Source organism: Aethalodelphis obliquidens, unplaced genomic scaffold, assembly GCF_003676395.1.
Source record: "Aethalodelphis obliquidens isolate GAN/ISIS:26980383/991018 unplaced genomic scaffold, ASM367639v1 scaffold15, whole genome shotgun sequence".
Taxonomy (NCBI): domain Eukaryota; kingdom Metazoa; phylum Chordata; class Mammalia; order Artiodactyla; family Delphinidae; genus Aethalodelphis; species Aethalodelphis obliquidens.
The window spans coordinates 22,226,651-22,298,739 of record NW_020837959.1 but is presented as its reverse complement, the minus strand read 5'-3'; the positions used below and the strand labels follow the sequence as shown (position 1 = coordinate 22,298,739).

General features: G+C 33.6%; 1 pseudogene; it reads left to right on the top strand.

Annotated features, from left to right (window-relative positions):
* The first annotated feature begins 20,544 nt into the window (after positions 1–20,544).
* Positions 20,545–28,418, top strand: LOC113625298 (tyrosine-protein phosphatase non-receptor type 12 pseudogene; annotated as a pseudogene).
* The last annotated feature ends 43,671 nt before the right edge of the window (positions 28,419–72,089 follow it).

Genomic DNA, 72,089 nt, shown 5'->3' with positions numbered 1-72,089 from the left:
CTGTTTCACATACATGCTCATGTCAATAAAGGGATATTTCAACCTCTTTAGTTCCTCAGGTTTGGGAACATCTTTGATTTTGCTCTTTATCTCGCACTCACCATCCACCTATGACTTCTCTAGCAAATAAAATTTCAAGCTCATCCACGTATTTATTTCACTTTACATACTAATGAAACAATAGATTAATTAATGTGCTCCACAATGTTTCTTGACTACCAAAGGATCTTACAAGTTTACAATTATATTTTTAAAACTATAGGATATAATATTTCTCTTCAGCAGCTTAAAATCTAATTGTGGAAGAAAAAAATCCAAACAATAACAGCGGCAACATCTAGATTTTGAGTAAGTTTAATTAAAGATGAAGAAGAGGGAGGAAGAGGAGGATGAGGAGGGGTAAAGAAGAAAAGAGGAAGAAAAGGAGAAGATTTCAGACACATAGCTATGTAAATAGAAACAGGCTGGAGTTTTAAAGGCGCATATTGTGGATTGTGAGCTAAACCTTGACCAACAAATATGGTTTGGGTGAAAAGAAAGACAGGGAAAAGGCATGCCAATCTGAAGCACTAAGGATAAAAGTGCAAGAATAGCAAGGACTGCCAAAGGACTGAACACATGGACAGTGTGCAAGGTTAAATGATCAAGTTAACATAATACAGTTAATACAATCATGGTGCTAACAAGTACTTCAGTTAAAGATGACCTTTACCTACCAGCACGTATACCATTAAGTTGATCTTATCTTAGAAGCAATTATATACTAAAGGTCATTTTATTCTTTATTTTAAACGAATTTCTAATGATCAGTATATCTTAGTTTTATTTCTAGCAGCGCTTCTTTTCAGCGTATTACGGAGTATGCTAGTACTCTTAAAATAATCCTTACCTTGGTCATTCCAAAAGTCAACATGCTTATTTTGCTGTTTTGATATATTTTAGATGTTGGGGAATTGGATATTGAAACAAAATAGAAAGTTTATAAATGAATGCACTAGGCCTTTGTAATCATAGGGGGTGGGTAAAACTGATAAGTTTGCTGATAAAAAAAGTAGTTATATGTAAAGTTGACTTCCAGAATGTTCACAGAATTATTTTTAAGTATCATAATAAAAGTTCATGAACTTGTGCCTCTATAAGTTAGAAAGCTGAATACAAGCAGCAAGGTATTCAAACAAACTTCTTTCAAACATAGTTTCATTAACTCAAATTTCACTTCACAAGTTTACAAGATAAGTTTTCCCAAATCTTTTATTCAAAAAAATGAAAGCAATGACTTGGGATTGTTCCATTGGAGGAAAGAAAGCCAATATAGAAAACTTCTGGGAAGTAGCCTGTGCTTCCTATGAGCAAATGTGAAATTTGTACCTTTACATTACTTTATGATTTTGGATTTCATTAAATGCTTTGTTTTCTGACCAGGGCTAGTAAAGATTCTGATTCTGCGTAAGGCTGTGTAAAGCTGATTTAGTGCACCTGGCAGGTGGTGTTCTACGGTGGGCTAGCAAAACTGGCAGACTTTATGGCTGAATATTCAGAGCCTTCTTGAATTGAGAAAGTTGGGCTTTCATAAAAAATATACTGTTAAGTATTTCTCAGGAATTATATTTTCTTTGTGTATACAGTTTTTGTGAGAAATATATCATCCATTCAAAATTTGATTTGTGAACTTCTGCTCCAGTGATCAGTAAAAATTTTAAATTCTTAAAAAAAGTTTTTTCTTCATCAATAAATGGATCTTTATAACAGAGATGAGGATGAGACAAGAGAGACGTATAAGTTAACATTAATTTATAATCAAATGAATTACAGTAAAGGAATTAGAGAAAGTCTCTTAATAATCCAAATAAGATATCAGACTACAGCTTTTCATGTTAGTAAATGGGGGATGGTGAGAAGGAAGAAAACAATAGTTGAGTTGTGACATAGAAAGAGAGAAGTCCTATACTTCTGAGTCCTTGATATGTGCCAGACACTTTACACATAATTTCTCATTGTTTGTTACATTGATCTTAATTGTATAAATAATTATAAAGTGGGAATTCTAAGTCATTATGACAAAAAGCCTAGATAAGGGTAGAGCCTTAAATCTACTTGTTTGATAATATTCTGAAGGGTACTCAATGAAAATACTGGAGGGTGCTTAAGAAAAAATGGAAACAGAAAATATATTCTCAACAAATTAGGAAAGCAGAATCAAAATCATAAAGGGAGAAGAAAAGAACAACTCCCTTCATTCTGTCCCATACAAAATATTTATCACACATGGACTGGGCTAAAAAACATTAAAATATCAAATATATACCATATATAGATATACACATATAAAATGTGTGTATGGATGCATGTGCACGTGTGTGTGCATGTGCCCGTGTGGGAATTTAGGCAGGATGGCTGATATGTTTAATATTTCTACATTTTCGAATCATTTGGAATCAACTTAACATTATGATATTTGCAAAGCATAAGCTGAATTCTTTAAACTAGTGATTAGCATGTTTTCTGTTTTACTAGGCAGGAGTATATAAATGAGCAATTAATATAGTGTTGATATATAGCTATATAGCTATATATTCCATTATCTGGAATCGTTTCAACTAGGTACTTCATGCACAATAATGAAGGCTATAGGCCTGACTCAGTCACTTCAAACAGAAAATGTTTTGCCCCAAAACACAAAATAGTATTTTGTAAAATGAATTTCTCTCCCTTTTCTTTTTTTCTGCAATATCTCCTGTGCTTTGATATTTTGGGCTCACACATTTAAAACTGCACTTAAGCAATAGTGAAAGCTTTTGGAAAATTAGGAATTCAGTAATAGCCACTTGAAATATTTTCCACAGTATAAAAATATTTACAAAAATTTTACTAGTTCTACTTAAACTCTTTAAATACACACTTCTGGATTTTTATATAACTTTTAAGAGGGGGGAAAAAGAAAATTGCACTTTGATACCTTTAGCTACAGTCAGATTTGGGGTATGATATAATCACTACAGAATTACTATCAGAAAAAACCTGACCAAAAATTTTGACTTAGACCTGAAGGTGTCTGTCAAGGGCACATATCCGAAAGATGCTGAGCCATGACAATATTAGCACATTTATTGAGTGTTTACTATGTTCTAGCTAGCTACCCACACACTCTACACATTTAACTTATATTACCTTGATTTTGGAAATACAGAAATGGAGGCAAAGTTGAGTTTGTAACTTCTTCAAACCAAAGTCACAAAGCTAATAAATGTTGGAAACTGGGTTAAAATCCAATCTCCAACATGTTACATATGCTGCAGTGGTTGCCTTTCAAAAGGGATGTGGGGACCACACATAGATACAGTTTTAGCCAGGTTGAAGATGATACTGTCTTCTTTGTATTTCTTTTCCCAGTCTCTGCTTCCTGTTTTTATCCTGTCTTCCCAATTCACTCTAGGTAGATCTGCAACTAAAAACACACTGTAGGATAGCATCTTCAGAGTTCTGTTTTCATAGTAACTAGAATTGTGAAAGTTACCATTCCAATGAATACTTTAGTAGAAGTCAGGATGAAAAGAAATGAAAAACAGAAGTTCTGTAAAGATATTAATTTCTCCCAATGAACATAAACTGTGGCAGGAAATAACAGGAGATTCCCATTCTCTATATTGTCAATATCTGAATGGGGAGGAGTTTAAGTAAAAACAAGGCCATTCATTGTCAGACCTTCAATATGGCAAACTACCAGTACTTTTAGGATCTTAAAGTTCAGACATTTAACAACCTGCTCTCCATTTAGGCAATTTATTCCTTGTGAAAGGAAGATTGGCAGGAAGGAAAGAAAGCAAAACCCTCTGTTAATCCAAAGAAAAATAGATCCTGGGCACTAAGTGCACAATCTTCTATCATGTTATCCTGACAAGACACTTTATACATGGAAAGAATCATTTACAGGACAAAGGGTAATTGAGATATTGACCTTAACCACGCCTTGATCTTAGAAACCTGTCTACTTGCTATACAGTCCCCATGGCAGCTGTGCCTATTTGTTATTCTTTCAAAAAAAAAGATCCCTCTGGATTGTCAAAGATTGAGTGTCTACACAATATAAAATTCATAAATACACACTTGGGATAAATTCTCAACTAGTGTTGACAGGCTTTTAACACCTTTTGTAGGTGTTAGAAATAAGGTAAAAGCAACATGGAGTTGCTACTTGTGAAGAAGTTACTTAAATCATTATCAACTGATCCCCTACCGATCTTTTCACTCATGTTTTTGATCATAAGGTTACAAAGAAAGTGCAGTTCTAGTCCTATGTGGAAGTCCTTAAGAATAATTTAAAGATTGTGGGCCACTCTAAAGGCATATAACATTTCATTTTTAATCCTGAGTTGAAGGAACAATACTCTCCAGTATTTAAAACGGATTTCTTCAATGTTAACTATCCATTAAGTTAGAAGGAAAGAAAACATATGTATTTATTCTTTAAATATTAGACAGCATGTCCATTTCTAAAAGAGATGTGGATTTAAGTTTGACATAATAGCTTGAAAGCTTTCTTTAAAAAATCAGAAGATAAAGCTTTTTATAACAAAGACAGCAATCACAGATCTCAATTATTTGTGTAATGTTTTTTAAAAGATTAAATAATGTGTGTGTGTGTGTGTGTGTGTGTGTGTGCTTGGGTGGGACTGGAAAAAATGGTTAATATACATGTGGTTGTGGTTAATATAAATGCAATGGCAAAGGAAAACTGTTGATTAAGTTTTTTATATCATGTGCTAAGAAATTGAATGGAATTTTACATAGTTTTTTTCTCATTAAATCCTCACAGAAGAACCTTGGGGTATTGTGTATTACCTGACTTTTACTGAGAAAAAAGACACTGAATGATTAAATATATTTTTACACATCACAGATCACTGAAATTCAAAAATTCAAACTCTCACTTTAAAGCCTGTATTTTTCTCTAGGTCATGTATTGCTATCTGCGTCACGTAGCTTTCATGCCTCTGCTTCAGTCACAGCCCTACATCATTGTTTAGCTAGTCCAAATCTCTGAATTGATATGTTAAAAAAAATCAATGAAATTGTATTTTAATCTCACCATTTTTCTTATTGTAAAATGGAAGTAATTATCCATAACCTGTCAATATCATATCTCTTTAAACAGCAATTGTGATAATAGTATGAGAAATTGTAAGCATTTTACAAATTCTAAGATGATAGGAAGTGTAAGATGTCATACTTAAATTATTTGTATTCCTTTGTTGTCATATTTGAAATTTTTTTAATTCTTTAACAGTATTATACAAATGATGTCTGACCTGTGTTCCTGATTAATATTCATAAAAATCTTCTTTGGGTAAGATATTGTTCACAACATAATAATCATAACAATAAGGCAATAAAGGAGAAAATGGTTATCTGGTATGATCAGCACTTTAAATCTCTTATTTAGAATATATGTCTTTTAGTTCCACTCCAACATGTCATAATGAGACTAAAAAGGATGAATTTTTCTGCCTTTTTCCAGTTTATGAGTATTTCTAGACATGCTAATCCTCTTTACTGTTAAGACTCCTATTGGTTATCTGAAGGGCATTTTAAATCTCACTTTCTCAAAATTTGAAACTCAAAAACGCTTTTGTTGATAGTATTTCTCACTTTACAAGGGAAAGCTGCATATTTCAGGTAGTGAAATCAATGTTTCTGGCATCCCAACTTCACAGATTTTAACTTATGTTTCATTGGCTCAATATTTAGAGTATTTATGAATCATATAGTCTTAATTCCCAATTTTTAACCTATGTTCTGAATAGTTGTAGTAACTGTATATAACAACAAATATGTAGCTACCATATAATAATAATAATATATGGAAATGTTTAAGGTTGCTTTATACCCATTATTTTTTGTGGGAGAAGAGGAGCTGTATGACACCAAATGATCAAGATTGCTTTATCATGTTTGCATATTCTACCTGCTGACATTTAGAGTTGATTTGTATGTTTAGAGATGAGAAAAAGAAATTAATAGAGATATTTGTGAAATTCTGTTAGGGAAGTATGGCTTGTAGCTGTGGCAGGGCTATCTTAGTGTAAGCTTTTATATGAAGGACCACAAGTGATAAACTTTTGCAGAATATCAGAGATAAAGCCATTCTTCCCACTTCTTCATAAAAGTTATCAATGTTTGAATACAAAGAATACTTAGAAATTTTAGCAGCATCAGTAAAAAGTAGACGGTGCATGAAAGCTAGTATGCCAATCATGGACACTGGAAACAAGGAGGCTTTTCAAACAACTTTGTGAGCAGTAGACACAGATAAATGCAGTCAAAATTAGAAAGGAGAAAGAAAACTGACTTTAAGGTGAATATAAGGGACAGGCTGTTTTTTTGAGTGTACGTGAGACACTTCATTGTCAACTCTCATTAGAACTGGAAGAACACACTAAGAGATGTCTAATTCCCAACAATAAATTTCTGGAGGGCACCATAATTCGAGCACAAAATGGACATATGACCTTGTTTTGTGGTCACAAGCAACATTCTAGTTAAAAGAGTGTTAACAGTAGTTACAACAATCATACAAGAAATTATTGAGGCACTATATTTAAGATTCAACATATACTTTCTGTTTTACAGACATTACCTAATGTCTGATTAATAGAAATTAATCATATGAAATGAGTATTGCTATCACTATATTACAGAAGACTTTGAAATTCAGAGATATCAATTTGTCCATAGCAAATAAATGGTAGTCAGGATTAAAATCAGTTGCTCTTATTCTAAACATTGTGCTTTTAATAAGCATTACTATAAAATTTGGACTCGGTGCATTTTAACACATGAAAAGTACTTGTTTTGTACATCATACATTACAGCTTAAAGCAACTGACAAAACTGATGTAATGTAGGCTGAAATTGGAATAAAGTAGAATATAAAGAGAATATTTATGTATATATCCTCTCTCATTAGAAACTATGTTTGATCATGTAAAATTAAAAAGAAAAAAGATTTTTACCTGTAGCTCTAACCAGTTGATATTTCATTGTCCAGACTGCATCATATGCCCACTTATATATGCAAGGAAGAATGAGAAATGTATTTCTCCCAAGTGACCACACTGGCAGCTAGTATTCTCTGCTACATAGTGCAAATGACAAGTGGGCAGGGGAAATATAGATAGAAGATAGATACATAGATACATAGATAGATGTAGATTCAGAAGCTATGAAGTATGAATGCTTAAAGTATATATTTTAAAAATAAATCTCAATAGAAATAAAGCAAAATAAAATAGTGACATATTTTTCTCTTATGAAATTGCACAGCTTTTATTTTTGTCAATGTTGCTATTGTTGTTTTACTCTTAGTTTAGTTGTTGCTTGCTTGTTCAGAATATCCACTACTGGTTAACATTTAAGGAATAGTATTTCATACATCATTGGTGAGAAGATGATGTGGGACAAGCTTTGTCAATTTGGGAATTTGACAGTGTGTATCAAAAGCGCAAGTTATTCACCATGGGATATAGTCTCCATGGGGACAGAAACCCTGGCAGTATCTGTCAGTGAGCTGAGATGAATACCAGCCTCCGTACAGTTGGCCCTCCATATCTGTGGGCTCCACATCTGCAGATTTATCCAACCACGGATCAAAAATATTTGAAAAAATTCCAAAAAGCAAAACTTGAATTTGCTCCATCCTGGCAACGATTCACATTGTATTGACAACTATTTACATTGCATTTACATTGTATTAGGCATTATAAGTAATCTAGAGATGACATAGTATATGGAAAGAGTACATAGGTTATACACACTATTTTATATAAGGGACTTGAACATGCATGGATTTTGGTATCTGAGAAGGTCCTAGAACCAATCCACCTCAGGACTCTGAGGGATAACTGTACACACATGCACTAAATGTTCTTTGAATGAGTTGAATACCCCTAATTCTAGTAATTCTGATAGTAGAAAAGCATCTTAAGGAATAAAACAGCTTTGCATAAAATATGTGTAAAATGGTGCTAAATTTGGCCTTCTTTCCAAAACTGAGAATGGAAACAATATACATATTCCAAAATATCATACTGTTTGATTAGGTTATGTTTTCCACATACAATGGGATAGTAGAGATTTATTAAAAACAGTGATATTTAGAAATATAGGGAAATGGTCATGCTAGAAGAAAGAGCATTTATTATACCTAATATGAGTTTAAAGTGGTAAAAACACCCTATTTTATATTGCTAATATAAAGTTAATGCCTACTGAGTGTTAAATAGTATTCTGAGGTTAATTTCATCCTCACAAATGAGTAACTAATCTTAGACATCTTCAAGCTTATGAGGTCACTATTGCTAATAAAGTGTTAATTAATTTTTTAAATCTCACATCAGCCCTATGAGGTCAGTATTATTTGATTCCCTTGGAGGCTGAATTGGAGAAAGCTTAATTATGTTGCTTTAGAATATACATTAAAGGCTGGCAGAGACAGGGTTTGAACCCAGGCAATCAAGCTCCAGAGCCATTCATCTTAAGCCTTCTGCTCTATGCCTGAAACTATATGCATTATAATTTTTTGGGTTTCACCTTGTATGCTGAATTATAGTAATATTTATTTTTTATAATGCACATACATTACTTCATAATAGGAAAACCAAAGCAGTATTTTTAGAGAGTTCTTGAGAAATGTTGGCTTAAAAACATAGGAAGTAAGGGCTTCCCTGGTGGTGCAGTGGTTGAGAGTCTGCCTGCAGATGCAGGGGACACAGGTTCGTGCCCAGTCCTGGAAGATCCCACATGCTGTGGAGTGGCTGGGCCCGTGTGGCATGGCCACTGGGCCTGCGCGTCTGGAGCCTGTGGTCCGCAACGGGAGAGGCCACAACAGTGAGAGGCCCGCGTAACGCAAAAAAAAAAAAAAAAAAAAAAAATAGGAAGTAAAAAAGAAAAAAAGGCATAAGGTAATATAAAGACCTTTGGGATAGAAGATGAATAGTTTGCCAAATGGATAATAACTGTCAAGGAATCACCATGGTTAGTAACATTATTAGAGTCTGAGGTTAACAGTGCTATGGTATCAGGGGGTATTGTGTCAAGGAACGTGAGTAAGAGGAGGAACCATTACTACTTTTGTGAGCTCTTATTCTGTGGTTAATGATTCAAGCTGTGGTTGACTCAACACTGTGTTCTCTCCTCTCCATGTCTAATAAATGCCAACTAGCATATGAGTATGAATTTCAGGTAACAGGATCAAACTTAATATGTTGTTTGATTTTGTTTTGTTTTGTTTTGGGGTTTTGTTTGGTTTTTTGTTATTTTATTTTAATGTAATTTTTAAAGTAAAGTGCATAATTCATTCATGGGTAAAAATATGAAAAGTGCCCTGCTGATTTTAAAAAAATACAGAAAAAGTTGAGAAGTATATTTATTATGTCTGCTGAAATTTTATTTAATAATGGGGTTACTAGAATGCAAAACCGCATGACTGAGCGTTCTTAACACCCTCTGCATTCAATAAAAAAAGTCAGATTAAATGTTCTTTATATTTCCTTCCAACCTTCAGTTCTCATTACGCTGTGCTAAACTTTAATTTTATAAAGATGCATCCTATATAAAGAATAAACAATGTTCTATAAAAATGTTGCATATTCAAAAATTAGAAATCTATAGAATATGTATCAATGTTTGTGTTAACAATAAATTTATTTCAACACTGATATTTTCCAGTGAGTAATTTTGCAACTGAAATATCAGTGACTTCTTAATATTTACATACTTATTTTGAAATTGAATTCCAACAAAAATACACTGTTTTTGGAAGTAAAATGCATATGATTAAAAAAATCATTGGTTCTGAAATTAGGATACTATTTATTTTAATTGACATACAATTATTTTATTAGAGGCTCTTTCCAAATGCAGTGTGTAGAACTGTCTTTATTTTATAATAATTTAAGTGATTGTAAAAAGCAAAATTCTTTTTTATCTGTAACTTAAATAAATGTCTCAGAGTTGACATAGGTTATAACAGAGACAAGACATCCCATTGAGAAAGGCATTTTCAGATTTCACTTAATCATTTATATCTTTCTATATATTTTAAGAGAGTTTATATATTTATATATACATACACATATATATACATATATATACATATATATATGTATATATATGAATGATGGAATGAAACCTGAAACATATCTGGATACACATTCTTCAAAGTCCCTGAAAATGTTAGTTACTTCTACTCCTCCAGTGCAATGAAAAGGAAGAAAAGCCATTCTCAGCTATTAGGTGATTACAAAGAGCACTTTGCCCAAATCTCAATGGGGAAGCGTGAAATTCTTTAATACCTAGCAGAGCAGTATCAAATCTGACAACAGTAACTAAGAACATAGAAAGAGAGTATCTTTGAACTCTAAAATTTATCACTTTCAAACAGAAAGATTGAAAATTAAAGGAGGAATATGAGGAGACACAGAATAATCTAGAACCAGTATAACAGAAATAAGCGGAATTTTGGAAGAAAAAGAAAAAAAATATAGAGCTCTTTCCCACACCCATGTAGAGCTAAAATTTTTATTATGAGCTCATGTTATAGGATTTGCATTGTGACTAAAATCATCACATTTTCTTAAATTTAAATTTTGCTGTAAATAGTCATGATAAAAAAAAAGTTCATAAATTAATACAACATGATTCCTTTATCCACTCATCACTTGAAATGTATTTAGTTGTTTATAGGCTGTTACAATGGTAAAAATTGCTTCTTTGAACATTTATGTATATTGATCCTAGTGAACAAGTGCAAGGTATGAACTTTTTGATCTCAGGATATCTTTATAATTTAAAAAAAAATTAAAAATCTCCCAAAGATTTTGTTTATGTGGTCTATAATAATCAATAATTACTCTATTAATAATTAAAATTAAGATATTTAAAAATATTTGCTTTTAAGGATTAAAAATTATTATTGTTTTATAATTATAATCATATGCTTATTATATGTTAATACATTTTATTGAAAATAACACATTATTTAAAACAATTAGTGAGAAGAATACTATTGTTTTATACCTTAATAGAAAAGAGCTGGATTCTTATTTTCATTTTTGCATTCAATCTGTTGCAATAAGTTTTTCTTTTTTTTTCAGCTTGAAGAATATAAAGAAAAGCTAACTTTGTGCAGAAATAATGTTGGAAAAAATGAGAAATATTTTAGTAGCCTTTTTCAGATAATTGTGCCTATTTTTGATACTATACTCCAACTTGACAAGTGATCGTTTCTTAAAGATTATTTATAATGTAGAAATCTGAAACCATATCAATAACTCTTTCATACTTTAATATAGTAAAAAACCATTACTATCTTTGAATGGATCTTTTACCCATATATGATTTTGTATTATCATATATTGTTCATTTGGAAAATATTTCTTCAATGAATTATACAAATCTTCCTAATATTGACACATTTTATTATTCGTTTTAAAAATAATTAAAATAATAAATTATAATTGTTAATATCTCCATTATCTTATCAGAAAAACTCTAAAGTATTGGGAAGATATAAAGCTCATGGAGATGGATACAGGCTTCTACATTTCTAATACTTGCTTGAAGTAACACCTTTTTTTTTTCCTAACTGTAGCTGTGTATGGTGAAGAAAAGTGACTATTGGTATAATTTGGAGTCTCTACCTTGATTTGTGCTGACACCAGAAGTTTTACTCACCATTAGTTTTGCACCAACAGTGCAAATGTCAGTACAATTATTCTGGGATAAAAAGTGACCATTCAAAAGGTTATTCAGCACTTTGTATATTTCAGCATTGCTTGTGTTTATTGCCATTTCCATAAATTATCTTCTATGATGGCTAGTTTGCACTTATTCTGGACCAATGCAAGCAAACAACTACAGCCACATTTGTGTATTAGTCCTTTCATAAGTCAAAAAGTACAATCCTAAAGACAAAATGCTGACTCAGTCTTCATGTTTTAAATAAATTATTAATTTGAAGATTTACTCTATCATTGAAAAGTACATTGACATGATTTCTTTACTAACTTTGCATCTGGCAGGCATTCACCAGTGTGAACTATTCAAGACTTTTTCAATCTCTCAGCTTTCATGTACACTTATCCAGCCAGTGAAATATGAAAATTTACCCTGTAAGAGACGACATGACTTCTTCAAATGACTTTCATCTTTAAAAGAGCTCATCATGGGCTTCCCTGGTGGCGCAGTGGTTGAGGGTCTGCCTGCCGATGCAGGGGACGTGGGTTCGTGCCCGGGTCCGGGAGAATCCCACATGCTGCGGAACGGCTGGGCCCGTGAGCCTGGCCGCTGAGCCTGCGCGTCCGGAGCCTGTGCTCCGCAACGGGAGGGGCCACAACAGTGAGAGGCCCGCGTACCACAAAGAAAAAAAAAGAGCTCATCACATTTACCTTTTAAAACATTCAAGTATTTTTTTTTAATTAGCATGATTGGTTTCAAAATGGTGTCACATTTTAACTGACACATAATATTATTCAAAAAATCTGTGGTATAAGACATGAATCATATGATTAACATCTTATAAAGCTGAGAGAAAGATGGTCTTTGTCATATTTTCTTTTCTTAGTTACAGCTGGCCCAGTTTATTTGGACTAGTTTCCTTTTTCCATGAGTCAGAATACTCACTGAAATGTCAAATGCATCTTTTTCAGTATCTGCAATCATAGATGGTAAACCTGTGGGTTGAGAAAACAGGCTGCTGAATCTCCTTTTCTGGGCCAGTGTTTCAGCATTAACTATAAGAAAAATATATTGTAAATAAACTTTATTTTATTTAGGAGACAAAATGTTTTTATTCTAAAATATCTATTTCAGATGAAATTTAAGCATTTGGAAAAGTTTTTGAGTAACATTTAAAAAAAGATAAATGCAAAACAAGAATCCAAAGTATTCGTAGTTGTGTTTCCACATATTTACATTTACAAGTGATTACTTAAATATTTGGAGGAATTTCTAGCATCTTACTATTCGTATTCTCTGTTTTGTCCTTTTTCTGATTCTATTTTACTCCTTCTATGGTGCCTTTTTTTTTTTTTTAATGATTGAGATATTTTGCTGTTGTTTTATCTTCTCTCGCTTAATCAGTTTATTATTCACTCTTAGACGTTGCAAAGGTTTCTTTAGTTTAGATATTTGAGTAAACGTGACTTCACAGAATATGCTCATAAATAGGCTCTTTAAAGGCAAAATGGCTGTTGTGGCAGGAGGCATACAATGTAGGCAAGCATCCGAGGACTAAGTCTAGGAGGTGTAGACACTCCCAGGGAAGGCCATTTACTACTAGGCTTATTAAATCAGTTAGGCCAGGACCAAACCAGCAGTAATAAAACTGATCATCAGTGGATGTTTGGACCTTAAACAGCACATCATAGATCTGCGGTCCTTATATTGGCCAATAGTTGAAAACTGTACACTCAGACATCCTCAGATATGAAGACGGAACTTCATCAGTCCATTTGCAAATCAACTCTATCTTTGCATATGCTTTGTTTTACTCTTTAATAGTTGGCCTACTTTATCCTTCCCATCTAATTTAATAATATCTAAACTTAATATCATTATTCTCCTTTGAAAAAATATTTTTCTTTGTATTCTAGTCTCTTTCCCCCCTGCAATGGATAAGTCACTATTATTGTTCTTTTAATTGGTCATAAGCATTATACTTTTATTTAATATATTAGTTAAATATTCCTACAGCATATTTTTCATTTTATGTTATGCAGTTAGCAGCTTCCAATAAATCATTCTTGTTGAAATTAATTATTCTTTTCTAAACTAAAAAAATTCTTCAGAAAATGCTGAGAATAGAACCTAAATAAGATGATCCCACACTAAGAGTTGCATTCAAGTTACTTTTATTATAAGAATAATATAATTTTTTAAAGTATTTCTAAAGAAGGATGCCTGAATATTTTCTACTCTACCATAGGATATATTATATTATTTATTTTTACTAAAGTGTGGATAAAAAAACTATAAGTGCCCTCTGACATTTCTTCTATGAGCATGTGTTGTTGGCTTCTGATTTGTAAAGAAAACTATTCACTTTTTGCTTGATATCAATGAGTATCATTAAACTAGCATTTTAAAACTGAAATTATTTTCTATTTTTCCTATTTGTTAGTTTACTTAAACATCTACATTTATTCTTGAAGCTTTTAAAATTCCAGTTAATTATTTTCCCACCTTATTAACTTTCATTATGTTTCAGATTGATGTATAGCAGTTTAACATAAAATACTTCATTTCAGTTATCCACACATGCATGAAACTTGACTATATCTATTTACCTTAGTCAACTACTTACTACTTATGTCTTCATACTGGTTACTCATTTGTCAGGTTATGGTATAACTAAAACCACTTAAAAATCTACAGGTGAAATTTTCTTTATTGTATAAAGATAAATAATTCAAAATTTATGATTTTCCAAGACCAGCCTTAGACATAGCAAACCATCAACAGTCAGAAATATGTGTTATTTATGAAGTGCAAAAGAATAATGTTCACCTTATTTTTCTCTACATTATAATCAGACGTCAGTAAACCATGGAGCATGATATCACCTAAAGCTATTTCTGTTGATAGTTTGACATGAGCAGCAGACACCTTGATGTGTAAGCTCTCCCCTTTCTTCTTTCTCAGGCAATTTTTAAGAGATAAATTGTGAAACTGTCAGGATGTATCTTGGATGGTTTCAATAGGCTTGAACATGAGATACTTTTCTAAAATGTTGTGCTCAGGTGAGTTAAATGTCAACCATTAATTTAAGTAGAGAATTAAAACATCAGGATCATTCTATGATCAAGGTCATAAAATGAGTGGCTGCCAAAAACTCAGGAGAAAAAAAACCAAATTGGGTTGTAGATTATGTAAAAGACAGTGATTCTAAAATTTGGAAACTGTTTTCACCATTGAGAATGATGTTGGCTGTGGGTTTGTCATATATGGCCTTTATTATGTTGAGGTAGGTTCCCTCTGTGCCTACTTTCTGGAGAGTTTTTATCATAAATGGGTTTTAAATTTTGTCAAAAGCTTTTTCTGCATCTATTGAGATGATCATATGGTTTTTATCCTTCAGTTTGTTAATATGGTGTATCACATTGATTCATTTGTGTATACTGAAGAATCCTTGCATTCCTGGGATAAACCCCACTTGATCATGGTGTATGACCCTTTCAATGTGCTGCTGGATTCCGTTTGCTAGTATTTTGTTGAGGATTTTTGCATCTATGTTCATCAGTGATACTGCCCTGTAGTTTTCTTTCTTGGTGACATCTTTGTCTGGTTTTGGTATCAGGGTGATGGTGGCCTCGTAGAATGAGTTAGGGAGTGTTCCTCCCTCTGCTATATTTTGGAAGAGTTTGAGAAGGATATGTGTTAGCTCTTCTCTAAATGTTTGATAGAATTCACCTGTGAAACCATCTGGTCCTGGACTTTTGTTGGAAGATTTTTAATCACAGTTTCAATTTCAGTGCTTGTGATTGGTCTGTTTATATTTTCTATTTCTTCATGGTTCAGTCTCAGAAGGTTGTGCTTTTCTAAGAATTTGTCCATTTCTTCCAGGTTGTCCATTTTATTGGCATATAGTTGCTTGTAGTACACTCTCATGATCCTTTGTTTTTCTGCAGTGACCGTTGTTACTTCTACTTTTTCATTTTGTAATACTGTTGATTTGAGTCTTCTCCTTTTTTTCTTGATGAGTCTGGCTAATGGTGAAAGACTGGAACCATTTCCTCTAAGATCAGGAACAAGACAAGGTTGCCCACTCTCACCGCTATTATTCAACATAGTTTTGGAAGTTTTAGCCACAACAATCAGAGAAGAAAAAGAAATGAAAGGAATGAAAATTGGAAAAGAAGTAAAACTGTCATTGTTTGAAGATGACATGATACTATATATAGAGAATCCTAAAGATGCTACCAGAAAACTACTAGAGCTAATCAATGAATTTGGTAAAGTAGCACGATACAAAATTAATGCACAGAAATCTCTTGCATTCCTATACATTAATGATGAAAAATCTGAGAGAAATTAAGGAAACACTCCCATTTACCAATGCAACAAAAAGAATAAACCTACCTAAGGAGACAAAAGACCTGTATGCAGAAAATTATAATACACTGATGAAAGAAATTAAAGATGATAGAAACAGATGGAGAGATATACCATGTTCTTGGACTGGAAGAAACAACACTGTGAAAATGACTATACTACCCACATCAATCTACAGATTCAATGCAATCCCTATCAAATGACCAATGGCATTTTTCACAGAACTAGAATAAAAATCTCACAATTTGTATGGAAACACAAAGACCCTGAATAGCCAAAGCAATGTTGAGAAAGAAAAACAGAGCTGGAGGTATCAGGCTCTCTGACTCCAGACTATACTACAAAGCTACTGTAACCAAGACAGTATAATACTGGCACAAAAGCAGAAATATAAATCAATGGAACAGGATAGAAAGCTCAGAGATAAACCCACGCACATATGGTCACCTTATCTTTGATAAAGTAGGCAAAAATATGCAATGGAGAGAAGACAGCCTCTTCAATAAGTGGTGCTGGGAATACTGGACAGCTACATGTAAGAGAATGAAATTAGAACACTTCCTTACACCATACACAAAAATAAACTCAAAATGGATTAAAGACCTACATTTAAGGCCAGACACTATCAAACTCTTAGAGGAAAACAGAGGCAGAACACTCTATGACATAAATCACAGCAAGATTCTTTTTGACCCACCTCCTAGAGAAATGGAAATAAAAACAAAAATAAACAAATGGGACCTAATGAAACTTAAAAGCTCTTTTATTTTTGAAACTTAAAAGCTTTTGTACAGCAAAGGAAACCATAAATAAGATGAAAAGACAACCCTCAGAATGGGAGAAAATATTTGCAAACAAAGCAACTGACAAAGGATTAATCTCCAAAATATACAAGCAGTTCATGCAGCTCAATATCACAAAAAACCCAATCCAAAAATGGGCGGAAGACCTAAACAAACATTTCACCAAAGAAGTTATACAGATTGACAACAAACAGATTAAAGGTTGCTCAACATCATTAATCATTAGAGAAATGCAAATCAAAACTACAGTGACGTATCACCTCACACCAGTCAGAATGGCCATCATCAAAATATCTACAAACAACAAATGCTGGAGAGGGTGTGAAGAAAAGGGAACCCTCTTGCACTGTTGGTGGGAATGTAAATTGATACAGCCACTATGGAGAACAGTATGGAGGTTTCTTAAAAAACTAAAAATAGAATTACCATATAACCCATCAATCCCCCTGCTGGGCATATACCCTGAGAAAACCATAATTCAAAAAGAGTCATGTACCACAGTGTTCACTGCAGCACTATTTACAATAGCCAGGACATGGAAGCAACCTAAGTGTCCATTGGTAGATGAATCGATAAAGAAGATGTGGCACATATATACAATGGAATATTACTCAGCCATAAAAAGAAATGAAATTGAGTTATTTGTAGTGAGGTGGATGGACCTAGAGTCTATCATACAGAGTGCAGTAAGTCAGAAAAAGAAAAACAAATACTGTACGCTAACACATATATATGGAATCTAAAAAAAAGAAAAAAAAACATGAAATTAAACTTATTCACCATCCTGATTAAAGGTATTAATGAGTCCTTGATTTCAAAAAATTTTTAAATCAATGCCATTCATTTTTCTTTTTCTTTACCTTTAAATTTTAGAAGCAGTAAGAATTTGAAAGTAATGCAAATATTTATTTAAATGTTTCATATGAAACTAGTCTCAGCACTTGTAGTTTCATCCCAAGTATGTTGTTCCTCATTTCAACATGTCATATTTCAAATACTCAATCAAAACTTACTTTTAGAATGGATTTCCTAAGGAAAGCTCTATGGATTCCTACTGTTTTCTGTAACAATAGTACTGCCCAGCCATTGAAACTAAAGAGTAACCTATACCTGTGGGTTCCTATAATGTACCTATATTTTCTTTCTGGGACATTATTTGTATGTATGTACATATGTATGTATGTATTTGCCCCAGATGATATATATCCAACCTCACAAACAAAACATTTTGAGGAAAAATTTTATAAAGAAAATTTTTACTTGCATATCAAGTGACCCTTGATATATATCCTTCATATATCAAATTACCATATCAAGTGAAAGAAGTGTCTCCTGTTGACATATGATATATTTAGCCTCTATTTGAAAAATTCACCAGCAGTTCCTACCTAATGAACCCAGACAGTGAAGAATATTTTAGGTTAAAGAGTGTCAACTTTAAATATTCAAACATTTTCTGGCAAAAATAGCTTTGGAATTATGATGATTCAGTTGAAAAAGTTACATTGTATTAAAATTCAGCCCAAAACATTACTTATCAAAAGGTTACCTAGTCAACAATTAGCACATCTGAGCAGTTTGGGAAAGAACTATTATTGAAAAATACTTTTGTATCAGAGTTAAGAGTAAAGAGATTGCAAGTATGTCTTCATTGCTATCTGAGTATATTACCTAATTTCCCTTCCTTCCTCCCTCTCTCCCTCCCTCTCTCTCTTTCCCTTTCTTTCTTTCTTTCTTTCTTTTTTCTTTCTTCCTTCCTTCCTTCCTTCCTTTCTTTTTTGTGGTATACATCTGTGGTTTGGTTTCTGACAAATTTTCACATTTTTAATAAGAAAGATGATTTGCCTATGGAAATCTTACATTATATTTTCATTCTATGTACAATACATATAACATTAAAAGCAAAATTATTTAAAAAGAATAGTCCTCACAATTGTTGCTTTTCTTATAAATATAAAACCTGGGTGGCACCAAGAAAATTGTATTGCAAGCATTAATATAAACATCCCTTGTTCTTTTAGCAAAAGGCTATAGAGTTCTCTGGTTTCTAACTCAGTCTCATCCCACCTGACCCCATTATAAACTCAGTGCAACAGATCTAAACATAAGGAACTGAAACATTTGCATTGGTTTGGAAAGAATATACACCCACATGGGGACAGAACAAGTGAGGTTTTTATAGTTCCAAATATGTTTTCTTATTGAATTTGCACCTGCTTAAAGCTCAGCCAAATTGTGGTACATGGGCCAGTTCTATTTTCCATTTTCTTTGTGAATTAAAAGTAAAATAAGTGTGCAATTGAGCCTAGATAGCAGATGGTCCGCGATAGGTATAAACACATTGTACCATATGTCTGAATGGCACTTTCAGAAGTACTTGGAACTGCTAAAATATTTCATTGTCAATAGACATATGAATATACATACACTGCTACAATTAAAGATAAAGTGACTGATTCACGTCTTACCATTTGGGAGAAGAGTGGCTTAGGAATAGGTGTGTACTACAACTGGGAAACAGCAGTTTCCTTTGTTGACCCCTGATGGGATAGAGAAAACAAAGCCAACATAAGGTGGTAAGTTTGTGGAGAATTTTGTACATTTAATAGCCATGAACAAGTAAGTATATGAAAGTGAGCCTCCCTCTGGCTTCAAAACTGTCTCTAGAGTAGCTGGATATCCTGGGAAGAAAGTTGAAGGTACTTGAAGTCCTTCTTTTTTCCTCATATGATTAACATTATCTTTATCCCATTCCCAGATATTTTCCTTTCTTCCTTGCAAAATGGAAAAGTAAGCAACTTTTAAAGTGACAAAGTTTAGCTAGATATTTTTACAGAGGGGAAAAACTGAAGTTCAGAAATGTTACTTGCCTTGACTCATAGGACACATCATGGCAACCAACAGCTGATTCAGGTTTTGAAGCCCATATTCAGAATGTCACATATGCTGTGTCTGCACTTTCTAAAGATACATAATATATAGCTTACCTCTATATTAAGGAGTGTTTTATTTTTTCTTCTTTTATAGATGATAAGTAATGGCTTGGTTTGTTTTTTTTTTTTTTTTTTTTTTTTTTTTTTTTTTGTAATTTTACCCCTGGGTGAGTCTAACCAAGGAAATGGCTTCAGACATCACCTCTATGCAATCATCATTCATTTAAGATCCAGACCCAAATCTACAACTAACAGTTACACATTCACGTATGAATGTTCCATCACGGATGGCCCTAAACCAACAGGAAAACAGTGCATTTTACTACCACAGTATCCTGGTCAGCCTTATGCCAATCTAGGTTTCCGTGGTATAGATTTTGGCCCTAATATGTGCACAAATCATGAATAAAACTTTAGTCATCTTTGTCACTTACGTCTTCGTCAACTGCCTATTCAATTTATGGATAGTACTGTCACAGGCAAAGCCCACTTGTGTCCCAGGAAAAAATAAGATGTAATCCAGGTGATAAATTCTAATCTCTTCCTTTGGGCTTAGTCTAGTTTCACTCACCTATAGTGGGTTGTGTGCAGAGGCCTTGCACCTAACACACTGAGTTAGAGTTTCTAGTGCAGAACCGCTGTGCCTGACACACCAGCACCATGTGCCCTGCGAAGTGCTATGCCCGACACCTTAATTCAACATGGCGATGGTGGGCCGTGTGCAAAGATGCTGCGCCCGGCACCTCAGTCTGGGGCACAGTGTGCAGCACGCCTGCGCCCCACAGGCGAGAACTCCACCCCCTCCCCGCTGACAGAAACCCTGAAAAGCAGCCCTACCCACAGCCTTTTGGGGAGTGCATGTGCTCTAGAGCAGGAGTATGCACTTCTCCACTCTTTGATAAAGAATAAAGCTTCCCTTTGCCTCTGAACCAAACTCGGTCTCATTCTATTGGCTCAAAGGACACCTGGCAGAAGCACTCTTGTTGGGGATCCACTCAAAAGGGTGGATAACAGTTCCTTCTGGTATTATTGTAATGGCTATCTAATGTTCATTTTCCTTAGCACTTCCACAGTCCTAGTTTGTGGCCTTGTCCTAAACTTTCTACTCTATCATATTAAATACCTAATTAATCTCCTAAATGTTTAATGCTATTTTTACATACTGTTTGTGTTTTTGCAATTGTGCTTTTGCTGATTTAAATTTTGTCTCCATATTACATAATACAAATTTTAAAATATACTTTAAAACATGAAACATACAAGAGAATGTAAGTGAATGGCTACTGTATATTTCTTCACACATTTTAAAAATATTTGGTGGGGGGGGACTCCAGTTCAAGAGGGGTGACATAGGAAGATCCTGGGCTCCCCTCTTCCCAGGGACACACCAAATCTGCAGCTAAATATGGAACAACTCCCTCTGGAAAAAAAAACAAAACACCTAAAAACCATCTAAGCAACTCCTACATGAGGGGCCAATGAAAGAAGACCCCTTATCAAAGTGGGTAGGGGAGGCTGGTACACAATCTCTCCATAAACTCCATCCTTGGCACAGAGACCCACAATCAGGAGGGGACTCCAAACTCAAAGTTTGTCCGTGAGGAGTGAAAGCTTTGAACCCCACATCAGACACCCCAGCTTTTCAGACCTGTTTCTGAGAGATGAGCTCCCAAAAGGTAGCTTTGAAATCCAAAGAGGCGGGCTCAAGACCACAAGACCACAGGCTGTAATAATCTGCGAAAGGGCTCTTAAAGCGCTTGCAGGGTCAGTCTCTATGGCTTTAGGGCTCAGCTTGGAGGCAACAGATGGAGAGGCTTATTTGGTATTCTTCAAACATTGGCCTGAGAGGGAGGCAAATAATTTAACACACGTTAGGAGGCTGGAAGGCAACATCTTCACAGTCTTCATCTGCCTCACTACAGCTCTCTGATATCTCCCAGAAAGAAACTCATACGCTCATCTGGAGTCCCAGTTTTTGCAACTGACACCTGGGCATCAACTTCAGACCTCCAAATTGCCTGGCTCTGGTAGCCAGCCTGATTTATTCTTGTAGTCCCACAGGACTGTATATATTTGTACACTTTAAAAGCTGCTGCCTGAGCATCTGCTTCCAATCATGTTGAATCCAGGTAGTGAATGAGATCTCTTCTGGAACACTGAAAGTTCTTGGCACAACCTCAACTACTGGGGTCCATTAAAAATGAAATAGGCTGCTGGTACAATCACAAAGGTTTGAGAACAACCAAGAGATAGGCCAGGGTTGAATGATAAAGTTCATCTCCTGTGTAAGGCCACTACTTCAAGACTAAGAGAGGCGGCTCTTTTACCTAATATACAAAAAATAACATAGAGAGTCAAGCAAAGTGAAGAAACAAACAAATATGTTCTAAACAAAAGAACAATATAAAACCTTAAACTATTGTTTTTGTATCATGCAATAAATATGTATTCTGTGACTACCTTAATTCAATTAAGATTATACCCTTAGAGAGAATTACATTACATAATATGACCCACATAACCTAGAAATATTGAAAAAATAAAGTTAGGTATGTCACAAATGCATAAAATGTATGTCAATGCCATTCTATCCTTATATAAGCATACCGTGAGTAATATTTAATATAAAATTAACAGTGTGTTTCCTTACTGTCTTATAACTTTGCTTTCAAAGAACTTAGAATAGGCCTCTCTCTCATAGTCTGAGAAACTGCATATCAGCCTATAATCACAGGTAAATTATTTTTTAAACAAATGTAACAGTGTTCCCAATACTGTATTATGAATATGACTGTAATACTATATACCATAAAAATTTTATTATGATTCATTCATTAGTGTATAGGCTAGGCTACCATGAAGCAATCATACAGATTACACTAGCCTACCATAAAGAAATCATGTTGCTGCTTCTTCCATTATCAATGTATGAATTGTTTTACCTGTAAAAATATTTTTTCACATTATCTTTTTTAAAAATTTTAATGTCTAGTAGTGATACATATATCATCTACAGTGTTTTGCATCATATAAAACAATATTGATATAGGTACTGACAGACAACTCATCTTATAAACAGATGATGTAAACTTACAGTATGCATAAATATAGTATGGTACTGTAAATATTTTCTCTTCTTTATGATTTGTTTAATAATGTTTTTCTTTTCTCTAGTTTACTTTATTGTAAGAATAAAATACGAAATATACGTTAACTGTTTATATTATAGGTAAGAATTCCAGTCAACAGTAGGCTATTAGTAGTTAAGTTTTTGGGGAATCAAAAATTATACATGGATTTTTGACTGTGCAGGGGGAAGAGGTCAATGCCCCTAATCCCTGTGTTGTTCAAGTGTCAACCGTACTTGAGAGATAATATAGTACTACTTTTTTTTCCATTGTGTAAAAAATACTTCACCAGTGGTGCCTTGGGCCATGGCTGGGCAGCTTCAACAAGACCACCCTTCCCATAGATAAAATCTATAAATTTTGGTAAACAAAAATGCACCTGAAGCCACTAAATATAACCAAAAGCACTTAGATACTGGTAAATAAAAATCAAACTTGAATAAAAAATAGCACTAAGTAGCATTCTCTCTTTCATAGATATTTTCTTGACCTTCAACCCCAGTCATCTCCATCAGGGATAATTCAAGTCCTATTAGAAAAAACAAAACAAAAACAAGCTTAAACATTTAAAGAGATAGAAGATAGAGTTAGCACTACCAGAACCAATGTAAAGTGAAAGGGAAAATCCTGGAAATGAGAGGGCCAGAGAGGAAGAGGTCCATATCTGTTTATAAAATTGCCAGTTTCTGACTGACTCTTGAACTCTGAATTGAGGCATACTCTAAGAACTACAGATAAGGTTAAAAAAAATAATTGAGATTTGAGCTCCTCTCCCCACAGGGATGACAAAACTGTGGTTCAGCCAAGATGAATGCTTGCTTAAAAAGCAGAATCAGACTCCCTCTTGTGAGAATACCAGGATCACAACTAGCTGCTGGACAATCATTGACAGGAAGACACTGTAATTCACCAAAAAAGATACCCCACATCCAAAGACAAAGGAAAAGCCACAATGAGATGGCAGGAGGGGCACAATCACAGTAAAATCAAATCCCATAACTGCTGGGTGGGTGACTCACAGACTGGAGAACACTTATATCACAGAAGTCCACCCACTGGAGTGAAGCTTCTGAGCCCCACATCAGGTTTCCCAACGTGGGGGTCTGGCAACAGGAGGAGGAATTCTTAGAGAATCAGACTTTGAAGCCTACTGGGATTTGACTGCAGGACTTTGAAAGGACTGGGGGAAACAGAGACTCCACTCCTGGAGGGCACACACAAAGTAGTGTGTGCATCAGGACCCAGGGGAAGGAGCAGTGACCCCAGGGGAGACTGAACCAGACCCACCTGCTAGTGTTGGAGGGTCTCCTGCAGAGGCGGGGTGGGGGGTTGTGGCTCACCGGGGGGACAAGGACACTAGCAGCAGAAGTTCTGGGAAGTACTCCTTGGCGTGAGCCCTCCCAGAGTCTATCATTAGCCCCCAAAAAAGCGCAGGTAAGCTCCATTATTGGGTTGCCTCAGGCAACCAGGGAGGGAAGCCAGCCCCACCCATCAGCAGTCAAGCAGATTAAAGTTTTACTGAGCTCTGCCCACCAGAGCAACAGTCAGCTCTACCCACCACAAGTCCCTCCCATCAGGAAACTTGCACAAGCCTCTTAGATGGCCTCATCCACCAAAGGACAGACAGCAGAAGCAAGAACTACAGTCCTGCAGCCTGTGGAACAAAAACCACATTCACAGAAAGATAGACAAGATGAAAGGCAGAGGGCTATGTACTGGATGAAGGAACAAGACAAAACCTCAGAAAAACAACTAAATGAAGAGGAGATAGGCAACCTTCCAGAAAAATAATTCAGAATAATGACAGTGAAGCAGATCCAGGACCTTGAAAAAGAATGGAGGCAAAGATCAGGAAGATTCAAGAAATGATTAACAAAGACCTAGAATAATTAAAGAACAATCTAACAGAAATGAAAAATACAATAACTGAAATGAAAACTACACTAGAAGGAATCAATAGCAGAATAACTGAGGCAGAAGAACGATAAGTGACCTGGAAGACAGAATGGTAGAATTCACTGCTGTGGACAGAATAAAGAAAAAAGAATGAAAAGAAATGAGGACAGCCTAAGAGACCTCTGGGACAACACTAAACACAACAACATTTGCATTATAGGGGTCCCAGAAGGAGTAGAGAGAGAGAAAGGACCAGAGAAGATATTTGAAGAGATTATAGTTGAAAACTTCCCTAACATGGGAAAGGAAAGAGCCACCCAAGTCCAGAAAGAGCAGCGAGTCTCATACAGGATAAATTCAAGGAGAAACATGCCAGGACACAGAGTAACCAAATTGGCAAAAATTAAAGACAAAGAAAAATTATTGAAAGCAGCAAGGGAAAAACAACAAATAACATACAAGGGAACTCCCATAAGGTTACCAGCAGATTTCTCAGCAGAAACTCTACAAGCCAGAAGGGAGTGGCATGATACACTTAAAGTGATGAAAGGGAAGAACCTACAAACAAGATTACTCTACCCAGCAAGGATCTCATTCAGATTCCATGGAGAAATCAAAAACTTTACAGATAAGCAAAAGCTAAGAGAATTCAGCACCACCAAACCAGCTCTACAACAAATGCTAAAGGAGTTTCTATAAGTGGGAAACACAAGAGAAGAAAAGGACCTACAAAAATAAACCCAAAACAATTAAGAAAATGGTCATAGGAACATACATATCGATAATTACCTTAAACATGAATGGATTAAATGCTCCAAACAAAAGACAAAGACTTGCTGAATGGATACAAAAACAAGACCCATATATATGCTGTCTACAAGAGACCCACTTCAGACCTAGGGACACATACAGACTGAAAATGAGGGGATGGAAAAAGATATACCATGCAAATGGAAATCAAAAGAAAGCTGGAATAGCAATACTCATATCAGATAAAATAGACTTTAAAATAAAGAATGTTATAAGAGACAAGGAAGCACACTAAATTTTTTAATTTGGGGAGATTATGGGGTTTTTTTATTATTGATCTGATGTAATTATGTAGTTCCCATGTTAATTAAACTATAATGCCATAAAATAACTAGATATTATAATCTATCATGCTCACAGAATTTTGAAATTTTCAGATTGAAGACTGAACAGTGATCTAGAAATTTGTCACAGTTTATATGTTATATTTTACAAATATAGCTTTTATTTGCAAGGTATGTAATAAGATGTAATAATAACCAGAAACAAATAGATGAGTAGCATTTGTTGATTGTTTATAATGTGTGAGGTACTGTTCTAGCCCTTTTCATAAACATTTTGCTCATTTTATAGAAAAGGAATCTCAGGCTTATCTAAGGTCACATAAAGTGGGGCTGAGGTTCAGAAAGGATCTGTCAACATGATTAAACATTACTCAATACCTAGTTGTTTAGCATTAAGTAAAGGAATATTTTTATAGAATATAGTTTTTGTTCAGGATAATGCTTTTATGTTTTATTTATGTTTTTCTAATTAGAAATTAACTTTCTAATTTTCTTTATTCCACTTACGAGGACTTATTTTGATTAACTATATGTATTAATTATTTGTTGCTGTTGTGAAATACTACCACAAACATAGTGGCTTAAAAGAACTCAAATTTATTAATATTTTCTTTCACCTTTATCTTATAGTTCTGGAGGGCAAAAATCTTAAATGGTTTTCACTGGGCTAAAATCTAGGACTTCCTTTCAAAGGCTCCAGGAGAGAGTCTGTTACCTTGCTTTTTCCAGGTTCTAGAGGCTGACTGTATCCTTGGCTTGTGGTCACTTCTTCTATGTGCAAGCCAGCAGTTATGACATTTCGATCTCTGCTTCCTCTGCTTCCATTGTTCCATCTTCTCTGACTTTGACCTTCCTGCTTCCATCTTATTAGGATCCTATAATTACATTGAATTTGCCTGAATGATTCAGTATAATTTCCCTATTTCAAGATCCTTAATTTATCTGTAAATTCCTTCATTTGTAACAGCAGGAGGGCAACACGTGATATCACTGCAATGTGTCAACTCAAAGTACACGATACAAATATTTACAATGGAGTGATATTCTTTCTAAATGTTCAAAGATTACATTTAAAAATGTGAGTCAAACAAATAAATCATAATAAGTGTATTCTTTTCCAAAGAATCACAGAAAAATAACTTTCTTATCTTAGAATTTTTGTTTGTTCTTTTAGAACTTAGTAATAAAATTTTCTTCTGAGGAAAAATTGAAGGTTTTGAGAATCACCACAACATATGCCAAATTCCCCAAAGAACACAGAACCAATGATTCAAGGAAGATTGTGAGGAGAGGTAGTTGTTGAAGGATTATTTAAAAGAAGCCCTGCATTTTATGTTCTGTGTCCATCCCTATTCAGAGAAGTAAGATGGCCAAAGATTTTTACTATTTTTGGTATTAAGTATGTATCTATTGAGATGGGTACATATAGCTAATCTACACACATAGGGCCCTATAATAAAATCTAATTTCATGGGAAGAATAAATTAGATAAGGTTATCCTACATCCATAGTTATTACATTTCTCATTGTGAATAGTTAAACTTGAATTCTGGTTTATAGTTAAATTATTTCTGAGGTTGCTGGTGTGAGGTCATGCATAGGTAATACAGTCATTCTCAATGTATCTTGAAATTAACTTTTTTAAGCCTTCAACCCTTAAAGCTAGACTTTACAAATTTGTGAATTCATGATGTTAAAACTTAGAATGTTAGCTAGAGATGACTTCTAACATCATATTTATTTTACCAGTTACCATTTATCAAAAATCTATAACCTTGCCCTTTGCTCAAGCTGGTCTCAGGAGTGGGCAAGCAACTAAGAAGATTGTCAACAAAGTATAGAACAGAAAAGATTTATACCACAGCCACTGGAGAAAAAGAAGAAAGTGTTAAAAAGAACAGATATAAGGACATACTGCCATTTGACCACAGCCGAGTTAAATTGACTTTAAAGACTCCTTCTCAAGATTCAGACTATATCAATGCAAATTATATTAAAGGTGCTTATGGGCCAAAAGCATATGTGGCAACCCAAGGACCTTTAGCAAATACAGTAATAGGTTTTTGGAGGATGATATGGGAGTACAATGTTGTAATCATTGTAATGGCCTGTCGTGAATTTGAGATGGGAAGGAAAAAATGTGAGCACTATTGGCCTTTGTATGGAGAAGACCCTATAACATTTTCACCATTTAAAATTTCTTATGAAGCTGAACAAACAAGAACATACTACTTCATTAGGACACTCTTACTTGAATTTCAAGATGAATCTCATAGGCTATATCAGTTACATTATGTAAACTGGCCAGACCATGGTGTTCCCTCATCATTTGATTCTATTCTGGACTTGATAAGCTTAATGAGGAAATATCAAGAACATGATGTGCCTATTTTTATTCATTGTAGTACAGGCTGTGGATGAACAGGTGCCATTTATGCCATAGATTATATGTGGAATTTAATATTTTTAACTTAATACAATGTTTAAAACATTTTTTAATGCCATTGCTGTGTCAATTTTTAACTGAAGTATGATTGACTTACAATATTATATTAGTTTCAGGTGTACAACATAGTGATCCAATATTTTTGTACATTACAAAATTATCACCACGATAAGTCCAGTTACCATCTGTAATCATACAAAGTTATTATAATATTATTGAACTATATTCCCTGTGCTGTACATGACATCCCTGTGACTCACTTGTAACTGGAAGTTTGTACCTCTTAATTTCCACCTAGTTCACTCATCCCCCCACCCCTGTTCCCTCTGGCAAAAACCAGTTTGTTCTATGAATCTGTTTCTGTATTGTTAGGTTTGTTCATTTGTTTTGTTTTTTAGATTCCACATATAAGTGAAATCATACAGCATTTGTTTTTCTCTGTCTGACTTAGCATAATACACTCTAGTTCCATTCATGTTGTTGCAAATGGCAAATTTTCATTCTTTTTCATGGCTGAGTAATATATATTCATCATATGTACATGCCACATCTTCTTTATCCATTTGTCTATTAATGGGCACATAATTAAACTAAAAAGAGACAATTTGTGCTAAATGAGAAGGAAAGCAATAAAAATAATGCAATTCGCAATCTGAAGCTTTTGAGAGAAATTCAAGTGAAGAATGACATCTTAAGTATATTTAGGTTTAAATTGTGGTCTGATTATAATATTTTTGTTGAAGTACATTTTTGGTGGTCTTGATTGCAATCTGTGAAGTCATTCAATTTTAATCCTAAATATAGAATTAAGTTTAATTAAATCACTGTTGTGCTAGTTTTGGAAAAGTTTTTGCTGTTTTTGTTTTCTTGCGCAGATGTCTCCTAATTGCCTGCTTTTAGTGACGTTATTTTAGATATCAAAAATTCACGTTCACATTTAACAGCTTTCTAAATAATCAGATGTGAATTAATTTCAGTTTTTTAATACTCTATTCTCCAATTTTGGATCTTTGTTACACAGCTCTTAAAGGCCAGAAGCTCATATTTTCAATTCTGGCAGATGGAGAATTTGCGAAAACTTTAACAAAAATGTTGGCACATATCCATTCAATATATTATGCTAAAAGTAGCTCTAGTTTTTAATATAAACTGTATTTTCTTAACAGATTTGCTGTTTCCCCCACTCTCTGTCTTTAAGGTGCACAAACCTTGTATGATATGCAAATGACCAATTAGATCATGAACAATTTATTTAGTGAAAAGCAGCTATGCTTGGGTAGCTCAAGAAGATGTGTCTCAGTGTTTTAAGCTATAACAAATCTGAGTTTTGTTGAGTTAGTGGGTGAAGGGAATTCCAAAGATTCCAGCCATTTTTCCTGGCCTATGTACTATAATCATGATTTAATGTAATAGTATTTGTTGCCTTATGTAATGCATTGCTCCTATGTTGGGTGCATATATATTTATAACTGTTATATCTTCTTCTTGGATTGATCCCTTGATCATTATGTAGTGTCCTTCCTTGTCTCTTGTAACATTCTTTATTTTAAAGTCTATTTTATCTGATATGAGTATTGCTACTCCAGCTTTCTTTTGATTTCCTTTTGCATGGAATATCTTTTCCATCTCCTCACTTTCAGTCTGTATATGTCTGTAGGTCTGAAGCGGGTCTCTTGTAGACAGCCTATATATGGGTCTTGTTTTTGTATCCTTTCAGCGAGCCTGTGTCTTTTGGTTGGAGCATTTAATCCATTCATATTTAAGGTAATTATCAATAGGTATGTTCCTATGACCATTTTCTTAATTGTTTTGGGTTTGCTTTTTTAGGTCCTTTTCTTCTCTTGTGTTTCCCACTTGTAGAAGTTCCTTTAACATTTGTTGTAGAGCTGGTTTGGTGGTGCTGAATTCTCTTAGCTTTTGCTTGTCTGTAAAGCTTTTGATTTCTCCATCAAATCAATGAAATCCTTGCTGGGTAGAGTAATCTTGTTTGTAGGTTCTTCCCTTTCATCACTTTAAATATATCATGCCACTCCCTTCTGGCTTGTAGAGTTTTTGCTGAGAAATTAGCTGTTAACCTTATGGGAGTTCCCTTGTATGTTATTTGTCATTTTTCTCTTGTTGCTTTTAATAATTTTTCTTTGTCTTTAATTTTTGCCAATTTGATTACTATGTGTCTCAGTGTGTTTCTCCTTGGGTTTATCCTGCCTGGGACTCTCTGTGCTTCCTGGATTTTGGTGGCTATTTCCTTTTTCATCTTAGGGAAATTTTTGACTACAATTTCTTCAAGCATTTTCTTGGGTCCTTTCTCTCTTTCTTCTCCTTCTGGGACCTCTATAATGCAAATGTTGGTGCGTTTAATGTTGTTCCAGAGGTCTCTTAGGCTGTCTTCATTTCTTTTCATTCTCTTTTCTTTATTCTGTTCTGTGGCAGTGAATTCCACCATTCTGTCTTCCAGGTTACTTATCTGTTCTTCTGCCTCAGTTATTCTGCTATTGATTCCTTCTAGTGTTGTTTTCATTTCAGTTATTGTATTGTTCATCTCTGTTTGTTCTTTAATTCTTCTAGGTATTTGTTAAACATTTCTTGAATCTTCTTGATTTTTGACTCCATTCTTTTTCCGAAGTTCTGGATCATCGTCACTATCATTATTCTGAATTCTTTTTCTGGAAGGTTGCCTATCTCCACTTCATTTAGTTGGTTTTCTGGGGTTTTATCTTGTTCCTTCTTCTGGTACATAGTCCTCTGCCTTTTTATTTTGTCTGTCTTTCTGTGGATGTGGTTTTTGTTCCACAGGCTGCAGGATTATAGTTCTTCATGCTTCTGCTCTCTGTCCTCTGGTGGATGAGGCTATCTAAGAGGATGGTTTGTGCAAGTTTCCTGATGGGAGGGAGTGGTGGTGGTTAGAGCTGGGTGTTGCTCTGGTGGCCTGAGCTCAGTTTAACTTTAATCTGCTTGTCTGCTGATGGGTGAGGCTGCATTCCCTGCCTGTTGATTGTTTGGCCTGAGGTGATCCAGCACTGTATGGTTCTTTGGTGGGGCTAATGGCAGACTCCAGGAGGGCTCATTCCAAGGAGTACTTTCCAGAACTTCTGCTGCCAGTGTCCTGTCCCTGCGGTGAGCCACAGCTGCCCTCTGCCTCTGCAGGAGACCCTCCAACACTAGCAGGTAGGTCTGGTTCAGTCTCCTATGGGGTCACTGCTCCTTCCCCCTGGGTCCTCATGTACACACTACTTTGTGTGTGCCCTCCAAGAATGGAGATTCTCTTTCCCATAGTCCTGTCGAAGTCCTGCAATCAAATCCTGCTGGCCTTCAAAGTCTGATTCTCTGGGAATTCCTCCACCCATTGCTGGACCCCCAGGTTGGGAAGCCTGACGTGGGGCTCAGAATCTTTACTCCAGTGGGTGAAATTCTGTAGTATAATTGTTCTCCAGTTTGTGAGTCATCACCCAGAAGTTATGGGATTTGATTTTATTGTGATCGTGCCCCTCCTACCATCTCATTGCAGTTTCTCCTTTGTCTTTGGAAATGGATTGTCTTTTTTGGTTAGTTCCAGTGTCTTCCTGCCAATGATTGTTCCACAGTTAGTTGTGATTCTGGTGCTCTCGCAAGAGGAAGTGAGTGCACGTCCTTCTACTCTGCCGTTGTGAACTGAGAACTGTTTCAATTTTATATTTTCTGTTTTAATTATTTGGGTGTTTTAGATCCAGTTCTTTTTATTAATAATATAAATTTCTACCATCTCTTGACATTACAGTATCTTTACAATTAGTATCATTCTAGGCTATAAGTTACATGATAAAGGCACAACAACTGTCTTTTGTGCACCATTGTGCATCTACAAGTGGATAACAGCTGCTCAATTAGTAAGTGATTAATAATACTATATATATTATTCAGATATATATAATATACTAGGTATATATGTAATTAGGTGTATATTTTATCTGATACATATTAGATTTTATATATATATATATATAAAAAGTTAATATTCCGTGTCCATTTATTTGCTAATTCATACATCAATCATTCATTATCCATTCATTCATTCATTTATATATATATGAATGAAAATGATTAAAAGAGAGAGTGTTTTCAATTGCAGACCATTTCTTAGGAGAAAACCATCCTCTGAGACAGATAGAGAATGCATCTGCAAATTTAGATCAATCTCTTATTCTCTGCAACTGTTCAAAATCCACCTAAATCTTCAACTTTAGATTGCATATAAATTTAAGGCATTCATATTGATTTTAGAGGCTTCTGGGTTACATGTAAATATAAGGTGTGTATATTGATTTGAGGGTACTCACTTCACTGCCAGTAGCATTTGATTTCAAAGGCTAGAAGCAATTTTGCTTTGCACTTATCAAAATAAGAAATGGATTTCTTTTTAAGTTTCTATTATGTGTCCTTGAACTAAAAGACTTCAAGTTGTTTAGGCATCTACATTACTGATCAGTTCCACTTTCTTTATTAGGATAATTTTAGGAAGTGTGCTCTGTAGCTTATTCTTTAGAACACTGGCATTTTTTGTGCAATTTATTTGACAGCAAGGATTTCAACCTTATGATCAATTTTATCTCAAGTGGAAGTCAACACACAGGAGTAATAAAACTAAATCAACACATTAAATTTTTTATGGGTTAGCAGCATTTATCAAAAAAAAAAATACTTAGTGGTGACAAGATGCTCTGTGGTGTAAGGGATACTTGCATGTACTTGATTTCCATTTCCTTCTTATATAGGAACTCCACATCTGCTTATATCTGTGATTCTTGGATATATTCTTAATATCTCAAGTCAAGATTTTCCTGGAGTTTGGATGATTTAATATCTTATAGCTAAGCCTGATGCCTTGCCAGAATACTGCTTCCAAGTTGTCAATAAAGCTGGATGGTTCTAGTACTCAGATATCACAGGTAATAGAACTCCATTTATTACGTTGTCCTCAGGGATAATGTTATTATAAAGTGATGTAATGATCTCTTTAAAATATGCGAGTTCTATATGTTTGTTTTTAAAATGCAATCATCAGTTTAACACAAAATTTATTCAGTGCCAGTAACATTAATTTTAATATTTATTTTATAATTTATTTATAATTACAGGTAAATTAAAAAGAATTAAAAACAATGGTTGATATATGCTTATAAAGAAAATTCTAAATTAATATTATTATTAAAATAAATGTCTTTAAATATTTCTGTAATTTGAAGCTTGATATAAAAATATTTGTCCTATACTTCTATAGTAACCTTGATGTTCAAATATTTTATTATTCACCTAACAAATGGAAACTATTAGGAACTAAATGGAAACTAAATAAACTATTAATGTTTCTTTGTTAAATCATGTTTAATGGGCAGACTTTATGGAATCTAAGAATGCTAGGGAAATCAATTATGTTGGTAGCATGTAGTAATATATTGCATTCCAGATATTCTCATCACACTATATAATACTTACAAAGTAATGCAAAATACAACTGACAAAACACACTATAATGGCATACTTTAAGTTAATGTTTATGAGAAATTGTAATGCTTCACTTCCATCAGAATAAATATAATCATGAAGTTTAGGAACATTGATGTATTGACATTAATGTGCAACTTCCACATTTAGAGGAATAAATAATTTTTACAGTAGTTCTAAGATTCATACAAATATAGGCAATCTGAAAATAGAATATTAAAACAGTTTAAGGAAACAAAAAAATCCAAAGAATTACAATCATCTTAAATAAACCGTAAGGTACTTAAAGATGCTATTATTTTGCAAACATTTAGAATATTTGAGAGAGTCATTGAAAGTAGACAAAAAATTCTCAACATCTACTTGATCATGAGTCAATAAAGCACCAGGAAATCTAGCTTTATTGTATGCTATTTCCCACTAACAAAAGCACTTTGTAGGCTGGGAATGAGTTGTGGTGCATTGGCTGCCTAAACAAATTGCAGAAGCAATAATCCAAGGTTCACCTTTGAAGATATTGGTGCTTTTTCTGAAGTTAAATGCAGTGAAGCCTATTACATTTGTGTCTTATTAACCAGCTTCAAATAGAGCTATGAAGCACTTTGTCCTCACTTTACGGGAAGCCCTAGAGACATTATTTTGCTGCTAAATGATTTGTCTTTGAAACATTGTTTGGTAAATTTCCACTTACTACAATGAATGACATAAGGGGGTTTTTGGCATGTGTTCAAAAGGAAAGAAAGCAATTGTACAGTGTGTTTTTTCCCCTAATTGGACAATGAGAAATGGCTTAAAACATAAATGTTATGTGTCTATTTGCCCCTGGGGATTTTGGGATTTAGAACAGAAAATTGGGATTAAAAACTAAAACTCTGTAAGTCAAATGGAATTTTTAAAATAATGAATTTGCTTCACATTTGGTAAACAAAAGTTGAAATATGAAATGGTCTATATAACTGTGATAATTGTCTATAATACAATGTGGAGATAATAATATCTTTAAAATTGCACCATTTTAAAATAATATTTAATTGATTCTTTTGAATCAGGATTGAAAGCACCCATTCCACTGCCCAAAAAACAAAATACCTCATTGGAAGTGTTGACATTGATTCCTAAGAGAACTAGTAAGCCAAAGTTTGGAAAACAAAAACCACCTTTTATCAGTTGTTTTAGGCTTCATGAGGTACCAATAAAGTGTTAAAAGCATCAAAGTAAATTCCTTTCCACAGGGGCACATTAATGTATTTAAGAAATTGGTAAATTTTTAGATCAGAATTATCTGGCAGAAACTTCAAAGTCAACAGCTTCTTAAACACAACCCAGAATAAATTATTCACTTCTTTTAAGTTGCAGAAATTCTTATTGGTTAAATAGCCATGCTCCTTGTTTAGAGAGTTTCTAGAGGATTGAGATGTAAAGTACTACATTATATATTTCATTGCAACCTGTATCTCCAGAGAAGGTATTCAGGTACATCATTCTCTCCTTCTGTGCACTATAATGTATCTTCACTCATGATATTTCCAGAGTATTCCAAATTTGGGAGCCATGCTTTATTCATTTTTATATCCCTAATATTAACAAATATATTTTCTTTAATTATGTACTGAATGAACAAGTAAATGAATCCATTGAATGAATGATCAAAATTAAAATCTCTTTGATCTTTAGAATACAATGTAAAAATACTTTAGGAATAATTGGTGCAGTAATTAGTACATTTACATTTGCTTCCATTAATTCTTCAAACAACAGTAACAACAAAAATCCAACTGAGATCTGGTATCACAAAAAGTACATTTTGTGTCGAACATGTTTATATTTCTACAGGCATTCAGTAATACTTACTAACTTAAAAAAATACTGACACCCATTCTGTTACTTCCGTGTTCCAAAAAATGAAAACCACTGACTTAGACAAGCCTCCTCATTTAGTAGCTGAAGCTATTAGGATCAAGAGACATTAAATCCCTTTGATTTTTTCACACAGGTAATGAATGTCAGAGCCAGGAACTGGTCCCCAGCTTCCTGGAATCTAATCTGGTACATTATCTTTTAGAGTGCTCTCCTTCCCTATTTGGACCATTCTTCTCAGTGAGAGCAAATACAAAGATGAAGAATGAATGGGACTCGGTGGGTTGGTTGTCAGAGTTTAGTGAATAACTCAGGGGTTCAAAGCTTTCAGAACAGTTCTGGTGAACATTCCCTGAGAGTTAATGACATGTTATTTTGTTCCCTTATGAATTCTTGAAATTCCAGCATACAATAGTCAGGAGCTTAGTCACAAAAGCATAATGTAGACATAGTTATACTAAGGCAACACAATTATTACTAAGAGGGCTTAGTGTGACCAGTTTAAAAAGCAACACACAATAAAATTGGTGATGTTGAGTTTGTACTTTTAAACTTCTGGGTATTATGAAAGGGGAAAAGAAACAATTTCAGATAAGGAGGGGAAAGAAAATAAATATAACTTTGTAAGGAAAAGAGCATATTTCAAAGATCAAATGGTAAAAACAACAACAAAACAAGGAATTTTGATAGAATTTGTATTATTTACTGCAGCATAAAAAACTAAATAAAGTTATTGATGTCCTTGGAAGCAACCTGAGTGTTCATCGGCAGATGAATGGATAAAGAAGATGTGGCACATATATACAATGGAATATTACTCAGCCATAAAAAGAAAAAAATTGAGTTATTTGTAGTGAGGTGGATAGACCTAGAGTCTGTCATACAGAGTGAAGTAAGTCAGAAAAAGAAAAACAAATACCATATGCTAACACATATATATGGAATCTAAAAAAAAAAGGTTCTGAAGAACCTAGGGGCAGGACAGGAATAAAGACGCAGACATAGAGAATGGACTTGAGGACATGGGGAGGGGAAAGGGTAGGGTGAGACGAAGTGAGAGAGTGGCATTGACATATATACAGTACTAAATGTAAAATAGATAGCTAGTGGGAAGCAGCCACATAGCACAGGGAGATCAGCCCGTGCTTCGTGACCACCTAGAGGGTTGGGTTAGGAAGGGTGGGAGGGATATGAAAGAGGGAGGGGATATGGGGATATATGTATACGTATAGCTGATTCATTTTGTTATACAGCAGAAACTAACACAACATTGTAAAGCAATTATACTCCAATAAAGATGTTAAAAACAACAAAAAAGTAAAACAAAAAAGTTATTGATGTCCTCAACATGTTTACTATTCAAAGGGGAGAATAAGTACATGATAACATGTCATATGTTTGGTAATGATCTAAGTGTTTTGTAAATATTGTATCTTTTAATCCTTACAATAGCCCACTGAGGTAGCTGTTATTATTGTCCCCATTCTTTCTTGGGGAACCTGATGAAAAGACTTTAAATAAATTGTCTGTAGTATCATAGGTAATTAACAACCTTGACAAGGTTGATAATTGTGGTTATTCTGACTTCAGGTAAGTAGTCCCTAAACATTATGCTCTACTGTCTCTGAACCACTATGCTATACTCTGTCAAGATGTAAAGCTAGCATGATAGAAACTATGATGTAAAACAAATAGAAATTAAATAGTAAAAGAACACAGGAAGGTGTCAGTTATTTTAAACTGGGAATAGTGAAAGTTTAACTAAATTAGTGGCACTTAAAATTGGCTTAGGAAGTCCACAGATAGAAAAGAGAGAAAAAAATGTTGTATGTACAAGTACACAAAAAAGTGATTATTCGTGAACTGCCTCAATCCACATTGTAGCTGCAATATTTTTCCACGGATTCTTTTCTAAACTTAACATTTGGATATTTCACCTGCTAACTCTTCTTGTCTACCACACTCAAGATTCAATATAACTACCTAATTATTAATTTATACTGTCAGCCCAAATATGGAGAATTTATAGTATGTTCCAAGTTCCTTTCCTAAGTGAATAGGAAACAGAAATCAAGATGTAGTCCTTACCAACACAGAGTATGCAGTACTGTGTGGGATGCAGAAAAATAAAAATTTATCTGTAATTTACATGTTATTTGGTAGAAGTAAGCCCAGGAGTTAAGAACAATCAAGCCAAGTCTACTAAGGTTCAGGGAAATATTCCTGTAGAAAAAGATGCTGAAGCAAGTACTGAAAGATAACTAGGAATAAGAATTGGAGTAAAATAACATTCTAGGTCAATGAACAAAATATGAAGAATTATGGCGGAGAGAAAGACATACACCATTCTCTAAACCATGTGATATATCACTCAAAATTTCTCTAACTCTATCTGTTTGAGACAAAGATTTTATAGCACATAGGGTCAAGTGGTACTACTGCTAATTGAGTCTTCCATCTGCTAATTCTTATTATTTACAAACTGTAATAAGACTTGAACTCTGCAAGAAACATCAACATGCTTAGGAGAGACTGCCATACTCTATCCTTAAAATATTTAAAAATACGAAAAACTGCAAGTGAGGCACTAAAAAGGAACTGTGATCAAACCAGGGACTGAAATAAGTGGGAATAAACGTACCTTGCATCATATACCTTGCTAAACAAAGAGAAACAAAATCAAAAGCGATATGGTTGTATATGAAGGACAGAATAGTCCCTGGTAGACCACGGGGTTGGCATGATAACCCAGGTAACCTCGCCACCCAGTTAAATGCTGCAAGTTGCATATAGAATGTGGCTTAAAAGTAAAAATAAAAGGTCTAGTGAAAAGTGAAGTGATATTGTGAAAAATAATTTGCTAAAATCTTAGTATCGTCTCTTCTTACAAAGCTTTCTTCAATTTGTGCAGCCAGAGTAAATTACTCACATTTCCATGCTCCCCTAACATTCTGTACAAATGATGATTACAGCTCTTACCAAATTTTATCACACATTCCATATTTATTTCTTTTTGTTATACAATGTTTCCAATTATTCCAATGAATGATGTATGAATTAATTTTTTAACTAATTAACTGATGAGAAAATTGAATACATATTTTTGGAACCTGTTCATATACATAATTTGCTTTTATACATTATTATTTTGTGAATGGCTAATTTAGAAGAGGAAAATCAGCTCAAACACTTGCTATAAAATATTTCAGATAAAGTATGTATAAATATTGAATAGAAGTTTAAAGGAAAGAAATAAGCTAGTGAAACTTCATCTGTGAGATCCAAAGTCTTTTTAATATTTTATTTTCAAATTAAATAATAGGCATTTGTATTTTCTTTTTTATATCAACTAAAGTACAATATAAAATATAATGCATGTAATCATATAGATATTAATTTAGTATATAAATATTATACCCTAATAGATTTTTGTTGTGATTATTTTGATTTTATAAATTTTTATCATATTCCAGTAAAATGATATAAGGTGGTACATGCTACTATATTTTATCATTTTACATATGTATCAAGTCATTTTTCTATAACAAGTTACTCAACAAATAAGTACTGAGGCCCTTCCACTGAGAGTCCAAAGATTCTGGGAACACAATAAATTAGACTGGCAAAGCCTCACTATTACACAATGTATATTCTAGTTCAGAATTATATCAGTAATTAAGCTCTTGTCATTCAGCTTCCAATCAACCCCTTGATATTCTACTTTGCAATACTTGGACTAGGATTCTTCAAACCAATTTTTTTTTTTTTCTCGTCAGCTGACTTCTTTTATCTTCTGCCAAATGGACACACTATAGGAAGGTAGGAAGGAAAAAGATGGGTGTACTTTTTCCTTTCTCTTTGGTTGCTGTTTCAGTTGGCACCTCTATGTCATTGGATCTTTGCCTTGGAAGTAACACCACTTTGATCCATTTTCCAACTTCCTTCAGCACTCACAACCAATCTTGTTATACTTTCTCAGAACTATCTGAGAAATTACTATTACTAGCCAGACAGTGACCCCTGCTCAGAGCCCAGATCTGTAGGTTTATCGCTCCTGATGTATCAGCACCAGCCAGGAAGTACCCCTCCTCAATGTCTGACCCCAGGTTGACAGGGACTCTTCCTTTGAGTGTCTATACTTGGATAACCCAATATTATCTCTGTTTTACTTAAGTGTTTTCAGTTCACTTTTCCAGACATCCCAAAATTACCTAACTAATATCCTATACTAAATTTTCTCTGTTGAAATACTTACTGTGGCTTCACTTTCCCTGACTGGGTTCTAATTGGTATTAGATTCAGTACTTGCTATTAGAAATGGTCCAAAGAAAACAGAACCATACACATGTGATTATGAAACTGCTTGGTTATGTTTTGTCTTAAGGCAGTAATGAATTCCTTGACAATGAAAAATGGAATATTAGTGGGTTTCCCTGAAAATAAAATTTATTAAATTAATACGTGTTATTGACTGTGAAGTAATGATTGCTGAAGCAAGTGCACTGGGGAGCAAGAGGCTGTTGTACATGACCATTACATTTATAATGATGACTACAGGATCTGATCAGTGCAATCTCTGATTCTGAATGCACCAAAGAGTTTATGTAAAGAAAATCCAAGCTTACAACTTTGCATTCTCAGCTCACATAATTGAGAACCAGAGAGCTTCCATGGAAGCCTCAAAAGAATCACCTAACAATCTTGTATTCCTTATAGTTTTAAGACAGAGCTCACAGAATACCAGAACCAAATTGTAATCGTATAGCTTTCAGAATCACAGCATATGCTGAATTCATAGATCTCTCCTCTCTCTCAGTGAAGTATTTATTTTGAAAGAATAAGACTCTAAGATTATAGTCATATAGATAGAATCAGATGAGCTGAGAATATTTAATACCCAAATCTCTCTGAGCCACATTTGCTAGCAGAAGGATACCCACTCTAAAGAGATCTATGCTCTCCAATGTCTATGGAGACAAGTTTTACTTGCTATTGCCTGACAGGTACAATAGTATACCTTCATGGTCTTTTTTCAAGGCGATATCAATTTTCCTGCTTTTTACCATAATCTAGTCTGCAAGCATCTTGGTAGTATCAAAAATTTACAATCAATTTACAATCAATTTAGTATCAAACAATTTACACTGTTCACCTATATTTATGAGACTTTCCTTATTAAATACAATGGCAGGAAGTAGCAATGGCCATAAAACGCTTAGTAAGAAAATTGTGAACCAAAGGTTGGAGTTAAACCCCACAAAAATGAGGGTCTTGCCATCTCATTAAATGATGTGAGTATTCACTGAACTAGAGCATATAAATATAACCCCTCCTATGGCACTTTGCATCATCTACTTTGAAAACAATATGTTATACATACTTTGTATAACAAATAAGACTGACAATGTTCAGTGAGTGAGGCCAAGGGCAAGAGAAAACTCTTTAGAAAGTCCCATCTGCAATAAAAGTTATGATGTCATATGAACTTTTTGCAAAGCAGTTCCACTGTTATATAAAATATCTGTGGCAAAAAAAAAAGGGCTGTTCTGTGAAATATTTAGGAAGGCCAATAGGGCACTGAGAACTTCTAGGACTGTTATGAAGCAACATCTTTCCCTCTTCTGCATATAACATTTTTTAAATTTCCTTATAAGAAATACTTTCTGGCTTGTTACTGGGCCCTGTATAAATTGAAAAATGATCACAAGACATCAAGAGATCATGCAGCTTGACCTAACAATTTGGTTGGGCATCTTCTGGCTACCAAATTGTAAGACAGAACATTCACAGAAGCCATCAATCATCCTATGTAAATGATGCATTAGAGATCATGTTCCAGCAGGTAAATAAGATACAAAGAAGTTTAATGAGAAGCTGGCTCAGATTCCTTTAATATCTTCTCTCAAAACATTACCACTCCTCTTCTCATGGCCTCTTGCAGAGTTCCTTATGACAAATTGACTGAAGAGGAAAGAGGAAATATCTTAGGCCTTTTGTCCATACAGTGTATCTAACCATAAACAGACTACTGCAGTAATAGAACTTCGATCAGAAGTGTGTCCTTGAAAGTCAACGATAAATGAAAATCATCTCAGTTGGCAGAACGTCAATCTACAATATTTTTGTAGATCCTTTGTCTGGATCAATAAATACATAGATGTATAGATCTATATGCATTTGTATGTGGGCAGTAGCTAGTGGTTTGGCTGTATGATCAGAAATTTGGAAAATGAGTAGAAAACAGAATCGAAAAATTAGTGACAATGGGTTCATAGGACTATATAAATACACCTATTGGAATGAGAAGAGTATGCTATAAGAGTAAGCTATTTGTCTACCATTGAATGCTGACCTGACAAACATTCATCTAATTCAGAGGAGGCTTTCAATAATCGGATGGACAACATGACCTCTCTTTTGGATAACATTCTGTCTCCAACCAACTTGATGCTTGATACTGACTTATAAATTGGCCATGGTAGAAAGGATAGCGGCTCTGCATGGGCTAAACAATGTGGAATTTCCTCGCTAAGACTCATTTTGCTATTTCCACTGCTAAATACCTAACTTTGCAACATCAGAGAAAAAATTACTGAGGCCCTGATACGGCACCGTTCCTAGGGATGATTTCATTGGTTACCATCTCATAGGAAGGGCAGTGATTTGTCCTAACGGGTTTAGAAAGATACCTTATTTATGGATTTGCTTTTCCTGCACATAATGTTTAATAGCACCACCACCTATGGACTTATTACTTCTGAACAAAGGAATTATTTGCAGCAAATAAATGTGGAAATGGGCATGTGCCATAAAATTCAGGGTTTTTTTTCACATACTTTATCATCCCAAGCAGCTGCCTTCATAGAAAAGAGGAGTGACATACTAAAGGCTCAGTTATAGTGTCAGTTGAGAATTAATTCCATGAAAGTTTACTGTTCTATCTTACAGATATGTGATCTATGCTTTAAGATAAGTATCGAAATATGGACAATATTTTTCCGTTGCCAGAAAATATAGATCTTAGAATCAAGGGGTGAAATGAGGGAGGATCAAATTACTATTGCTTTAGTTTTCTATTGCTGCCATAAAAAAATGTCACAAACTGAAACATTCACTTAAAATAGCGCAAATTTATTGTCTCAGAATTCTGTCAGTCAGAAGTCTGGTGGTCTTGGCTGGTTTCTTGGCTTAGCTTATAAGAGGACTGAAATCTTCTGGTAGCAAGATTTTCTACCAATTTTCTATGCAATCTTTTCTGGAGGCTCCAGAGACAAATCCACTTCAAAGCGCATGCAGAATTTTTTGGTCAGAATCCAGTTCAATTTGGTTGTAGGACTAAGGTCTCCATTTTCTTTCTGGCTGTCAGCCAGGGTTTCTTCTTATCTTCTCATCTCAGGTTACCCCCATACTCTATCTCATTGAATCTCTCCTCCATCTCAAAACCAGCAACGAGTTGTATTCTCATTCATAAAATTTCAATCTCTCTGACCTCCCCTTATGCTTCATTTCTCCTCTGCACCTGTCTGAATGATGCTTCTGCCTTCATTTTCTGTTTTTAAGGATTCACATGAATACATGGAACCCACCTAGATGATCTAAGGTAATGCCACGTTGAGGTCATCTGATTAGTAATCTTAATTCCATTACCAAAGTCCTTTCACAGAACTACCAAGATTAATATTTGTTGAATAACTAGGGGATGAGTATCTTGAAGACACTTTTATAATCCTGCCTGTCACACTACTGCACCTAATAATTCATTTAGAAATCTTTCCCTGTACCAAAAATGTTTGTTGTGCTCTTACCACTAGGGCACAGAAAAAAGGCCCACTGAACTGGAGGTTGAAGTCATCATTTGGCCATTTTGATCTCCTCATTCCACTGAATATGCAAAGAACACGATAGTTATGGGGTGATGTTAATGATTGTGATACCTATGAGGTAAATACGTTACTGATACACATTAGGGATAAAGAGGAATGTGCTTAGAACCCACAGATTTATCTGAGGTGTCACTTAGTACTTCCATGTTTAAAAGTAAACGTTAATGAAAACTACAGCAACCAATAAAAGCCAGAACAAAAAAATGTTAGATCTTTCAGAAATGAATTTTGAAAAAAAAAAAGAAATGAATTCTGTGGTCACCCCATAAGGTAAAGAACTTGAACCTGCCTAGAACAATGAATTGGTAGTTAAAAAAAAAGAATGAAAAAAATATCAGCTTTGTTGATTATGGGCTTACATTTAGAGAAAAAAAACAGGATTGTAGCAGGTATGCATATTCCCCCCTCTACTTGTTACACACACACACACACACACACACTAGTGAATATACTTTCCAATATTTTTGTTTCTACCTCCTATTTTTCTTTTATTATTGTGTAAATGGAACATTGTCTGTTAGTTAACTTTTCGTGTAGCATTTAGATTTCAATATATTCATATGTGGGGGGGGCTGTAACACCATTAGTGGACTATTTAAAATAAATCAGAGGTGGATGATATGATAGTTTCTGTGAGTTGAATAAAATGAGTCTTAGCATCTTGCCCTGTCTTTTGGAAAGAGGGTAATAACTTCTCTGTTTGCATGAAAAATAGTTACATCTTATTAGGCAAAAGGATAAAGTTGTATTTGTTATTGGATGGAAGTTTATTATAATAAATGTATGTGTGGATACAGTGTACAAAAATGATGAGATATACTGGTTGTTAAACATTTTCTCTCTGCTGCATCATATCATTTGCTCCCCAGCTTTTTAACCACTAGTCAGATAGCATCCCATGCTTATCAGTCTAAGTCTCATTTCCATTGGGCCCATTTCTACAAGTTCTTAAAGCACTACCAACAGCCAGTTTAGTGTCTTCCTCGGAGTTTGAGCCTTTCTTTGCAGGGCCCATTCTATGAGTTCTTAGGTTCTCGTACTCTCTGCCTCTTTTTTTTTTTTTTAAATTTTTAATGTCAGCTGTAGGGGTAGTAGTCTGATGCCTGCAGTTGCAATGTCTATGTTACTTCAGTGTTGTCTTTTTGCTTTTCCAGTTCTCCAATACCTACGAAATAATTCCTTATATTTAATTCTCTACTGAAATAACCAGTATGGTTTCTGTTTTTCCTTGAAAGTACCCCCTCAGAGAGAGGGAAAGAGTTAATAAGCAAGTAAAACAGTATAATATTAGTTAAACATGATGTTAGAGAAAGTGAATCAGAGAGAAACAGAGGTAAAGACAGAGAAAAGAAGGCAGGAAGAAAACCAGAAGAAAGGAGGTAGGAAGGAAAGAGAAGAGAAGGAAGGAATTTCATACAGTAGAATTATGAAGGAAATAAAGAAAGATAATAGGATGGAAGTTGACTGAGGTGAGTAGTGAAATTTCATACAGTATGATTGAGGAAAGACTCTAGGAATGGGACACTTGAATGAACACCTAACATAATAGCCTGGTGTGATACTGATAAATGTTACAGCAATTTTCCCATCAGCTTAGTAATGACATACGATTTTCAGCATGGAGCATAACACAGTGTAGTGCATGCGGCAAAGCAGAATCAGTATGAGGATTTGAGCAATGGGAGAGCTGTTATGGAAATGTTTAATTCCCCATTCAAAGTTTTGACCCTAAATATTGTTGAAATCCAGATGGCTGACCTAAAGCATACCACAAAGGAGAAGTGTGGAATGTCCCTAAAGTGTTGGAATGTAATTGAAGTATCATCTGACTTTTCATTTGCAAGGTAAGCAGTTTTTCATGGTTTCCTTTTTATATTTACATAAAAAGGATTTCTTAGTGAGACCAGAAGGCTTAGTAATGAAATAGAACTTTTGAAGCAATAGCAGTCAAGTTGAGAAGTTGTTTTCCAGAAAAGACAAGAAGAACAAAATATAATAGATAGGAGGATGAAGATCTCTAGCAAAATAAACCAGTTTCTTCTACTTTGGAGGGAATTTGTTCAGTGAAGTTTAAGTCCCTGTTGAGTATTAATCCATATAATTTTGCAGTGTGTATGATATACATGCTTCATTGTGTCAGTGCAACCACTGCATTTTTGAGAGATAAATTGAAAATATTAGAGATTGATGATCCAATTAATGAGATTAGCAGCAGCAGAGGAGAGAGCAAAAAATTTAACTTAGAGGAGATAAAAGTTCTCTACCTGTTTTAACATCTATTGGTAGATATTACTTTCTGGGGAAGTTAACAGGTGAAGAAAATTGGAAATGCACCAAAAGTTTTGTATTTACAAGTAAGAAAAATAATGCCATTTTAACGGCTGTCTTTATTGTTTTACTTTCAATATGCAAGTCACAGAAGCAATCATTATGACACTGGATATATCATATTGTTGCTATATAGCACCTTAAGACAATTACACCTCCTAACTGATCTCTGAGATAATTGTGTTTGGTCCATCAAACCATTTTACGGATAGTATGAATAGAGAATATGCTACCAATCTATACCCCTCAAAATTTTTTCCTGGAAAATCATGAAACACATTTTTGCCAGAGAGAAGACAAGTTAGTCTCCGTATAAAATTTCTCGTGTATATAACTTCATAATAAAAATTGATTCAAATTCCTTATCACATGAATCTCCAGTACCATTGAAATAATAACAGTTCATGTTGTTTATACCATTTTACAGTTTACAGTGTGCTCAGTTCAATTTAATTTAATGTTTCTCAACATATTTGTAGTGCCTACATTATGTTTTGTGTTATTTTAGGTATAAAGATGAAATGATAGATCACCATTATCTTCAATTTGCTCACATTCCAGTGAGTCAGAAACCTAAAAATGTTATTATGGATTGTACTGAAACCTACTCAGCACAGCTTCACAATTAAGGTAAACATAAAAACCAAAGGTAATTTGTAAAGAAGTGACTATACTATCTCTTCACTAGAGAATTGAGAGACCCATACATATAGGTCTAAGGAAACTCTATCTTGTTGCTTTTAACTTTTCTTTTTTCCCATTTTCCTGGATTCTAGTTAGTTTTCTAATAATTTGCTACATTGTTCATACTGCTGTCTTCATTATATTCCTTTTATTCTGTGATTATGAGTAAAATAATTACAGAAAAAAATTACAAAAAAAATTACAAAAAAATGTGTGCATTTGTTGGAATATTATAGATTTAATAAAGTTATCAATAAATTTAAATCAGCTTAATATATCATTGGAATTTAAATATGGACATTTAGGAAAATGATTACTTGCTTTTGTGTTTTGCAAGTATGTGGACTGCTTGCCTATAGAGATGAGTGGAATCTTCTGTTCTACCTCCCTACCTTCAATACCATGGCTATTGAAGGGGGGAAAATCCTAAGCTGAACATCTCTATAAATTCATACATTTAATGTCAGATACTTGTCCAAAAATTTGTGTTTGGTGGTGTAAGTATGAGCATTACATTTAATAGACGTTAATAAAAGGTTTTTAACGGATTCAGTGATATATCCAAATTACAATGTTACACAGTTTTTAGGCAGTAAAATAAGACTTGATCTGCTGCCACATAATTATTTTTTTCCAGTATTCCATGTTATTTGGGCTAAAATCCATGAAAATACCCTGACCTTATTCTAGTATTTGAAAGTGGATGGTAGATTCCTCTTCTTCCACCTACATCAGAATAAAATAACCTGAGACCTATAAGATCACAAGGAAGCAGCCATGCAAAACTGCATTAGCACTTTCCAAACAGAATGGAAGGAAAGACCATTAGATCTGAGAGAGAATGAATAGGACATAATGAAGCAAAAGAGGCAGTCCAGTGAGGCAGGAGAGGAGCGAATAGAGTTTAAAGGGGAGGGCTATTATAAGAGAACAGAGAAGTAGACAGAATTCTGATGTGGTAGTCATTAATTTTTAGTTTATTTGTTTGCTTCTTTAGTTAATTGGTTTACAGCTATAGACACACTTGGTAATTTTATTTTCTTGTGAGAACAGCAACAGTGCAAATCTAATAGAATCACCAAAGGTGGTAGTGAATAGACAGCCTATGAAAATATCTTTTAGGTGATCTTATTATTTGATTCGATGCAGTACTAAAGACAGATGAATTCTGTATATTTGAAGAATATCTTCCTTAAATTCTGTCTCTATTATTCGTTGGGGTATAATATATGAGTAACTGTATCTATTTATTATTAAAAGCTGTTTGAGGATTTTAAAAATATTCATTCCATACAGCACTAGGAATGGATAATGATAATTTATAAAATAAAGAGGTTTTCTGGATATTAAACTGATAAATCTTATTGCTTTGCTGTAGCGTTCTGAATTTTGTGATGAAAAAATGCCAGACTTTTCTTATGAAAGACAAGTTACTATCACTTAGTGACTTCGTATAAGTTCTTAATTTCAGTGCTAAATTAAATGACTCCTTTATCCTGGGGAGGGGGAAATAAATGTCACCTTTTTTCAAAATGTGAGTGTCATCTTTGATATTATTAGTCTCTGCATTGTGTTAGGCAAGCTGATTTTATGTGTTGGAGCAAAACCCATGGCTCATAAACTCAACAGAGGTGAGTGAGTTATGATAGTCTTGGAAATGCATTAATGAAATTCTGCAAACATCAGTATGGTACATTAGTCTTCATCACATTTGGCTTTATTAAACACACAGATAGATGAGAGGCTGTCATGTATGCCAATTGTTTTGCTTTTTCAAAATGACCCAAGGAAATATAAAAGGTTTTCCTTTTTTTCCAGCTATTTTAACATCATGTGTAAATGATAACATTTCATAGTTTGTTGATTTAAAGAATGAGATAGTTTAGGATTTTGTCATCACCATAATTTAATATTCATCAAGGATCTATAATATGTTGGACACAAAAGAAAAAAAAAAAAAGGACACTGCAAAGACACAGTTTCTACCCTTAATTTATTTTTGCTTATTTTCTCTAAAGACTAGAGAAAATATAATGTTTGCTTCAGAGTACACGTTTTGAAAGCTGAAGTTTTCCATCAAAACCAATGGGGCTTAAACCATAGTAAGGACTAGGTTGATTTGTTCATTTCAAGGCAAAGTAGATGTTAAAATGACAGTTATACCAACTAACAATAAAAATTTAAATGTTGAGCTCATTGAAGGAAAATTTTGCTCTATTGACCAATTATATGAATGTTTGGTTTTTGAATTCAAATTAAAAACATGACTTACAATCAGGATTTTTTTTTAAATTTGGGGTGATATATAATAAACTGTGTAATTAATTTAGATTTTGGAACAGGAAGATGGCAGTCACTTTAAAAATGTGATGTAATATATACCCTAAAATATTTTATTGTATGTATTCTTTATACATACTTTAGCCATGGGACATTCCTTTAATATATCCTTTATAATATCCTAAGAGTAAAGTATCTCAAATACCAAATTCATCTTTCTTTTCAAACATAGTTTCCACGTTTAGCCAATGTATATTCTTTCCTACAGCCATATTTTATTATGTGTATATATCTATCACTCTTTGTCTAATTTTCTTCTCTCATATTTGGCAAGGTAAATATTATGTCATACTACTGGTGATTTTCTAATGGAGCATTACACAAGTTCCTCAGGTCTTTTGTTTTAGTTGCTGTTATTCAATTTTTATTATGATGATGATGGTTGTTATCTGAATTTTGATATCTCTTATTCCTGATCATAATGTATAACTGTATATTATCTAAGCACTCAGTGTTATTAGTTGGCTATATGAATACATACTATCCTTCTATCCATCTACACACACATACTTATATATATAAGTATATATATACATATATGAATATATGTATTCATGTATATCTGTATGCATATATATGTGTATACATAAATTATGGATAGTGAGGAGTAGCATTTAAAATATATATTTAAAATTTAAAAATCAAAAGAATGCATATGCATCAAGAGGATTTTAGTTACAAGAAAACCAATAATTCAGTGCAAGGCTTATAGGATTCATGAAATTCATTTTATTAATTGCATAAAAATTGTAGAACTATTTAGAAACTTGTCAGTAGGATTCTAGTAATATTTTAATGTCCTTTAAACTTTCTACATTGCTTTAGGTGAGTGTAGATATTAGAATATGAGGTTTTTAAAAATAATTATTTTAAATTGAGGTTAACATCGGCTTATAACACTCTTTTTATCCATTTATAACCAAAATTTATCTTATCAATTATCAGTTAGTTGAACATTATTGTAAAGGAAAATTTGAATTTCACATTGATGTGGCAATATCATTTAAGAATCAAACATTTGGGAATAACTGTATTTCTAAATATATCTACTAGATTACTATATAAATATTAACAAAAGTCCTTTTTGAAAATAGAATATAAGAAATGGTTTCTTTAGCCAATTCCAGTCAGATTTCTGTGCATTCTACTGAAAGTAATACATATCAAGGTAGATGATTAAAGTTATGCTTATCTGACAGCTGATGTCCAGTTAAGAGTATAAAATTTACTTCCATACTCAAATATTCATAGTATGTAATGGAAGATAATAATGAAAGACATTGGACTGAACACAATTATTTATTTGTTCTCTGACCAAAGGGATCAATAATGATAAAAAAAAGGAATAAAAATATTATGGAAAAATATAATAAAGAAACCTAGAGTGGGTATCATTGAGGCTACTCAAGATAATTGAAAATAATTCCTACATTTTGAAAATGTCACCAATTGTTAGTTTAGACTTACTAGTATATGACCTGTAAATTCTTATTTCTAGTCTTCCTTACTACAGTGGAAACTTGTGATCTACATTATACTAACTGGATGTACCTCTTTAAGGCTTATTTTCTTATGCATGAAATATGATGTCACAGAATTCAGGGAAAATGACTTTCTGGCTATCATGGTGGCAGAGTTGTTAGTTGTTCAGAAGCAGTTGTGTTATTATCTGTTACTCAATAACTAGATGCTAAACATTAGGACAATGCTTTTTTGTACATTGGTTGTTGAACTACGTAGCTTCAGAATTTGATTCCCTGGCTATCTGGAAGATTCTGTGAGTCACCTAATATTTATTAATAATTTTTTTTAACTACCAAGAAATGGATTTTACTACTTGCAAGGATGAGTTCTAGGCAAAAGTAATAACTTCAAGAAATGATTGCAATTAATAAATATTCAAGGATATGATAAATTTGGATTTCTTATGTGACCTGGTCTGAATTCAATACTACAGGATAGAAAATTGGAAGTCAGGAGAATCCAGTGGTGCATATATTATTCAAATTCTTACTTTTACTCACCTGGATCACAATGCCTGTGAAAAGCAAGACTCTGACAAACTAAGGGCTACTTCATATTGCACCAATTATTTAATGATAAAATATGGCCTTCAGCTTTTAAATGCTTACCTCAAGACACAGTCATAGAAAATGGAGATTTTTATGATGCTCTACTTTCTTATTTCCTCCAGCATGGTGATAATGATACTGAAAATCAAATGTATGCTCTGAATCTGCAAATTTCTGAATTATAAGAGAGGATAGATCTCTAGGCTTTATATTCTCGTGTGTGGAATTTTGGTAATTAATTAGAATTAAAGATGACCAGGAAACTGAGAAAATTTTGAAAATGCCAAACACACAAAAATTTTTTTCACCAACCAAAGAAGCTCCTCTTCTGCTCACTGAAGCTTAAAGACCATGTAATTATCTTGCCTGAGAAAATCACCTAGTAAAAGTAAGAGTATTCTCTTCATATCCTACTGTAACTACCATGCATCTTCCACAAATCCAGAACCATATCATATTGCACAAGGTCAGCTGCAAAATCTCATTTAAGGAGGCTTACAAGACAAAGAATGCAAGTTCTGTGATCACATCTATAAAGAAAACTTAGGTATATGTATAAAAATGTATGCCTGTGGTGCTAGACAAGGAAATGAGAAATATAATTTTCTATATGTTGCATTTATAAATATGAGTTCACTTACCAGAGATTTTGAATTAGATGTGCTCCCACAAAGTGGTAGTAATTGATTTCTCAGTAAGAGTAGACAGTAACCTAATTCAATGGGGGTTCTACACAAAATAAAGTTAAGATGTCAGAAATTCCTTGCCAAATTGGAGAGGTAAGATTCCAAGTCTAATGAAGATACAAGTGTTGGAATAGATTTATATGGCCTGCTGTGCACATCTATCATTTAGATATGCTCTGGGGTGAGGTTAAAAAAATAAATCATTTTAACAGGCATTGAGAAATTCTTTAGTGAGGGGGGAGCAAGCATCTTATAAAAATATTCTTTTGGCTGTTTTCTAAAGAACAGAGATGTGGGTGTTAAATGCTGTTAATAAAATGTGTTGCTTGGTTTCAATGTGGGTAAGATGCTGATCTGGCAGAATTCTAGTACCAGTACTAAATCACCAGAGGTAACCTTCATAGCTACTAGGTTTTGTCTCTAATTAGAACAGAATGATCTGCAAGACTAGTTGATAGTAACTAATTAATCATTGGTTCCCGCAACAAATATAACTGGGTACAATTTGTATAATTATATTAGGATTGTATAATTGAAAAAACAAAGCATCCTATAGGCCTGGAAAACAGTTCCCTAATATGAATCACTACAATACAAAATCTCTACCCTTGCCTCATATTTTAATCTTAATCGATTCAGACCCAACGTGGGCCCCTAGTGTGTCCTTGAGTGAGATCTATACTATGATACTACAAGCATCTGTTATATCATCATTCTAACATTTTCTAACAGACATGTGTCATTTACCAAGGTTACTCTGTACTTGTAAGTTAATGGCAATTTTCTTGTATAATTTTCCTGAGTTATATTCATTAGAACTCACAATGGCACTGTTGTCATGGTAGTATCTTATGGCTTTCAGGTTTCAAATATGTTTGGTTATGTACAGCTTACTTATCAGTGCTTTATTAGGTAATAGAAGTCTATTTAGTATTGCACATATAATATTCCCTTTGGAGTTTTTACAAGACTCAGCAGCAGATTTTTCAGCACTGTCACTTGTGTGACTATAGTAAGAGGTAAGACTAATTTAAAGTTGCCATAGAGGTCTTTTGGTTTAAAAGCGTTCACTAGGTTAGGAAATAACTTCTCTGAGACTATTACATTCTTTTGCAAGGTATTCAGTATGCATCAAAAGCATCAAAAGCATCAATCCATTCCACAATAACGACGGTTTTTGTTGTCCTATACTGACTATATATTGAATTAATTCCCCAAAGTTTTCCTCCTCTTCCTGCACTTTATCTCAATTAATAATAGATATAATCTTAAGTTGTTTGTGAAGCAGATACTTCTATAGAATCATAAGGACTAGCTCCATGGAAAAACTCCCTGGAGAAAGAAGAAGGAATTTATCTGCCTATTATTCTCTCATTTTACGTTTGATTTGATTCAGACCAGAATAGTTTCTCTGCTGAGGATGACCAGCCCCGTAGCTAGTGACTCTGTTTCAAACAAGATTTTTTTGCAACATGTCTTGCCACACCACTGAGCAGAAATCTGAATTCTAGAGTGGCTGTATAATAAATCATCTAACACAAACATTAAGCATACGTTGGGTGTGTGGGGGCATGGAAGGCAACTTTCTGCTTGGAGTTAGTATGGGGACATAAAAAAAATAATGCTGTTAAAACCCTTCATATGATCACAAGTAAAATTTGATCTCAACATCATACCACAAACAAAATGATTTCTAGATAGTTTAGAAGTCAAAGTGTACAAGACATATATAAAACATTTTTTAAGAAAATCCAGAATATGTTCATCTCCTTGGTAGAGAGGGTTACTACTTTAACAAAACATAGAAAGTTGAAATGGTAATAAAACATTGAAAATAAAATTTACTACATTAAGTTTAAGAACATGCATTGCTCACAAGATACCATACAATGTGTATAAAGAAAGCCACAAACTGGGAGAAGATATGTAGAACACATTTAAGTCACAAAATAACAGCAAGAGACTACATACGGTACCCTGAAGAATAAAGAAAATAAAGACAAATATATGTGTAAATAGACAAAAGCATAACCCATAATTTGAAGGAATAAGAATCATGTTGACATATTAGTAACCGGTAGCAATCTATGTAATAATTAGTAAACAGCAATGATATATGATTTGACACTGACTGGATTGGCAAAAAAAAAAAAAAAATGAGCGTAAAATTACAAAACATTGACGGGGATGTTAAACAAAAATCCTTTAGTGGTTTAAGGATAGAAGAAAACATTCTTAACATGAAAAAACTTAGTAACACACCTACAAAAAATTTAAGTGATGGAGAAATGGTACCTTTATTCTCTAAAACGGAGATAAGACAGTGATGTTTAATAAATCTCTCATTGCTCACATGTCACTATGTATTCTAACCACAACTATAACACAATAAAAAAGGAAGAGATGTTAAGACAGAAATGAAGGCAATAGGATTATTGTTACTTACAGGCAATATAAAAAGATTTGATCCCACTCTAATCTAAAAAGACTAGAAATAAGAAGATCAGTAATGTTCTGAGTATGAAAATTGATTCACAGAAATAAATTGGACTTGTTTTCAAGAGCAATAATCAACTAAAAATTAGTAATATACAAGAATTTAAGATGTCAACAAAAACTATAAATTACACAGTAATATATTTAACGCACGTTAGCATCAAGGTAATGTTAAATCCTTTCTAAAAGTTATAAATAAAAGTCAAAATAAATGGAGATATAATGCACACTGTCAGATGGTGAAATAAATGATATCAATTAATTTCAAAATGATCTACAAAATTATTTCATATATGTTCATATGTATCTAAGTCATTTTAAAAGCAGAGCAAAGGGAAAAATTCAAAAGACATTTAGACCTATTAAGCCATTTAAAAGGGCAAATCTACCAGTAGGAATGAATAGAAAGTTCAGATATCTACTTACATCTATCTATTTACCTATCTATCTATCCTTCTATTCATCTAATACAATTTATTGTAGGATAAATACGGTGAAAACAAATCAATATGTAAGTGACAATCTATTTAGTTTACCATATCAAGCAAGTGGGCTCACTTCATAGAAGAAAATAAAATGACATCTCTACAGCATCTACAAACGTGGATTTCAGATTTTCCTGGCTTAAATGTGAGTAAATAAATCATTAAATAGATACAGGAAAATATAACTTGTATATGCTTGGTTTAGGAAAGGAATTTTTAAAATAGTATATCTAAAGCATATAAAATAGTATGAAGAACTGATGAATTTAATTATATACATATCATATACGAAGTCTAGGAAAAGTCATATTTAAACTCAAAAACCTACAAGTGGCTAACATCTAAAATAAAATTTTAAAAAACTTCTGAAAATCACTAAGAAATAAAGTAGGAAGCAACAGACATATGGAGAACATATATAAACAAACAATTTACAGAGGACAAAACTCAAATTCTATATAAGGTACACAAAATCATAGCTAACTAGTAAATGAAAATAAAAATGTACTACATTTTATTCATGACACGTTCAAAGATAAAATATTGGGTAAAACTTCTGGTGGAAATGATGTGAACTCTTCATTGCTGGTATAAATTTGACTGGTGCAGTAAACATGGTATGTAGCCTGATATACTCAGTCAAAATACACCCTATGATTCATCAATCCTTTGCCATCATATACGGCCCAGAGAAATTCTTACACACTTCTGTAAGAAAATGTGTCAGAAGCTATTTTCAACATTCTTGTGGTATTGGTATTTGGAAGCTGTTTAAATTTTTATTTCTGACAAAGGAGATAAATAGTAGTTGCAGTCTATAGAATAAAACACAGCACTCAGAAGAAATAAACTAGTATATGTACACCTCATAAGTAAATAGATAACAGAAACATGTTTTATATTGCCAAGTCATTTATGCATTTTAAAATTATGTATTCCCAAAATAAAATATATATAAAATTCAAGGATATATGTTAAACATATTGGAGTGCCTGTAAGGTGATGGGAATGAGACTGAGAAAGGGGAAGAAAAGTGCAATGAATGAATGAAATAATGAATAAATAAATAAAACAAAATAGGGATGATGGATGAAGACTGTATACCTTAACTGAGATGTATGTTTAACCCAAGTCTGTAAACGTGCATTAAAGAAAGAAAAACAGTACAATAGGTCAGGAAAGCTAGCATAACCATGTGATAGATGATTAAGGAAGTCACAACTCCAGCATACAATTGCTAATGACATGCACATTTCCTATTGAGTTTGGAGTACATAGACAGTTGCACTTGTCACGGTGTCTAGCTGATACTGGGATTGTATTCAGCAGTATTTTCTACTTCCAGGCTCACCTTTTCAAAATGTGATAATTCTGCTCTGTATTAGGTTTGGAGATTCAAATTTCAAACTCTTTATCCAATACTTAGAATCAACAAATAAATAAGGAAAAAATGCAAACCATAAACCCTCTCTAATGTGTTTTATTTAAAAGATTTAGATTGTCAGGAGAGTTGTTACTAACTCATCTAACTCATTTTTGAAAACACTTAATTGAAATAGTTTATATTTAACAATGTATTGTAAAATAAGTGAACAATTACTGAACAATTTTATTACAGAAAGAACACTTCAGTACAATTTTCTTGTTTATTTATCGTTAACTAAAATCACTGTGTTCAATAAAATCTTAGTTTTACCCCCAGATTTCTCAGAGAAAGAGCCCTATATCCCATATCTTTATTCTAGGAACAGGTCAAATACTTTACAGAGGATCAAAATCAGTTTCCTCAATTTAGCTATCAGTTCAGAAAAACTACATTATTTTAAGAACTTGCATTTATAAATAAAATTTGTCTTAGAATGAATCTATGCATGCCTTATATAACTGTCAAATTTTTGGAGGTTTTGCTTATAAATTAAAAATGGAAGTACTTTATTCATAAACATGTTTTTCTGCAACAATTGTGGTGGAAGGTAGGTTATTAAACATGGGTCAAAAACAGTCTGTGAGAAAATGAATTAGGTTTTTCAGAGAACTCAGAAATTGGGAAAAAAGAGTGATGAACTGGGAGCCAAGAGACTTGAGTTCAAGGTCTAATCTTGCCGGGAATATGTTGTGTGAATTTAGATACATCCTTTTCCCATCTAATTTTCTAGTTTCCCATGCTGAAAAAGACAAAGGAGCTAGAAGCACACTTACACACAGTACATTTCTAGTTATTCAATACATAAAGAGTCCATTCACTCAAGTAATCCTTTCTGAAAAGCTACTATGTGCAGACATTGTTCTGCATGATGGGGAAGCAGTTAAAAAGTGTGAAGAGACGAAAAGTTGAGGGTTTATGCAAGGGAGTGGTGATAATAATGGTTCATGAAACTTAACCTATAAAGCAGGAAGGAAAAATCATCAGAGGGCTGAAGAATAAGCGGCTTTAAAAATGTAGCAACAAAGGATTTTAAGTCTAAATAGGATGAAAGCAGTTTGGAGTTGGAGAACTCAAGGATTAAACTGGATTGATAAGTGACTGGAGAGGGAAATGTTTGAAAGTGAGATAATGGAGGGGTTGAAGGTTTTGGTAACAAGAAGTTTTCAACTCTCCTTATTTCAGAGCTGCAGCTTCTACACTGACTCCATCATCACCTATCCTCTCCCTCATTATCACCACATTCCTCTCAAAAATTACTGAGGCTTTATCCTTCCAGGTTGAAACTCAAAATTATCAGCCATGTACCTGTATATTTGTGGGCAGTAGAATTTGAAACATGATTTTGTTGGGGGCTGCTGGTATACTCTATCACTAACATTTGAGAAGGAGATCTACCCAAATAAAATTTTATTCAAAACAGGAAAAACATTGAATTCTCTTAGGAAATTCAATATATGAAAGTAGAATTGATGCTATAAAGTCAAATAGCAAATGACTATTAGAGTAGATCAGCATGACTTTTGTGTTTTTGTTCCATATCTAGATTCTCCTTTCTAAAGATTATTTTCTCTCTCTAATATTTAAAGATTATGGACCAAGATTGTGACCATATACAGGTATTTGTTATTCATATTGTGGCAATCCAATATACATTTCATTGGATGTTTCTATTTAGTATAAAAAATTCATGATCAAATGGTGATTTATCCTAATTTTTTAAAAAAAGTTTTTGTGGTAAGAAAACTTGAGATCTACCCTCTTTACACATTTTTAAGTGTATAATTCAGTATCATTATGTACAGGCACATTGTTGTACAGTAAATCTCTAGAGCTTATCTTGCATAACAGAAATTTTATTCTTGTTTATTAGAAACTCTCCATTTTCCCTTCCCCCAGACACTAACATAATTCTATGCTTCCTTTCCATGAGTTTTACTACTTTGGGAACCTCATATAAGAAGAATCATGCTGTATTTGTCCTTCTGTGACTGGCTTATTTCACTTAGCATAATGTCTAGTTTCATTCATGTAGTTGAAAATTGCAGGATATCCTTGTTTAAGGCTGAGTAATATCCCATTGTATGCAATACTACACTTTATCCATTCCTTCATCCATGAACATTTAGGTTGCTTCTACCTCTTGGTTATTATAAATAATGCTGAGAGAAACATGGGAGTGTTAATATCTCTTCAAGATCCTGATTTTAACTTTTTGGACAAATACCTAGAAATGTTATTGCTGGATCATATGGTAGTTCTATTTTCAATTTTTGTTGGAACTGCCATAGTGTTTTCCATAGCGACCACATCATTTGTATTCCTGCTAATAGTATACAAAGGTTCCAATTTCTTCACATCCTCACCAACACTTAATGTCTATTTTTTTGATAATAGCCATCCTGACAGATGTGAGGTGATATCTCATTGTGATTTTGATTTTCAATTCCCAGATGATTAGTGATGTTGAACATCTTTTCATACACCTGTTGGTCATTTGAATGTCTTAGTTGAAGAAATATTTATTCAAGTCCTTAGCCAATTTTTTTTTTTTTTTTTTGCAGTATGCAGGCCTCTCACTGTTGTGGCCTCTTCCGTTGCGGAGCACAGGCTCCGGACGCACAGGCTCAGCAGCCATGGCTCACGGGCCTAGCCTCTCCACAGCATGTGGGATCTTCCCAGACCGGGGCACGAACCCGTGTCCCCTGCATCGGCAGGTGGACTCTCAACCACTGCGCCACCAAGGAAGCCCCCCTTAGCCAATTTTTAACTGGGTTATTAGTTGTTGGTTTTTTGTTTTGTTTTGTTTTGTTTTTGCTATTGATTACAGAAGTTCCTTTACAGTATGGAAATTAACTCCTTATCATATATGTGGTTTGCAAATACTTTCTTCCATTCCATAGGTTTCCTTTTCACTCTATTATTTCCTTTATTGTGCATAAACTTTTTATTTTGTTGTAGTCCCATTTAGTTTGATGTTTTCTGTTTTCAATTTTTTTCTTTTGGCTTTTGCTTTTGGTGTCATATCCATGAAATCATTGTCAAGACCAATGTCATGAAGCTTTTCTCCTATTTTTTTTTCTAGGAGCTTTGTTTCAGGTCTTACGTTTAATTTGTTAATCCATTTTGAATTAACTTTTGTGTATGGTGTAACATTAAGTGTCCAATTTCATCCTTTTGCTTGTGGATATCCAATTTTCCCAACACCATTTTTTGAAAAGAAATAAAAGACATCCAATTAAAAAGGAAGAAGTAAAATGGTCCCTTTCTGTAGCTCACATGATCTTATGGAAAACCCTAAAGATTACACACACACACACACACACACACACACACACACACACTCACACAAAACTGTTAAAGCTAATAAATGAATTCAGTAATGCTGAATGATACAAAATCAACATATAAAACTCAGTTGTGGGCTTCCCTGGTGGCGCAGTGGTTGAGAGTCCGCCTGCCAATGCAGGGGACACAGGTTCGTGCCCTGGCCTGGGAAGATCCCACATGCCGCGGAGCAGCTAGTCCCGTGAGCCATGGCTGCTGAGCCTGCGCGTCTGGAGCCTGTGCTCCGCAACGGGAGAGGCCACAACAGTGAGAGGTCCGCGTACCGCAAAACAAACGAACAAACAAACAAAACTCAGTTGTGTTTCTATACACTAATAATGAACTATCTGAAAAAATATTAGGAAAACAATTCAATTTATGATTTTATCAAAAACATAAAATACTTATGAATAAGTTTAACTACGGAAGTAAAAAACTGTAGGCTGAAATCTACAAAACACTTATGAAAGAAATTAGAGAAAACACAAACAAATGGAAAGACATCCCATTTTGATGGACTGGAAGATTTAATATTGGTAGTCCATACTACCCAAAGAAACCTACAGATTCAATGCAATCACTATCAAAATCTCAATGGCGTTTTTTTTTTTTTTACATCTTTATTGGAGTATAATTGCTTTACAATGGTGTGTTAGTTTCTGCTTTATAACAAAGTGAATCAGTTATACATATACATATATCCCCATATCTCTTCCCTCTTGCGTCTTCCTCCCTCCCACCCTCCCTATCCCACCCTTCTAGGTGGTCACAAAGCACCGAGCTGATCTCCCTGTACTATGCGGCTGCTTTCCACTAGCTATCAGTTTTACATTTGGTAGTGTATATATGTCCATGCCACTCTCTCACTTCGCCCCAGCTTACCCTTCCCCCTCCCTGTATCCTGAAGTCCATTCTCTAGTAGGTCTGCGTCTTTATTCCCGTCTTGCCCCTAGGTTCTTCATGACCATTATTTTTTTACCAATGGCATTTATTATAGAACTAGAAAAACAGTTCTAAAATTTATATGTAACCACGAAAGACCCCAAGTAGCTAAAGCAATCTTGAAACAGAAAAAAGCTGGAGGCATCACACTTCCTAATTTCAAGTTAGGTAATGTATTGTACACGTGTGATTTGTTCTAAACCATCCCGACACCCTGAAACTATATAATTCATGTTGCCTTATATGACAAAAAGGACTTTGCAAATTCTATTAAATTAAGTACCTGGAGATGAGGAATTATTTTCAAGTATCCAGGTAGGTCAAACCTGATCACAGAGTCCTTAAAAACAGAGAAGCTTCCCAGGCTGTGGTCAGAAAAAAACATGTGACAATGAAAGAAGTTAAGTAAGATATAAATGTAAATTAGATATACAGTTAAATACATTTGTATATAAATTTGAGATGAAGTTCTGGGTTTGAGAGACACATTTGTGAATTCTCAGTGTAAACATGGAATTTAACAGCCTGGGATGGATGAAGGAAATGTGGGAGTGAATGCAGGTAGACATGAAAACAGGATTAAGGACTGACTCTGATAAAATGTTTAAATATTGATAAGTCAGGGAACAGTCAAGGGAGACTGAAACAATGGCTAGAGATGGAGTACTGTGCTGGGAATCCAGTGAAGAATATGTTCAAAGAGGGAGGTGGATAGACTAGCTACTCATAGATCAAGACTGAAGATTAACCTTTGAATTTGTCAAAGTGGCTGTTGTCACTGACCTCAATTACAAATCATTGTGTGGTGAGTTGAGGACAAAATTTTGATTGCAGTGGTAACAGGAAAAATAAAATATGAGAAATACTGAAATACTGGTGATTTCAAATATAATAGCGTAATACAGTTGCTTTCTTTCTTTTTTTTAAATGATGTCTTGACCTAGTTTTGTGGCACTGACTAGAGGTCCTTCAATTTTCCTTCTTGAGTAGCTGAGTAAATTTCACCCAACAACTTCCCTTATCTTGTTTTCACACTCTGAGACCACTATGCATCTACTTTAATCACCCTGAGGCCAGGTGCCAGAAAAGTAGAGACAGCCTCTATTCCTCAGAACCCACAGAATTATTTAAATTAGCCAATCTACAGGGAACCCATGAAATGTAGTTTACCTCACCTCTTTTGCCATACATAAATTGCCCCTACAACTCCAGATTACTGGTACTCTGTCTCTGTCCTGGGGTTCTGTTCTTTGTAGCCCTGAGTGGCAGCTTTCTCTCCTTTAGAATTGCAAGTAACAAAGAGTTTTGTCTTTCATTTCTCCAAATGTAATTAGTGTCATTCTGCTGTGTCTTGCCATCAAAAGAATCTTTAAATCATAAAATGAGTATCTCTTGAGAACTTTTGGTATCAGAGAAAGAATTGCGGTTATAGGAAGATTTGAGGGCAAGGGAAGGTTTTTTCTCTTTTTATTACTTTTAGCAGTGATTGTAGCATATTTGGAAGCTGAGTAATTTAACAAGGGAGAAAACATTGTTGATTTGAGAAAAAGTGAGAGTATTGTAGGATCAATGATTTTTGAACAAGGCATCCATACTGGTTAATAGAGGTGATGGTGAGAGCAAGGGAAATTCACAATAAAATTGCTACTTTTATAGCAGAAACAAAAAATGGATATTTGGTGACAGTAATATTAAGCTTATGCCATAATATCACTGTATACTGGCTCCCAAGAGAATACACTTCAGCAAAGCACAGTTAAAACTTCAAAACACTAATGTGTTGTGCTATGGATCAAGAAGTTTCCTCTGGAGTGTGAAAACTTGGCTTCTTTTCATTACATTAAAAAAAAATCATACTGGAAGAATTGCTGAGCTCCACATTTCTCCATGGAAATTAACCAGTTTAAACAAACAAAAAGCAGTGAAATGTGATTCACTCACTAACAATTAAGACTAGCTCAGTATACTCAGCATCAACATACAATTTTTCTTTAGACTAGCACTGTCCCCAGAGTGTTCAGTAGTAGTATAAAGGGTCAGGCTTATTAAATTATTAAATATCCTACTGGGAACCCATTGCATAACCTATATATTTTCTGAGTAGTATTGCAGCAATAAGAAATGTGTGGGTGTTTGGTTTTATGCATGTATTTGTAGCCTATCCAATTTTTAAGAACTTGGGTCAAAAAAAATTGTGCCTGATATTTATTCACAGTAAATTTTTCTTTATTTCAGTAAAGTACACTTAAATTGCTAACCTCAGATTTTGACTTTGCATACTTTTTATGCCTTTATTTTAAGGTTTTCTTCTGCTGTGAAACTGGTGAATATGCTTTTGTACTCTTTATAATCAATGACAATTCTATTTTCTTGTTATCTATTGTTAATATAAAAATACTCTAATAATAATTCTGGCTGATAAATATAGCTGATAAAAAGATTTGCAACAAAGAGTTCTGAGATAAAACATTATCATTTTGTTTTAATTTATTAACAGATATTTTTGAATGACACAAATATTATATTTCCCATTAAGAAGATATTAAATGTTTCATGGATTTTCAAATATTTTGATATTCCAATTGGTTATATTTAGTATTCATTTATATTTTCTTGAAAATATTATTTGTTAATAAACTGAATCATTATTTTGTCTTTCCAACAGTTGTATTACAAGCAAAATCAAAGAGATATAAATGAAGTCCTGAAAAATAAGATTTTATTTAGTTGAGAATTACTTTTTGATATGAATATATACAATGCAAAGTAAAAATTATATGTTAATTGTGTATGTGAATATACCTTATATACTTACAATGTCAATGATTTGATTATAATGACAATAAGAAAAAAAGAATAATTTGGGGAAACTTTATGTTATAGGTGATTTCATTTTAGATATTATTACTGAAATGATTTTTCACTATAAAGTTTACTGTATTCTCTAAGTAATATATGTCAGTGTATTTGCTTTATTTTATACCTGAAATCCATATAAATAGAAAGGTTTTTTTTATCTTTTAGCATATAAACTCTCAAAGATTTCAATCTCTCGACTTAGTTATAGTAAAGGTTGGGAAATAAAAACTATAAAAATAAAATAAAATTTAATCAGAATTTGGAAATATTCTGTTACATTTATTTTTTAGTTTTATTTGAAGACAGATTTTTAATTTAATGTTTACTTCCAAAAATATTTAACTAACCTCTAGAATAAACTGTTTATCTTTCAACATATATTGGGAATGATTCCTGAGGTATAGATTTTTAGTTTAAAAAAGAAAAAAATGGAGTGTTGAATTGCAAAAGCTTCTTTTTTTTAACTGACTCTTAGAATTTAAATTAGATTAAATATTCAGCTCTGTTCAAAAGGAGCTGATGACTCATCTATACACTCTAGGTGTAAGGAACATTACATGCTACTGATTATTTTCTTTAAAAGAAGTCAATGTCTTTCCATTAATAGAACACTGAGGATAATATTATATTTCTGTTGCAGTTGAGTTGAGTGATGGATTGGCATAAACTTGGTGAAGAAAATATGAGCAAGGGATACTGTTTAAATGGAAAATTCAACCTGATTTGTTGGTAATGAGAACCCAGTATTTTGACTGTTAGGATGCAATAACCTACATGTTATAGACCCTGATTAGTTAGAATGAAAGCATTTAGTGTAAGTAAATATATGGTTTCTTAAATTAAATTTCCTTAATAAAACATATTCTTTGTAGAATAACAAGTATTCTCAACAAAGACTTTGACGGTTTAGTGAGAATTTGGAATAAGATTTCACAGGGATTTTGGGGGGTTTTTTTGGTTTGCTTATTTTTAGGTGGGAAAAAGAGAACGTGCATGTATACCTTATCTAGAATATTTATGTGTGTTATCCAAGCTGGTTCCCGTAATTTTTATCTTCCTTTTACATGAAAGATACATGGCCCTAGTAGGTATTGATACTGGATTAGAACCCAACTGACAGATAACAAACTACTCTTCCTAATATAGCCTGTTGCTCAGAATACTTCTTAGATATTACCTTATTTGGATGTGCCTTAAATTTGAGTTCTTAGAACTCAAAATCTTATTTAGAAATTTGGAGTAAGCATATTGATTCTCCCTTCACATCTCTTATGAAAAGCAACCTTACTAATATAAAATTATAAATAATTTGATAAAATTTGTAGTTTGGAAAAAATAGTCAAACTAATGTTATCTCTATTTCTTGTTTAATCAGTATTTAAAATATATTTTATTTAATATCACAGATATTTCCCTATGCTTGTTTCGTTTCTCTTTTTTTGTCATATTAGTTATCATGTTAATCAAATGTTATGCTACTGTAATTCTTTAACTCTAATATTTCTAAATCTATACTCCTAGAAGATATAGAAGACATCAGAAAACCAAATGGCAAAAATCTGCACAGAGAAATGCTGCTCAAATTTATATTGAAATGAAAGAATTTGAATTTTTATAGATGAATTGATAAATAGATAAATTTCCAAGAATATGATTTTAGAGGATAGATGTGTAATCAAGTTATTACAAACCTGTTGTTTTATGTATGAATGGAGACAGTGTGGTTAAAAAATTATCTGTGAGCCAGATAGAAAACCTTTTTGTGGAAACATCTATCTATCAGTGGAATATCATCTGAGATTTAGCTTATGGGCAACAAGATTTCTAAGATGCCAAACGCATAAAAACAAAATTGATAAATGCATATGCAGATGGTTTAGGATTTTTTGCCTAAGTTCAGTAAGAAAGGACTAGAACAAGTTCCAAAGGTTCAGCTCCATTGTTATACTATTCTGATTTATGTTTCTTTAGCATATTTACTATTATTAATTTAGCAGCTCCTACTTTTCCTTTATCAGCTTAAAAAATGAGTTCTGCTTTATAATCTAGTTAATAAACACAGAAAAGTCTAGAGATAGAGATCAGATTTTATATTTTCTCTAGGTAGCTGCTGAAAATTATTTCTCCTGAAAGTGCTTTTGATGTCCTCACTAATTCCTGACTCATGACTTTGATTTATTCTTTGAGTGTAACATCACTTTTTTTTTCACCCAGTGTTCCTATAAAAACATGGTTGTACTCAGTGCAGTAGTAACTCACAAAGTTTCAAATCAAGGAGCTATCATGCCAAGGAATAAATTGGAATAAGAGAAAGCTGGCCAGGCAGGTCATAGATTATTGAGGGGAAGGTTTGTTTCCAGGAAGAGATGACAGGTCTACTCAACTGTAAGCTTTGGGTCGGGCTCTACAGTGATTTAGTTCTAGAGCAGTGAGCTATAGAAGAAAAAGCTAAGCAAGTCTCATAAATCTTGACATGCACAATGACAAATGCTATAGCACTCAGGTAATGCACATTTTAGAATATGTGAAGTAAATTCGAAGTAGAAGCACCCCTGAAAAGAAACCTGGTTGTGGATTGTGGTCACAGAAAGAAATATTTCACTTGTTTTATATTGCTTACTGAGAGTGGAGAGTTGAGATAGGCCAGACCACAAAGAACAAAGTGGGATAAAAATTTAATGAGAATGATGGCTCTGTTTAAGCTTTGAAAATGAGCAATACAGTGAATATATAAGAGAATTAACACAAGATCAGAAACGTAAGAGAGTAGAAGCTAATATTAATTTCTTGTATTGGTCCAAAAAGGTATATCAGAATTTTTATGTTTCAATGCAACTCATGTGGAATGAGAAATTTATTCAGATTATTGGAGCTCAGTGCTGAACTCAGGCCATTAGTTTTGATATAGAGATGTGTTGGGGGCACTTCAGCGACTAAAGTCTGATGATTTCAATTAAGAGATTCCTGGCTTTGTCGTACTTCCACACTATGTCATATTCTCATTATGCATATAGATATAAATATAGTTACAGATATAGATATAAGTAGAAGATAGATATATTTCATATACATAAATATCTCTGGGCTTATAGCAGATGTGGTGTTTGCTTGCCTTGTGACTTTGATTTCAACCATATATTTAGTAGGAACTGATTCAGAAAACTGTTACCACCAAGAGGTCCTTAGAAAACAAGAACTCACACTTTAAAAACCTAAAACTGGAAGGGATTAAAAATTATTCAAATTTATATAAATATGTACTTAGGTATAGACCATGGGAAACATTTTTTATTTATTTATTTTTCATTAAACCTTATAGCAAATTTTTTAAGAACATTGACTTTGGATCTAGATTGGTTACATATCCTAGCTCCACTACTTACTAGCTTTATGATTGCATATAAGTTACTAAAACTTTGTGCTTGTTTCCCCATATGCAAAATGGAAATAAAAATCATTCCTATTCTATTGGGCTGTGATGAAGATTAAATAAATAAATAAATGTAAAGTTACATGATTGCATGATATAAAGTCTTCCTTTTTTTTTTTTTTTAAACTTCAGAGTTTCATTGCATTTCACTAAAGGAGCAGCAAGATGGCTATACAATGTTCAGTCTTGAAAATTTAAAGTACTTGCAAATTCTTAAGAATACCTTTACTGCCAGTTTAGAACAGTAAGTATAATAACATATTCCTTATTAAGTAAAGTCTCACAAATTAAAACACATTTAAAATAGCTTTAAATGCATTCTTCACAAGTAAGTCAGCATATACTCTCTTTATATATACATACACACAAATATATGTGTAAATATGTATATTCTAATTATTATATAGTATATAACAATATGTATAATATAATTTGGGTGAAAAAAGCATGGTTTAGAAAAGTATGCATACTCTCCTAACTAACTATTGTGTTAAAAAGATAGAGACTATGAATGAATGCCTTTGTTTTAAAAAAAATAACAAAATGTGTGCCTAATCAGAGGAAATGAACATGGAGGAAGAACAGGAATAAAATCTAAACTTTTTAATAAATCTTATTTTACATTTTAACTCTGAAATATATAAATATTTCACATAGTTTAGAAACAAAATTTAATTTAAAACATTTTACAAACCTATTTGTCCATATTAAGTGTTCAATGTCCTACCACCAACCATGATGGTAACAAAGATGTATGTACATACTAAATATTTTAATAACTCTGGAAATATCATCAAGAAAAAACCAAAAGTTTCCTCCTTCATGAAGAGTGAGACTATGAGAAGCCAATATAGATGATACAAATATCAAAAACAGAGGACTGGGATAAAACATTTTAATTGTGATGATAACTTCATATGACTTCTGGTCAAACCTAGCATTTTAAACTTAAGGATTTAGTACATTCCTTCCTAAGGATACATGACAAGATCATATATAACTACTGGTATAATGGAAAGGGACAGGAGACAGCAGCATTGGAGAGTTTTAAATATATTTAGGAAAAACAAATATTTATAGAAGTGTTTAAACTGACATAACAGGGTAATAAACAGAGACCTAAGTGCTTAACAGTAAGAATGACAGATGGTAAGGTACTTTCTGTTATAACATCACCATAAAGACTAAAATATTTTAGAGAATAGATATAATGAAATGAGGAAAAGTAATAAATTACATTTTTAACAGGGTGGAAGGTTTGATTGCAATCTTTGAAGGAAAACTTACAAACTAAGAGCAGGATCAGGGAAGAAAATAATAGATCATATATAAAAGATCAAAAATAGAGTGACACTGCAAGTTTTAATAGAAAAATTAAAAGATAACAAAGCAAAACAATCCTCATTCTTGATAAAATATTTCTTAACTTGGTATTTTAATCTAGAGAAATACTTACTCAAGTATGAGAATATGTTTTCTGATATGTAAAATCTCCAAAATGTATCTGTTGTTATCCCTTTTTCAGGAAGTTATTAGAAGATGTGTTCCAACAAAATGTGAAAGCAAACCAAAAATATTGAGAACACGAGAACCAGGAAACATGATCTACAACACAGAGTTGAGTAGAACTTCCAGGAAAACATATTATTTTAAACTACAAAGGTAAATGTAAGAAATGAAGAAAGAGATTAGAGTTGAGCAGAGAGGGGACTGAAATTTTTAATTTTTAACATTTTAATTTAATTTAGCTAATTTTGTTGAGTTTAAAATGTTTAAAATGAATTTTAAACATTTCTTCCAATCATACGGTTGTATTATCTTTGTGAAAATATAAATTTATGGAAAATAATTATGAGGATAAGTAAAATTTGGACAAGTAAAAAGTTTTAATATTTTCAAAAAAATTTTAAGACGTAAATAAATTTTAAATAGATTGGAACACATAGATTGGAACAAATAAAAGAACATTCAGATGTAAAATAAAAAACAGGCACATACACACTAACAAACGTAGTAAGGTAGATAGCTAGTTGGAAGCAGCCGCATGGCACAGGGATATTGGCTTGGTGCTTTGTGACAGCCTGGAGGGGTGGGATAGGGAGGGTTGGAGGGAGGGAGACGCAAGAGGGAAGAGATATGGGAACATATGTATATGTATAACTGATTCACTTTGTTATAAAGCAGAAACTAACACACCATTGTAAAGCAATTATACCCCAATAAAGATGTTAAAAAAAAAAACAAAAAAAAAAAACAGGCACCATGAAGAAGCTATTCTGTGGATTTTTATCCCAGAGAGCCATTTTTAAAATATTGGTACGTATCTTATTCAGGTTGTAGAAAACTATGCAAAAGAGAAAACATCCTAACTGGTTAAAGCAAAAAGAGACTTTCTTTTTAAAGGCTTAAGAAAATAACTTGAAACTGAGCTTAGGGAAGGGACTTCTAAAACCAAACACAGATGATGGTCACAAATTTTGCCTCTCTGAGTACAACAGTCAAGAAGCTGTAGTTTCAGGAAGCTGCTGCCATAGCTGCTGATTCTAGAACAAATCCCTGGTCACACCCTTGTCAGATCAAGAGGCTCCTGGATCCTCAAACCACACAGATAGCTGCCAGCAAAATGGACACATTGGACTATGTCAGTTCTTTACCTCATCACAATCCAGGCCTAGATCAAATTCACACAAGCGTGCATCTGATTGGAAACATCTAAATTACCCCCAGGGGCCTGCCTAACTGCAAGGAAGTCTTAGAAAATAGTTTTTGTCCTCCCACTTGCACAGTAAAAAATATTAGAAACAGGTTGGAATAGGTGTTGAGCAAGTCAGTGACACATACACAAATTCCCCATAGTGAGAACAAGTATATACTGCTCTTTCACTTGATTTTTTCACTTTAAATAGTCTCTCCTTTCCAGTGCACAACATATCTCATATACAGATTTAAAACAATTTGTGTAATGATTCTCCTATATAGATTTTAATATATCTAGGTTTCTTTTACTGCTATTTCGAACAATACTGTTGTCAATAAATTTGCATGCTCGTCACAGCAAGCATGCATTTATTTTTCTAGGATACCTCCCCAGAATAGGATTGCTCTTTGGAAATTCACATCTTTAGCTCAAGTCAATTAGCCAATTTGACTTTCAAAATACTTGTTCAAAATACATTTCCCTCAAAAAGAAACAAACAAAAAACACTGTGAATACTGAAATCATTAAAAAATAAAGTATCAATCTTTAGTGTTTAATTTTAGTTTGCCTTGTTATGATTATTTGTAAGCATCAAACATCTTTTGATATGTTTATCTACAAAGTGACCAATATTCTGATATTTCCCAGGACATAGTGTTCATATCTGCTGTGCTCGCTTAATTAAAAGTAACACTCCCTATCTATATCTGGTCTATTTTTCCATTAAACACCATGCCTGATTCTTATTTTTAGGTGCACTTTTAGTAAGAATTCATCAAGCAATTACATTTAGGATTCATCAAACAATTACTTGTTATATGTGTTACAAATATTCTCTCCCAGAGTTTAATTTTTACATTAAACTTTGATTTGTAGTGTCTTTATCCTATTCAAGCCTTTGTTTCGTACTTAGCCAATGCTGTTGATTTTATTATTTCTTTTTAGAGTGTCTGAGATATGTGTTATAGTTTAAAAGTCTTTCCTTACATCTTAAAATGAAGATTTGGACTTATATACAATACATAAAACTAAAGAAACTATGTGCCTTACCATAAATTCATCTCTCTCCCCAGGAAACTACTTCCCTTTTAGCCAGTATGTTAAACGATCATCTGAAAGTACAAACACCAGCCCAAGAGACAGTGTTAGCATGTTCTTGAGTTAAGAGGAAAAAGTGAAGAAGGACAGGGAGGGGAAGGGTAGGAAGATAAGGAGGGGAAGGAGGGAAAGGAGGAAGAGGGCAAGAAAAATACTTGAGAGACAAAGCTTAGTTTCTTGGTAGATTTTAAATTCAATGCTGTGTGATCGAAGGTTCTGCCAGGCATAGAGCTTTCCAGAAACCTGGAAATCTTCTAGAGGTCCTGGGTGCTACTGATATTAAAATTCAGATACTTTGAAGTATTTTGAATCTCTTTTGGACTGGTGGTTATTGTATATATTCTCTCTAAACATTAGCATCTGGAAGGGAGGAGAGGCGGTCATGGGCTTTCCAAATTTCCAGTATCCTACCATATATGTTCCTTCCTCCTTCCAGCACATGAAGTCTCATTCTTGACCTGATCAAGGCACTGTCTCCATCCCAGATTGAACCAGCATCAAGGATGGGGAATGTTCTGGGTAAACAAAAAGGAAGTTTGAGTATAATGACGTACATAAACGTAAGACTTCAGAGAGAGAGGTATACTCTTTCAAATTCAAATGGGACATTTAGGCATTCTATGCCAAGCAGAAATTTTGGATTTAGGTAAATGTGATCTTTTAGAAATTTTGGATTGAGAAAATCCCAGAATGTAAACCTAGTTAGGGGCTGATGAGCTGGTTCATATGTGAGCTTATTCTGAACAATTTTAGATGCCAGAACTGAAATTTAACCTTTTCCAACTACCCTAGTCCATAAATACATTAGACTTAAAATATTCCCAAAGATTGGTTGCAACAAATGGTTGCTATGTACTCAGAAAAATTTGGTTCCTTTATTCAAGACTTATTTTTCAAATATCCCTTTAATTCTGTGATGTACATGGTAACTTCCATTAATGTCTATTTTGCTTACACCAGACACGGTTATTTCTGTTGTTTAAAATCAATACACTATGGTTATACACCAATGGTTATAGTTATTAGTATCTGGAATTGAGGTGTTGATATGACAGCCACTGATAGATGAGGGGAAGTGGGTGAGTACACTGAAGTTTATTCATTCCTGGGCAATATTTATTAGGTGGTAACAAAGCATCTGGTGGTTGCCAGTTATATCCTTTCACATTTTCTGTAGTTTCGAGAAAGTCTTCAATCAAGGAGCCCCTGCATTCCAGCAGGGATTTGAGATTATGATATAGGTTGTAAAGAAGAGTATCCTATTCCCTGAACATGTTTTTTATTCAAGTAGTGAAACATGACCTACGTAGGCCCATAAATTTTTTTTTTTTTGCTGTACGCGGGCCTCTCACTGTTGTGGCCTCTCCCTTTGCGGAGCACAGGCTCCGGACACGCAGGCTCAGCGGCCATGACTCACGGGCCCAGCCGCTCCACGGCACGTGGGATCTTCCTGGACCGGGGCACGAACCCGTGTCCCCTGCATCGGCAGGCGGACTCTCAACCACTGCACCACCAGGGAAGCCCTCCACGCTAATTTTTAATGTTCAGATTGTTTGCAAGCTGCTCATAGTTCTTTCATATAAAATGCCTTCCCCA